The sequence below is a fragment of the Gossypium hirsutum genome, chromosome A08 (assembly GCF_007990345.1).
Source record: "Gossypium hirsutum isolate 1008001.06 chromosome A08, Gossypium_hirsutum_v2.1, whole genome shotgun sequence".
NCBI lineage: Eukaryota > Viridiplantae > Streptophyta > Magnoliopsida > Malvales > Malvaceae > Gossypium > Gossypium hirsutum.
This window is the reverse complement of record NC_053431.1, coordinates 107,261,296-107,328,901: the sequence shown is the minus strand read 5'-3', so window position 1 is coordinate 107,328,901 and position 67,606 is coordinate 107,261,296. Positions and strand designations below refer to the sequence as shown.

The 67,606-nt window shown below is 34.0% G+C and overlaps 4 protein-coding genes across 20 annotated transcripts; 1 reads left to right on the top strand and 3 right to left on the bottom strand.

Annotated features, from left to right (window-relative positions):
• Positions 1 to 15,433: 15,433 nt before the first annotated feature.
• Positions 15,434 to 20,989, bottom strand: LOC107929628 (putative disease resistance RPP13-like protein 1). 3 transcript variants are annotated; one of them, XM_041074358.1, is made up of 2 exons: positions 16,388 to 20,989; positions 15,434 to 15,945 (listed from the first exon to the last, which is right to left on the bottom strand). In XM_041074358.1, the coding sequence occupies exon 1, from the start codon at positions 20,713 to 20,715 to the stop codon at positions 19,288 to 19,290; it is 1,428 nt and encodes a 475-aa protein (XP_040930292.1). In that variant the 5' UTR covers positions 20,716 to 20,989; the 3' UTR covers positions 15,434 to 15,945; positions 16,388 to 19,287. The 3 variants fall into 3 exon arrangements, with proteins under 3 accessions (XP_040930292.1, XP_040930293.1, XP_040930294.1); XM_041074359.1 differs by having other exon boundaries at positions 15,434 to 15,938; XM_041074360.1 differs by having other exon boundaries at positions 16,522 to 20,989.
• On the bottom strand, positions 16,566 to 19,221 carry LOC121205061 (putative disease resistance protein At3g14460). Its single transcript, XM_041075986.1, has 2 exons — positions 18,220 to 19,221; positions 16,566 to 18,152 (listed from the first exon to the last, which is right to left on the bottom strand). The coding sequence occupies exons 1-2, from the start codon at positions 19,219 to 19,221 to the stop codon at positions 16,566 to 16,568; spliced, it is 2,589 nt and encodes an 862-aa protein (XP_040931920.1).
• A 19,038-nt stretch (positions 20,990 to 40,027) lies between the features above and the next one.
• Positions 40,028 to 42,679, bottom strand: LOC107929641 (peptidyl-tRNA hydrolase, chloroplastic). Of its 2 annotated transcripts, none has more exons than XM_016861133.2 (5): positions 42,214 to 42,679; positions 42,017 to 42,101; positions 40,641 to 40,691; positions 40,466 to 40,516; positions 40,028 to 40,390 (listed from the first exon to the last, which is right to left on the bottom strand). In XM_016861133.2, exons 1-5 carry the CDS (start codon positions 42,292 to 42,294, stop codon positions 40,338 to 40,340), a joined length of 321 nt encoding a protein of 106 aa, XP_016716622.1. In that variant the 5' UTR covers positions 42,295 to 42,679; the 3' UTR covers positions 40,028 to 40,337. The 2 variants fall into 2 exon arrangements, with proteins under 2 accessions (XP_016716622.1, XP_016716623.1); XM_016861134.1 differs by having other exon boundaries at positions 40,633 to 40,691; positions 42,214 to 42,673.
• A 7,269-nt stretch (positions 42,680 to 49,948) lies between these two features.
• On the top strand, positions 49,949 to 54,174 carry LOC107929626 (uncharacterized). Of its 14 annotated transcripts, none has more exons than XR_005899418.1 (8): positions 50,080 to 50,405; positions 51,084 to 51,225; positions 51,657 to 51,739; positions 52,661 to 52,701; positions 52,982 to 53,044; positions 53,140 to 53,233; positions 53,481 to 53,559; positions 53,885 to 54,174. XR_005899418.1 is itself a non-coding variant. In XM_041074357.1 (7 exons), the coding sequence occupies exons 2-6, from the start codon at positions 51,217 to 51,219 to the stop codon at positions 53,502 to 53,504; spliced, it is 231 nt and encodes a 76-aa protein (XP_040930291.1). In that variant the 5' UTR covers positions 49,949 to 50,405; positions 51,084 to 51,216; the 3' UTR covers positions 53,505 to 53,559; positions 53,885 to 54,174. The 14 variants fall into 14 exon arrangements, 4 of the variants coding, with proteins under 4 accessions (XP_040930291.1, XP_016716610.1, XP_016716609.1 ...); XR_001692862.2 differs by having other exon boundaries at positions 53,122 to 53,233; XR_005899421.1 differs by having other exon boundaries at positions 52,982 to 53,057.
• Positions 54,175 to 67,606: the final 13,432 nt, after the last annotated feature.

Sequence of the window (67,606 nt, the reverse complement as noted above, 5' to 3'; positions counted from 1 at the left end):
AAAGAGATGACCAAGAGAGGATTGATCGCGATGGATTCGAGGGAAGAATCCAAAGAAGAGAGAAACTACTGTGAGTTTCACGACGAGGTGAGCCATGAAATCCAAGATTGTGTGAAGTTCAAAGCCTTAGTGCAAAACATGATGAACAATAAGGAAATTGAGTTTTATGAAGAAGCCAAAAACCCTGCAGAGGGAGATATATGCGCATCGGAGGGAGAATCAACGGTACAGAATTGAACATCTAACTATCCTATGGTTATCATATCAAGACCCAAAAATAATGAAGCTGGAGTTTAAATGCCACCGAGGGTCATAATCCAAAGACCTGCAGTCTTTCCCTACAAAGACAACAAAAAGGTCCCATGGAATTATAATTGCAACATGACGATTCCAGGAAAGGAAAATCTAGTGGATACTTTAAAAGAGGGTCAAAACAGGGGCCCCTATACACATAGCAGGAGACATTACAATGCAGTAAATGAAGAGGCACAACCAACAAAAGGAAAAGCCCCAGTGGTTGAGGAAATGAAGGAAAAAGCAACCAAACCTGTTAACGAGCCAGTTAACGAATAGGAGGCCAAGGAGTTTTTAAAATTCCTAAAACATAGCAAATACAGTGTGGTGGAACAGCTACGTAAACAACCGGCTCGCATCTCGGTGCTGGCCTTACTTCTAAGCTCGGAAGTTCAACGCAGCGCGTTGATGAAGGTCTTGAATGAGACATATATTGCCAACGATATCTCTGTTAACAAGCTAGACCGTTTGGTTAGCAACATAAGTGCTGACAACTATATCTTTTTCAATGACGACAAGATACCACTCGGTGGTATGGGGTCAACTATAGCCTTGCACATTACCACGCTCTGCAAAGGGTATACGCTGCCGGGCGTACTGATTGACAACGGATCGGCTTTAAACGTCCTGCCATTGACTACACTTAACAGATTACCTATAGACAGCTCTGACATGAAGGAGTTCCAGAATATAGTGAAAGCATTTGACGGCATAGAGAGAAAGGTGATGGGCAGAATCGAGGTACCTCTTCAGATAGGGCCAAACACATATGAGGTGAATTTCCTAGTAATGGATATCAAGCCCTCATATAATTTCTTATTGGGGTGGCCCTGGATACATTCAGCTGGGGCAGTGCCTTCCTCGTTGCATCAAAAGTTGAAGCTAGTATCAGAGGGGAGATTGATAACGATCAATGCTGAAGATGATATCATTGCAACAGTGAGCAATAATGCACCCTATTTGGAGACAGATGACGAAGCAATCGAATGCTCATTTCGGTCTTTGGAATTTGTTAATGCAACCTTCATCGCTGAAGGAAGCAAGATTCTGGTGCCAAAATTGTCCAAAACCACGAGGATGAGCCTACAGTTGACGATTGGAAAAGGGGCCCTACCCGGAAGAGGACTTGGGAGACATCTACAAGGAAGGATTGAAACGCCAATACTGAAGGACAAGAGAGACCGCTTCGGCTTAGGATTTAAGTCGGATACGAAACAAAGGAGAAGGGAGCTGGAAAAGAAGCAAGAGAGAAGGAGGGCACGGTTAACGGGAGAGGAAATCAAATGGGAACCAATGATATTCCCCCATATATCAAAAACTTTTGTGTCTAGAGGAATCATTCATCCCGAGAGGGGTACGCCAAGAAAAGAAGCAATAGAGGAGAGATTGGAAAGCTTGGACATCAACGCCATATAAGATGAAGAAGCTGGAGGAGAAAATTTGTTAGGCATTTGCCCCTATACACCTGGAAGTGTTCTGGATAACTGGACTGCGGAAAAGATTCCTGTAGTTTTTAGAACTGATTTAGAGTAATGTCCAAAACACACTTATTGCTCTAGGCCTAGGAGTAATAAGAATCTTTTGTGAAATAGGCTGATGTTTAAAAGTATTATTTCAATAAAATGCACGGTTATTGTCATTTTTGAGCAAATGATCTTTCACCCTTTCAATTTCATTCAGAACCATACAAATGTTTCATCCTTTCAATTTCATTCAGAACCATACAAATGATTACTTTCGGATTCTTTTATTCTTTAAACATTCTAAATATTCTTTCATTCATAATTCATAATCATACCACAAATAAATGTTTCGAATTCTTTTGATTCTTTGTATCTGCCTTCATCCTCATAACAGGTCCCCAGATACCAATGAGATAAGTGACACTGCTAGCGACTCAGAATTTCCTTTTGAGCGATATGTGTGTATGGAGGATCCTCGGGATTTTGAGGATGACCAAGGCTGTAACCTATTTCCTGATTTGTTGAGAATGGTAGAACAAGACGAGAAATAGATCCTACCTCACAAAGAATCAGTTGAAATTGTGAGCTTAGGAGAAGGACAAGAGGTGAGGATCGGAACATGTATCACTACGGAGATGAAGCGAGACCTCATTGAATTACTTCAAGAATTTAAGATTTCTTCTCATGGTCATACCAAGATATGCCCGGGTTGGACACTAACATCGTGTTGCACCGACTCCTCATAAAAAAAGAGTGTAAGCCAGTTCAGCAAAAACTCCGAAGAATGAGGCCCGATGTCTTGCTAAAAATAAAAGAAGAGGTTAGAAAGCAGTTCGACGCCGGATTCTTGAAGGTGGAAAAATACTCAGATTGGGTAGCCAACGTCGTCCACATCCCTAAGAAAGATGGAAAAGTACGAATGTGTGTGGACTACAGAAATTTCAATAAAGCCAGCCCGGAGGACAATTTCCCATTGCCTCATATTGACACCCTAGTGGACAACACGGCAGGATACTCATTGTTTTCATTCATGGATGGTTTTTTTGGATATAACCAGATCAAGATGCATCCTAAAGATATGGAGAATACCATATTTGTAACCATGTGGGGACGTTCTGTTACAAAGAGATGCCATTTGGACTGAAAAATGCGGGGGCAACTTACCAAAGAGCCATGGTAACCCTGTTTCACGACATGATGCATAAAGAAATCGAGGTTTATATGGATAATATGATTACAAAGTCTAGGACGGAGAAGGAGCACATACAAGTCTTGAGGAAATTGCTCTCAAGATTGAGGAAGTTTCAGCTAAAACTCAACCCAGCCAAATGTACCTTCGGAGCCAAGTCTGGAAAGTTGCTCGGATTCATGGTCAATGAGAAAGGGATTGAGATCGATCCAGAAAAAGTCAAAGCCATACAATAGTTATCTCCGCCGCGTACCCAGAAAGAGGTTCGAGGCTTTCTAACAAGATTAAATTACATCGCTCGGTTTATTTCACAACTAACCGAGAAATGTGACCCTGTCTTTCGCCTTCTCAAGAAACACAACCCAGGTGAATGGGATGAAGAATGCCAAAGGGCTTTCAACAAGGTCAAACAATACTTATCCAACGCTCTGGTGCTAACACCACCTAACCCCGATAAGCCATTGATACTGCATTTGGCAGTATTTGAGAATTCCATGAAGTGCGTATTGGGTCAGCACGATGAGTCGGGAAGGAAAGAAAAAGCTATTTACTACCTTAGTAAGAAGTTCACTAATTGTGAAACAAGGTACCCGCCGATAGAGAAGTTGTGTTGTGCCCTAATTTGGATAATCCCAAGGCTGAGGTAGTATATGCTATATCACACTACTTGGCTCATCTCAAAATTGGATCCTTTAAAGTACATGATAGAGTCAACCGCTTTGAATGGAAGGATGGCCCGATGGCAGATTTTTCTCTCTGAATTTGACATAGTCTATATGAACCAGAAAGCTGTAAAAGGGAGTGCAATAGCAGACTTTTTGGCCAGTAGGGCTTTGGAAGACTACGAGCCTCTGAACTTCGACTTCCCGAATGAAGACCTAATGTGTGTTGCGACCGCTGAAGAAGGTGATCCAGAAGAACTTCTTTGGAAACTAAACTTCGATGGGGTGTCAAATGCTGTGGGTAATGGAATTGGGGCAGTCTTGGTGTTCCCAAACGGAGATCATTATCCATTCACTAGTAAATTGGATTTCGATTGCACGAATAACATGGCAGAATACGAAGCCTGCATCATGGGAATCCGTACAGCTATAGAACGCAAGATTAAAATGCTAGAGGTGTATGGGGATTCTGCGCTAGTGATTTATCAACTCAAGGGAGAATGGGAGACCAGAGACCCCAAGTTGATCGATTATCGAAAACTGGTCCTAGAATTGGTTAAAGAGTTTGAGGACATTACCTTCCACTACCTTCCACGAAACGAAAATCAGATGGCTGATGCTTTGGCTACCTTAGCTTCCATGATCAAGGTGAACAAACAAGAAGATGTCAAACCCATCCGGATGAGCATTTATAAAACTCCGGCCCACTGTTATAATATTGGAGATGGCGAAGAAAAAGATGATCACCCTTGGTATCACGATATATTGCAATATGTGAAGAATCCTGAATACCCAGACCAAGCAAGCGAGAATGACAAAAGAACGCTGAGAAGATTGGCCATCGACTACGTCTTAGATAAGGAGATCCTATATAAAAGGAGCAAGGATCAGGTGCTATTAAGATGCGTAGATGCTGTAGAAGCTAAAAAAATCTTGGAAGAAGTCCACGAAGGTGTCTGTGGGACACACGCTAATGGTTTTACAATGGCCAGGCAAATTATGAGATTCGGGTACTATTGGTCCACCATGGAAGGAGACTGTGTCAATATTCCAAGAGATGCCATAAGTGCCAAATCTACGGAGACAAAATTCATGTGCCTCCTTCACCGCTGCATGTCATGGTTTCCCCGTGGCCATTCTCTATGTGGGGCATGGATGTGATTGGACCAATATCACTGAAAGCTTCCAATGGGCATCGGTTTATCTTTGTGGTTATCGACTACTTCACAAAATGGGTAGAAGCTGCCTCGTATGCTAGTGTTACAAAGTCAGTAGTGAGCAAGTTCCTGAAAAAAAAGATCATATGTCGATATGGAATGCCGGAGAGGATCATATCTAACAACACATTAAACTTGAACAACAGTACAATAGCAGAAGCTTGCAGCCAATTTAAGATCAGACATCACAACACGTCACCATATCGCCCGAAGATGAATGGGGCAGTGGAAGCAGCCAATAAAATTATTAAGAAAATCGTAGGAAAGATGACCGAGACCTACAGAGATTGGCATGAGAAGTTACCGTTTTCCCTCTTTACTTATCGAACGTCAGTCAGAACCTCAACTGAGGCAACCCCCTTCTCTTTGGTCTAAGGAATGGAAGCGGTGTTACCGATCGAAGTCGAGATCCCGTCCCTTCGAGTGTTTTCAAAGTTAAAGTTGGAAAAAGCCGAGTGGATCCAGTCTCGATATGATCAGTTGAACCTAATTGAGGAAAAGAGGCTAAGAGCTATCCGTCATGGTCAGATGTACCAAAAGCGAATGATGCGGGCTTATGAAAAAAAGGTTCACCCTAGAGAATTCCACGAAGGAGACCTGGTTTTGAGAAAGATCCTTCCCATACAGAAGGATTTTTGAGGGAAATGGATGCCTAATTGGGAAGGGCCTTACGTGGTGAAGAAAGCTTTCTCCGGATGAGCATTGATTCTAGCCGAGATGGACGATAGAAACTTGCCCAATCCTGTAAACTCGGATTCGGTCAAGAAGTATTTTACCTAAAGAAAGAGAGACCAGAGTGAAAACCCATAAAGGGCGCTCTGAAATCTAAAAAAAAAAGAGGAAGATGATGGAGAGGCCAAGGTGAAAACCCGCAAAGGGCACTTTGAGACCAAAGGGGCTTTTGAGTTGAAAACCCGAAAACGGGCAGCTCAAATTTTGAATATGGGGCATATGGTAGTCTTGTCCTCCCGAAATCAGTAAGACAGAAGAACAGTACACCTTGGAGCATCAACAAAATACGCAGGATCTCCTGAATACGCATTCGGTTCGAAGTAGCCTTTGAGAAATTGGAATAATGAAACTCGTGCTGCGATATCTGGGCACCTCTTTTCTCATTCTTATTTTTTGCTTTAGCAGATTTGCTATCTTGTTTGATGTATTCACTTCGAGTTTTACTCAATAAAATTCCACTTAGTCCCTTATGATAATCTCTTTCGAGCATTTTTGTTGAAATCGTGATTTTTTACATGTAAATATTCACACAAAAGATGTTATGCATATTACTTTGAAAAGTCTCTAAATAGTACAAGGACCTGAAATAGGGCCACTAGTCAAGATTAACCAGGTTCAAAATTTGAAACGTTCGAAAAAGAAGAGCCCTAATTGTGACTATCTCTTCAAATTTTCTATCGAAGATAATGGCTAAGCAAGAGGACGTGATAGCACATCAATGATAGAACTCGGACAAATTATGAGCAATGATAACTTAAGCGTTTAAAAAGGAATCACTCTCATGACATTTCTTCATTCATAATCATTCATTTAGTTAGAAGCACTTGATTCATTTCGATCATAGCATTCTAACTATTTGACATAAACACCACATCTAGTTAGGGACATTTGGTTCATTTTGATCATGGCACCCTAATTATTTGGCATACACAGATACAGGAAACCAACTCTACAAATTAGGTCTTTAGAAGACGGTGTAGCAACATCAGCTAATCCTACAGATCTCGTTTCCCTAAGTTTGCAGTGGGGCCGATCGAAGACGGTGAATCTAGGCTTCCTGAAATTGCAGTGAAGCAGATTTAAGCCACTAACCTAGCTCCCTAAAGTTGTAGCGGAGTAGGCTAAAATTTTAGATCTCGTTTCCCTGAAGTTGCAGTGGAGCAGATCGAAGACGGTGAATCTAAGCTTCCTGAAATTGCAGTGAAGCAGATTTAAGCCACCAACCTAGCTCCCTAAAGTTGTAGTGGAGTAGGTTGAAATTTTAGATCTTGTTTCCCTGAAGTTGCAGAGGAGCAGATCGAAGTCACAATCCTTATCTCTCTGAAGTTGCAGTAGAGCAAGATAAAAACACTCGAACCATGCCTCCCTGAAGTTGCAGTGGAGCGTATTGAAGCTACTTGAAGAAAAGAAGCACCAAGAAATCGAGACTCAGCAGGTCCCGACAAAATTGGCCCATTTATAGTCTTTGCTCCATTCTCGTTACACGACAATGAGCAAAGAGGGGCAGCTATAATGACCAATTTTAGCCCGGCCCATGCATACACAAAATAAAAATAATAATAAAAACCATAAACATAAAACCCAAATAAATTATAACAGTCCAGTAATCAATATCCTTTTTTACAACCCAAAGACTGACCCAATACTCGAATTGAGCCCAAACGGCCCAGATGCTAAACAAATTTCGCCAAACCCTAGCCCTATCAGCAGATGCACCGCAACCATTCAGCCTCCAAGCATCGTACAACGCCTCCAGCAACCACGCCAAGCCTCCATACCCTCCAGCAGTGACGCGCCAACTCCCATACACATGCCAACGCACAGCCTGTACTCTGTACCTGCGAAAGGGAACAAACGAAAGCAGCAAAATACAAAGAAAGAAAAGTGTATTTTATTTTTATTTTTTTAATGTTCGGCTATAAAGCCTATGGATTTCTGGTTGTAAACTCTCCTTTTTATTGACACGGAATAGGCAATACAGACATATATTTACGAACATACGCAATACAGACACATTTTTTAGCATACCAAATATAAAATAAAGGCAATCAAAAGGTGATTGGAAGCGTCTTGTATTCTTTTTCTTTGGATCGGTTCCATTTTTCTCTTTTTATTTTGTTTTTTAGCATTACAAAGTAAAACAGAGGGTTTACCTCGCTGCTAGGTCGTCGGTCCCCTTCTCTTCGTCAAAATTGGAGTTAGAAGCGGGATCTGTGGCTAAAATAGGCCATACTTCGAAGCCGGGAGTGCCGGACACCGCACCTTGCGGCGGGCTGGTGCTTTTTGAGGGAGAAAACGGAGGTGCAGCTGATGAAAAGGGGCTAGGGTTTGGGAGCTTTGGAAATCTGGCATGAAATGGGGTTTTTATACCTGTGGGGATGACGTCGTTTGAGGCATACTACCGTGACCTCAAAACGGCGTCGCATAAGCCTATTCGCCTGACTTGATTCAGTTTGCTGCCCCGATGACCCACGTGTTTTAGTGGTGAGGGATTATTTGCAATGTTGGTCCCTCCCCTTTCACGCCATGTGCAAATCAGTTTCTATTCATCTTTCTTTTTCTTTTAATTTTTCCCCACAATTCGCGTTTGTTTGCAAAGGGGTCCGACCCTGAACACTGCGTTTTGGTGAGCTGGGTTATTTCCAGCTTAAGTCCCCACGCATCTGTGCGTATGGCCTATTGGTCCCTATTGTCATTTTTGTTTATTTTCAAATTATCCCCTTGTTTTAGTTTAATTTTAATTAAGGTTTTTTTTATATAACCCAATTTTATTCTTAATCAGTTGTTTGTATTGTTTTAAATGTCTTTGGTAATTGTTATTGTTTCGTTGTAATTTTGTTTTTTTTTTTTTTTGTAATGATAATATCACATTTCATATGCTTTGATTTTTTTTTACGCTATCATACATATATTTTTACTTTATATTTGAGTAAATTCTATTTCATATATATATATATATATATATATATATATTGTTAACTTTATGTTATTTTATTCATATGTTTTCTTAAATTTATTATTGTATTTTATTATATAATCCTATATAACACATCTTCTAAATTGTTTTTATATATGTATATGTTATAGATATCTATATTTGATATATACGTTATTAAACTTATGTATTTTATACACATAGTTTTCTTTATATATGTATACATAGGTAGGTTCTTAAAACTATTATATAATTGGTTATAAAATTAATTTAATCATGCATGTATTTCTATGTTTTTACAAATAATTGTTTTTAAAAGTTATTTATACACATATACATATAATTTGTAGTCCATTATGTTTTTAAAGATTACATCGTATTATACATTTTTATTCTTATTATTTTTAATATATTTTACGCATATTTTAAATCTGTATTATATAAATCCTCATTTTTTGAAAACCAATATTATTCAACGTTTTGGTACGATTTTCGATTTAAACATTCATTTTATAATATGTATTTTAAATGATTAAGTGTATATCCCTAGTTTTTCTTTTTTTACAAATAAATTTTAAAATGCACCAATTCATTAATTCACTTGTAGCACAAATATTTGATTCATTAGGTCGTTTGTGTTTAGACATCGTCTTATACTACTTTGACTTTCAAATTCTATTTCGTTTCGCATATATTTTGTTGGTTGTTTTACATTGTAGCATATACATTATTATTGCATGGTATTCATCTTATTGATATGTCGATTATTATTCATACGTGATCGAAATTGGGTTATAATTTTTAGATTAATTATGTTTAATTGCTTATTCTGCTAGTTGATTAATATTCTTATTCATCAAACATTATACCTCATCTGTGCATATTACCCTATATCATCGTTTTCCACTTTGTTTTTGAAATGTGGTTTTTTGTAAAATTCAAATTTTTATGATTAATTTCCTCTCATTTCAAATCAAATTAATACGTTTTAAGCTAGTTTTATAATCAATCATTCAAAACTTCTTTAAAACGAAGACGAGATTCGATATTTTTGCAATTAGTGAAATAGTGCCCTAACGTGTGTTGCAATTTCGCGTTTGCTCAAAATGATCGAATATCCCTTCAAAATTTCACTCATGCCTTTTAAAAATTCTTTAAAACGAAGGCAAAGTTTGATATTTGGCAATTCGCGGAATCGTGCCCTAACGTGTTGGGTTGCAATTTCTCGTTTGCTCAAAATAATCAAATACCCCTTCAAAATTTCATTCTGGTCTTCTAAAAATCCTCTAAAACGAAGGCAATATTCGGCGTTTGACAATTCGGGAATCGTGCCCTAACGTGCTGGGTTGCAATTTCTCGTTTGCTCAAAACAATCGAATATTCCTTTAGGTTTTCACTAATGTTTATTAAAAACCTTTCAAAACAAAAGATGTTCGATGTTTGACGATTTGAGAATCGTGCCCTATCGTGCTAGGTTGTATTTTTTCATTAGTTTTAAACAATCGAAGATCCCTTCGAAATTTCATTCACGTTTTCCAAAAACCCTTTAAAACGAAAGAAGTGTTCGATGGTTGGCAGTTCAGGGAATAGTGCCCTATCGTGCTAGGTTGCAATCTCTTGTTTGTCCAAAATAATCGAATATCTCTCCAGAATTTCACTCGTATTTTCCAAAGTGAGGCAATGGTCAATGTTTGGAAATTTGAGGAATCGTGCCCTACTGTGTTGGGTTCCGATTTTTTTTTATGGACTAAATAGTTGAGCATCCTTTTGTGATTTTCTAATTATAAATTTTCGGATGTTGAAACAAGAAGATTTTTGGTAACCAACTCAGGATATTCAAATGTTATTAAAAAGAACCACATTTCAAAACGTTTTTAAATCTTAGACAAAAGGACAGTATTTAATCGATTTGGTACCAATTTTGGGCGTAGTGAGGGTGCTAATCCTTCCTCATGCGTAACCGACTCCGCGTTTTCTCAAAAGTCCGTAGACCAAAATCCTTATTTTAGTGAATTAAAATACTTTATTAAAATAACCAAGTTCTTAGGTGATCCGATCACACCAAAACAAAATATCGGTGGCGACTCCATGTTTCATTTCTAAAATGTCGATTTCCCCGTCTTTCTTTAATCCTCGAAAAAGGATGGTTTCGACAGCTTGGTGACTCCACTGGGGATGAAAAGAGAGTCTGGCCACGGAATCGTGCCCTAACGTGTTAGGTTACAATTTCTCGTTTGCTCAAAATAATCAAATACCCGTTCAAAATTTCATTCTGGTCTTCTAAAAATCCTCTAAAACGAAGGCAATATTCGGTGTTTGACAATTCGGGAATCGTACCCTAACGTGCTGGGTTGCAATTTCTCGTTTGCTCAAAACAATCGAATATTCCTTTAGGTTTTCACTCATTTTTATTAAAAACCTTTCAAAACAAAAGATGTTCGATGTTTGACGATTTGAGAATCGTGCCCTGTCGTGCTGGGTTGCGTTTTTTCATTGGTTTTAAACAATCGAAGATCCTTTCGAAATTTTAGTCACGTTTTCCAAAAACCCTTTAAAACGAAAGAAGTGTTCGATGTTTGGCAGTTCGGGGAATAGTGCCCTATCGTGCTAGGTTGCAATCTCTCGTTTGTCCAAAATAATCGAATATCTCTCTGGAATTTCACTCGTATTTTCCAAAGTGAGGCAATGGTCAATGTTTGGAAATTCGAGGAATCGTGCCCTACTGTGCTGGGTTTCGATTTTTTTTTATGGACTAAATAGTTGAGCATCCTTTTGTGATTTTCTAATTATAAATTTTCGGATGTTGAAACAAGAAGATTTTTGGTAACCAACTCAGGATATTCAAATGTTATTAAAAAAGATCCACATTTCAAAACGTTTTTAAATCTTAGACAAAAGGACAGTATTTAATCGATTTGGTACCAATTTTGGGCGTAGTAAGGGTGCTAATCCTTCCTCATGCGTAACCGACACCCGAACCCATTTTCTCAAAAGTCCGTAGACCAAAATCCTTGTTTTAGTGAATTAAAATACTTTATTAGAATAACCAAGTTCTTAGGTGACCCGATCACACCAAAACAAAAGATCATTGGCAACTCCATGTTTCATTTCTAAAATGTCGATTTCCCCGTCTTTCTTCAATCTTCGAAAAAGGATGGTTTCGACAGCTTGGCGATTCCACTGGGGATGAAAAGATAGTCTGGCCGCTGAATCGTGCCCTAACGTGTTGGGTTGAAATTTCTCGTTTGCTCAAAATAATCAAATACCCCTTCGAAATTTCATTCTGGTCTTCTAAAAATCCTCTAAAACGAAGGCAATATTCGGCGTTTGACAATTCGGGAATCGTGCCCTAACGTGCTGGGTTGCAATTTCTCGTTTGCTCAAAACAATCGAATATTCCTTTAGGTTTTCACTATGTTTATTAAAAACCTTTCAAAACAAAGGATGTTCGATGTTTGACGATTTGAGAATCTGCCCTATCGTGCTAGGTTGTATTTTTTCATTGGTTTTAAACAATCGAAGATCCCTTCGAAATTTCATTCACGTTTTCCAAAAACCCTTTAAAACGAAAGAAGTGTTCGATGGTTGGCAGTTCGGGGAATAGTGCCCTATCGTGCTAGGTTGCAATCTCTCGTTTGTCCAAAATAATCGAATATCTCTCCGGAATTTCACTCGTATTTTCCAAAGTGAGGCAATGGTCAATGTTTGGAAATTCGAGGAATCGTGCCCTACTGTGTTGGGTTTCGATTTTTTTTATGGACTAAATAGTTGAGCATCCTTTTGTGATTTTCTAATTATAAATTTTCGGATATTGAAACAAGAAGATTTTTGGTACCAACTCAAGATATTCAAATGTTATTAAAAAGAACCACATTTCAAAACGTTTTTAAATCTTAGACAAAAGGACAGTATTTAATCGATTTGGTACCAATTTTGGGCGTAGTGAGGGTGCTAATCCTTCCTCATGCGTAACCGACTCCCGAAACCGTTTTCTCAAAAGTCCGTAGACCAAAATCCTTGTTTTAGTGAATTAAAATACTTTATTAAAACAACCAAGTTCTTAGGTGATCCGATCACACCAAAACAAAAGATCGGTGGCGACTCCATGTTTCATTTCTAAAATTTCAATTTCCCCGTCTTTCTTTAATCCTCGAAAAAGGATGGTTTCGACAAATTCTACACGGGTAAAGGACACAGGCGTGTCCCTAAATGCTTAGGACGTGTGAACCACACGGGCTATCAGCACAACCATGTTGATATGGTCACAAGGGCATATAGCCCTTTTCACACGGACATGTGCCCCTATGTCACGTGTTATTTTTCAAAGTTCTTAAAATGACCCGAATCGGTCCCGAATGGTTTCAAATGAATGTTTTGAGCCTTGTAGGCCCATATTAAGGAGTTTATGGTAAAGTTGGGAAAAGTTTCAAATTTGACCAATTCTTGTGACTCGGATAACGTGTGAATGTATGTGTTCAAATTAGGTAATGCCTTGTATTCCGTCTTGGCGTAGGGTACGAGTGTGGGGTGTTACATCTGTTGACCTTTCTTTGCTTCTCTAACTTTTCTCTGATTTCTGCAAGCAGTCTTTTCGATCTCATTATAAAAAATTAACGGTTTCAATAGGTCGTCTCTAGCCATAAACCAAGGGCACATGTAGGAATTAAACAAAAGAAAAATTAGAATCTAACAATTAAATTAAAAACAAAAAAAATTTAAAATAAAAAGAAAATTGGATAAATTAATAGAAATAAGGTTTTCATAATATTTTAATTTCCGGCAACGGGGCCAAGAACTTGATGCGTCGTGAAGCTAACTAAAAATTTTACTAAGGCAAGTGCACCTATCAATTAATAGTATAGCTACGGTGAGCAAAGATATTGTTCTCATGAAGACAAAAAGTACTAGTAATTATCGTCTTTCTGTTATTTAATCGAATAATTCGAGTGATTGATTAAAATTAAAATTAACTAAATTAATTAACTAACAAATATGAAAAAGAACAAATCACGAAAATAATCGATTAACAACCAAAAAGCGAAACAATACCCAAGAAATAATTCACCTAGATTTCATTTGTTACTTTAGCACCTTGATCCCTAGAAATCGCTAAATTATGCAAGTATCTCTTTCGAGCATAAGAGCAATTGACTCTAGGTTGATTAATTGAAATTTCTTTCTAATTAAAACACTTTTTCTAATTAAAACTCTTATTGTTACATTAGCTCGTGCTATGAATTCCCCTATTAGATTTGACTCTAACTCGGCAAATTTATGTCGTCCTATTTCTAGGATTGCATGCAACTCTACTCAATTACACAAGATCTACTCTTAAACAGGGTCTATTCAACCTCCGATTTAAACATATCAAATATGGATCAATAATTTAGAAATGTTAAACCAAGAATAAAACACACATAGTTGAGAACAAGAAACTAAGTATTTATTGCATAAAATAAAAATCAAATGACAGAATCCATCATAGGGTTCATCTCCCCTAGGTATTTAAAAAATTAGTTCATGCTTGAAAATAACAACATCCAAGATATAATATAACTGAAAGAAATAAAGAAACACATGATAACTTCCTAAGAAATCAAATGAGAATCTTCAATGGTTTTTTTCGAGTTGTTTTCTTGAATATTCTTTGACGACTCACTTATAGCTTCTTATTTTTGTCATATATACGTCTTAGAATGCCCGAAAAACCTAAAAATTGCAATTTTTTGAAGTTTGGTCTGAAATCCCGTGAAATTGACACGGCCTACCATACGCCCGTGTGGGTCAAACGGTTGTGTGGAATGATCCAACCCATGTGGCTCTTGTAGCTTGCTCCAATGCTTCAATTTTCACTCTTTTTGCTCCCAAGTGCTCTATTAAGCATTAGAACATATATTTAAAGGATTAGGAATATAAAATTCACAATTAATATCGAATAATAACCCAAAAATGCATTAAGAATGAGGTTAAAACATATTACTTTTAACACTTATCAAATATCCCACACTTAAGCGTTTAATTGTCCTCAAGCAAAATTCTCAACTCATATCCAAGTTAACTTCTCTTAAATTATTATTTTCATTGAAAATGTCTTAGGATAATTCTCACATTCAAGATAGAAAAAACTTTCGGCTCAAATCATTCCATTATATTGACAATTTCAAAAAAAAATTGCTCATACTGTGAGCATAGTATGGTCGCGGTCAAGCAAGTATGCCCCATTGTCTATCGATTACTTAATTTTCAGGTTGTATTTTTTAAATTAAAAAAAATCCATTCATGCTAAAAAAAAGTTAAGAATTAAAGTAGAAAAACAATAAAAACTAAAATAATGCATCATATTTATCTCATTGGTGAAATTTTTAATATTCTTTTTCTTTTCTTTTTCAATCTTAAAATTTTAAATTTAAAAATATCAAATTTTATTAAATAAATTATTAAAAATTATTAGTGCTAACCAATTTATTACTATAATATTTAAATAATTTTCAATTTAAAAATCAACTTAAATATCTCATCTTTCCTGAGCCAGAACCTTTCAAGCATCATCAATATAGGTGAATAGAAATGATCTGCTGCAACTCATCATGCTTGTAGTGTGGGCTGTATCAGGAAATACTTTCATAGGAATTTGTTTGATGATCTATGGGTTCCTCCAGATATCACTGCTTTGGAAGGCGATTCACCTCAGCATATGAATCTTCCAATGGCAGCAAGTTGTTTCTTTGACATGGATCGAATATGTTTGAAGTACAATCCAAGATGGAGATCATGCTTCAAATTGCACTGAACAATAAAAATGACAAAACAGCTGCAGACAATAATTTTATACTAGTTTGGATTAGGTAGGGACTAGGGAGAACCACCAATTCAGGAGCTTTAAAAACATCTTTTAGACTACATAACCAATACCTCAACTACTTACTAAAAGAATATTAACGTTAAAAAAAGCATTAATATATAATAATGATGAGTCAAGGAACGTCGGAGCTCTACATCACAAGTCAGAATGGCACATTATACTCGTTTTGTCATATTTGAGAGAATTTTTTCTTCTTTTTTTCAACAAAATTTTGCTTCAAGTGTTAAGTGTTGACGTCTGAAATTCCCTTCTTCTGTCAACCTAAAAAAAGGAGCAAGCAGGCTTACTAATATTGAAAAAGAAGTATGATGCCAATGGCCATACCTGTATGGTGATAACAGAGGAGTTCGTCTTTTATTGCGTCTGAACTCCAAAACTTTCTCCATTTCATATAAACCGAAGATAGCTGGAATCTAGAATTCTGGTAATGTAGAACTAGGAGGCAATACTCGGTCTAAGAATCTAAATTACGTGCTAACATTGATGGCTTTCTTCTGAATATCACTACATTAGAAGGCACCACATAGCATATGATCTCCCGAGTAAAGCAGCAGCCATTTCTTTAGGATCAAAGATGATCAAACCTGCAATCTATAACCAAACCGATTCATCATGCATGTGATATTAGCCAGAACTTGTAAGGGGAAATGTTCCTATTATCATTCACTTGATAACAAACTGAGAGAGACGGTGTCCTAACAAGAAGGTTACAGTGTGACAGTGCTAGAGGCTTAATGTGACCTATGATAGGGAGAGGCTAACCCAGTTATCAGAGGCATATAATTAATTTTGAAATACGAAACTAAAGAAATCTATGAGAATGTTTTCATGAGTATGCTCATTTTTTAAACTGTTTCTTCTGGAGGGCAACAGTGTTATGCAACATGCCCCCTGTGAGTTAGATGCAGAAATAGATAGAGAGGTAATATAAATTGTTTCTAAGTCTTCTTTTACCCAAAATGCACAGAAAGAATATGCGTCAGTAAATGTGTGCAAGTTGAGGGCCAAAGGAGTAGTTCAAACAAGGATTTACCCGGTTGAACAGGAGGAATTAGCAATTAGTTTTTGCTGTCCATCTAGGAATGCAATCTGCTTGTGCTTTTTCAGAAGATGTCAACATGAATTATCCTTACTAGTGAAGGTGAGAAATAATAGGCCAATATGCACCTTTCTTTGCTATCCATCTAGAAATGCAATCTGCTTGTTCTTGTTCAGCGGATGTCAACATAATTTATCCTCACACGAGGAAGGTTAGAAATAATTGGCCAATATGCACCTTTCTCATTTCGGCATTCTTCTTCAAGTAGAGGACAATTTCTGATATCAAGTACACCAAGAGTGATAGGCAGGCCCTTTTCTGGCAAGCACTGGAGGTTAGGGCAATTCCAAACATCTAATGCTTCAAGAGAAATAAGGTCCAGGAGCCCCTCAGATATAGATTTCAGCTTAGGTAGTCTCTGGATTTGCAGGTGGACAAGATTTGGAGGAATCGTGAAGTCTTCTGGAAAGGAAACCATATCCCTATCAAAATCACCGACAATTAAGTCTTTAAGAGAAGTAAGCTTGTGCAGGTGCCACATTGCACAGCGTAACTTGAGTTGCTTGCAACCCAATATAGTAAGTGATAGCAGGTTTGGGGGAAAACCACTCTCTGGAAAAGCCTCTATACATGGACAATCAAACATTGTCAGATGTTGTAGAGTTGTGAGGTCATGCATCCGATTGGGTAGGGACTTGAGATTCTCACATTCGAAGATTAACAGTGCTCTGTGGTTATGAATGGGCAACCCGCTTTCTGGGAAATACTCGAAGGAAGAGCATTGATTTACATGCAACTCTGTGAGATGTTCAAAGGTGGACAGGCAATGAGGTAAGGCTCCCAAATTTTTGCAGTTTCCAATTCGAATGAATTCAAGTGACCTACTGTTCAGCAGCAACCTCTCTGGAATATCCAACCAATTGCAATCCCAAATCTCAAGGCGCTTAAGAGCAGCTGGTAACTCACCAGATGGAAACAAAAGAGACGGACATCCCACAATCTCCAAATGTTTAAGATGACATCTGGTGATGCTGCTGCTACCATCGTGCACCAGTCCTTTAGGTAGAGACTGTAATGAGGTACATTCCAATATTACCAGATTCTTTAGAAGAGAAGGTAAACTTTCACTTGGAAAAGACAATAGTTTGGGGCACCATTTAATATGTATGTCTTTCAATGTTCTAAGCTTTTGCATCCCTTTTGGAAGCTTCACCAGGTTACTGCAATCTTCTATTTCAATATACTCTAGGCTGGAGGGCAGCTCTTTGTCTTCATCTATCAACTGCAACAGTTGAGGACACTTCATGACTGCTAAGCGCTTCAAACAAGAAAGGTTTGCAAATCTGGCACCTTCTTGCCAGAGGGATCTCAGTTCACCACAATCTTCAACCTCAAGAACTTGAAGTGATACCAAGCAGGTAAACTCTTCGGGTAAGCAAGAAAGATTGGAAATGTTCTCAATTTTCAACCTAGTGAGAGCAGTCAGGTCCTTGAGCCTTGTAAGAAACCGCTCATCACATTTTTCTAAATTCAACTCACGAAGAGATGGGAGACTCAGAGTTGGTGCTGTGAGCAATGGGCACTCAAAAATGGAAAGCTTTATGAGGGAAGTAAGCAGGTTGGGCAAATCGCCTACCAACTTTGGACAACTCTGCAACACAAGTTCATGAAGATAAGGGAATACGTTTTCTGCAGCTTCAAACTTCAAAGGCTGAAACCATTTCTCCCACTTCGACAGTTCTCTAAATGTTAAGAGTCTCTAGGGATGGAAAAAGCTTATCAGAATAAGGAGTAGCCCCGTAAAATTCAGAATCCTCCAGACTTACTCCACACATTCTCTCAATGTGTAAGTCCTTGAGGAGGGGTAATCTCCCAAGTGAAGGTAATGATGTGATGTTTGAACAATCACATAGATTTAGATACACCATATTAACAAAAGAAGGATTCCCAATCCAAGATGGGAACTTTGACCCTTCATAAAAGAATATGCTGAGTTTCTTTAGATTTTGATGGGGTTCTAGCATGTCAAGAACTTCAAATTCATCTACTTCACTCTGAATATCATTCGGAGCACTACTCCATTTCATTACTAAATCATCAAGTCCACGTTTCTCCTTTAAATTGGCAACCCTTACATCTCGAATCTTAGCCACATTTTGCAGGTCAAATAATGAAAGCTGCCCTTGAAGATGAGACAGGCCTTTCGGCTCTGTTATCCTACGCCCATTGCCTTTTGCCACAATAAACTTTGACAGCTTCTTGAGATTGATCAACTTACCAATATGAAGTGGCATCTCTGTCATATTATCAGTACGAACAATATTTAGATAATGGAGGCTAATTAAATTCCCCATTCCTTGAGGCAATTTAGTAAGTTTCTTACAATGACTCAAGTCTAATGTCTGTAAATTGCAGAGAGCACATAGTGACTCAGGTAAGTATCTAATTCTAGTGCGAGACAAATTCAGGTAGCATAAGTGACTGAGATCGCCAATACAATCTGGCAGCTCACTGATGCAATAACCAGTCAAAGATAGCACCCTTAAGCAACCAAGTTTTGCCAGCAGGTCTTGGAACACTTTATTAGTTAAATAGCATTCTACTGCCAGATCTGGCACAAAGACAGGTAAAGCTAGGAATGTTCTTAAGCATTTTGTTTTATAGAAGGGTTCAAATTTTCTGAAGACATCATACTTCTGACGAATGAATGAGGAGTGACGAACCCTCTCAGAAACATTGTACTGCCCATTGCTATTAACCTTGTCCTCCAACCTAAAGCAAACTTCCCCAGCAATATATTGAGCTAAATCGTTGATGAGGTCATGCATCATGTAACAAGATTTACTAACACTTGATTGTTGAAAAAATGACCTTGATAATAAATCATGAAAATACTAAGAACCCAAGTCTTCCACTTTCCTCAATCCCTTTGGTTGATGGATAAAACCTTCAGCTATCCATAAATGAACTACTTCATCCTTTTGAAATTCATAGTCCTTGGGGAACAATGAACAGTAAGCAAAACATTGTTTCAAATGAGAAGGAAGATAATAGTAGCTCAACCTCAGGGCTGGTAGAATATCACAATTTTTTTCTGGTAAATCCCATATCTTGCTATTCAGTATATCTTCCCATTCATGATAACCCATCTTGCAGCGCAATAGGCCTGCAAGGGTTTTCACAGCCAAAGGCAAGCCCTTACACCTTTTCACAATTGCCTCACCAACTACTTTTAAATTTGGATGATTATCAAAATTTGTACTCCCTAAAGCATGTTGTGCGAACAAAGACAAACAATGATCATACGACATTTCTTTCAAATGGTAAGCAGAAACAGTTCCCATCATTGATGCAACTTGTTGATTACGGGTTGTAACGATGATTTTACTTTCTGGAGAACCTGCTTCAAAAGGACTGCGAAGAGCCATCCAGTCGTTATAGTTCTCGTTCCAAACATCATCTAGAACCATCAGAAATCTTTTCTTAGACAGCATTTCCGTCACTTCATTTTGCAGCCCGTTCAAGTCATTCTTATCAGAAGCCGTTGAATTCAAGGATTCTAACAACGTTTTCATCACCCTAACAATATCAAATTCCTCAGAAACACAAACCCAAGCTCTCAATTCAAAGAAAGTCTTAACTCTATCATCATTATAAACGAGCTGAGCAAGAGTAATTTTCCCCAAGCCCCCCATTCCAACTATGGGAATCACAGGAACCCCAACCTCACATGATTCTTCCTCCCCAAAAAGAAGTTTATTAATAATGAAGTCTTTCTCACTCTCCCTGCCAAACACAAGAGATTTATTTACCAAAGAAGTACTGGGAATCCTTTGCTGCCTCCTATTACGGCTACCCCCAATTCTTTCTATCAAACCAAGTTCATCTTTTTGTTTAGCGACCTTTTGCATTCTTGCGGTTATCTCCTTTATTTGAGCTGCTAATGAGTATTTAAAAGTAAATTGATCGAAAAAGGAATACATGTATTTTCGTATCTTGCCGATGATTGTTTGACTTTCTTCCTTTGATTTTTGACGCAGAGCCACCGTGGAAAAATCATCAAGCACATCCTCGATATCGTAGGCCAAGTCTTTGAGGTCGTTAAGCCATATTTTAACGAAGCGAACAGTGAACTGCCTCTCCTCTGCATCTTGGAGCACGGCCTGGATCTTGTGGAGAATAGTTTGCCAATTATTGAAATGGTTATGGAGCTGTTCTTTGCGAGCAAACTCCAGCAGCATAGGGGAGACCAGTTCCTCGGACAAAGTCTCAAGGAGAGAAGAGATAATGTTCTCGACCACCACAGCAGCTCCACAGTCCATGGAACGGAAGCAGAATCTTTCGACCGGAAAACACAGGCTGTGATGGTAGTAGAAAATAGAGATGACCCACCAAATTAGCAACGACTGAGCAGGAATTAAAGTATAAAAGGCGAAGAAGGAGGCGTGCTTCCCTTCCTTTAAGTACAAAGGAAGCTCAAGTTTTAGTGGGTGTACGAAAGGGCACTTTTTATTATTATTATATATATATACAAGTAGTCTGTATGAATTAACCAAGGATTAACTTAAACAGCCATGGTTGCCGCTCATTGGAAATGAAATCTCTGTGTTTCGCCTTCATAATCAAGCTATGATGCATGTGTTGAATAATTGAGGAATCATGACAACTGATGAATAAGTTTCTACTCCCTAATTTGTATGATGTTTTTTATTTTGTACATAAAAGAAATCTTTATAATTTTTTCACATAGATTTTTATTGTATATGTGAAATTATATCCATATCATATTTACATTTTTCCTGTTAACTTTTATTTTGATTATTAATCTTTTTTAAAATCTTGTTTTAGGCCTAAAATAGTGCATTATATTTATCCCAATTATGAAAATTTTAAAACACCAAAATTAATTAAATAAATTATAGCAAATATTCACACTTTATCAAATATCTAATATATCATATAAATATATACATATAACCCAATAAGTTTTTAAAAGATAATCCACTTATATTATTTATTTAAATTCAATCTCCCAAGTTTTAAGTTAATTTTCTTGGAATAGCTCTATCAGAATTTTCTATTTCTTCCTTGTATAAAATCCAATAATTTTTAAAAATATAATCCACTTATTTCTGATTAAATTTTGATATTTTAGTTTAGAAGATAAATATGAAATATATAAATTTAAATAAAACAACTCCTAGACACCACCAAGTAACTCAAAAAAAAAATCCTTTTGAAACCAAAACGCACTTATATTACTGTCAAACCTCCGATCAGGACCCAAGTTCTTCAACCTAAAAGGCGAGTATCCATCATTATCCTGTGTTGAAGTTGGCATGCATGCAGCAGATAAAGCAACCAAGGAGCAAACCATGCAACATAAATTATGCGGATGAAGTATGAAGAAGCAGATCAAGCCGCACTTACTGCACATAAAATACATACAGTCCAAGTTATGTGGATGAAGTATGAAGATCAAGCTGCTGTAGTATTTCCGGATGATATACATGTAGCTACTGAAGTTGATGCTACTGTTCAATTTCATTTTCATTTTGTTACTTTAACTAATATTTTGTAACTTAGTTAAATTATAACTAAGTAGGTATTGTATTTAATCTAATTGGGTGCTAATAAGATTGATAGATCAGCTTACTTAATTGTGCAAGTTAATTTGCAAATTGCAATGTGCAAGCGGTACAAGTAAGTCTAAAAATAGTAAATATGTTAAAGCTGACTAGCTTATGACTGATATATGTATTGGCAGTATGACATCTTCTTTAATTAATGAATTTCAATAGAAATTATTCAAGAAAAATACTCTCTCAATTTTTACTTTTTTTACCAAGTAAAATTTGTTTGTTTATCGTGCAAATATCGAGCCTTTTGAAACTCAATCTTCCTTCATTCTTTATCCGGATTTATTACATTGTTACTCAAGTTTTACATTGAGCTTCATGCTTACTCCGGATAAATTGTTCAAAAACCCAATACCCTCGGTCCAGATTCGCACATGACAACATCACTCCGCGGGTCTAGGTACCTCCGGTTTCAACAATATTGGTACAATGGATAGACCGTCGTTAGCGCGTGATCCCAGGAAAGCAAGGTATTCTTGATTGTTTTCTCCATTGCCAAGAGTTTAGTAACCCATCAGAGACATCACCTGCAGCCCTGAGAAGCAGTAGCAAATTCATGGGAAGCCCTTCAGCCGTGTAGGCCGGTTCATTGAAGCCAAGGCATCCGATCGTTGTTGCTTTGCAACGGAAATCGTTGGTGTGGAGTCCACTCAAGTTAAAAGGTATGCAAAGTAGTTGCCGGAAGTCATCGTTTTTGCCTTTACGACCTTCGTCCTATAAGGAATGAAGGGTCGACAAATTCGACTCACAGTTGCACCCTATTAAATAGATTAATTACCAGAGGTGAACATGTTGTTCTCTATAAATTCATTCTTTTATTAATGTGTTCCATATTTTCTGCAATTTCTAGGCCAAGAAGGTTCCATATTAACCATTGACGGCTGCTGCAGGAGTGGCAGCCACTAGGTTTTGCTGGGAAAAAAGGAGGAGGAGGAGCAGGGAAAAATAGAAAAAGAAAAAAATAAAGGTAAAACAAGGAAGATTTTAGGTTTACGTGAACCAATAAAAAAATAGGGAGTATTTCTCCTTAGGTCCCTTTACTCTTTATATTCATGCTATTCTTTCTGGGTGAATTTTCTTTTTAATCCCTGATATTTTCTATGTTTTATTTGCTTAAATTTTAGTATATTGTTTGTTATGTGTTATTATTGTTATCTTTTTTTTCTCATGAAAAATGAAACAGAATGTAAATAGGCATGGGCATAAAAATATATTTGGGGGGGGGGGGGGGGGTTGATATTTTTAGTTTTATTTAGTTATTTTACAACAACCTCAAAGGTAAGATAATTTTATATTAATATATATTTAATTATTACAAAATATCATTTATTGATTGATATTAAATTTTATTTTATATTATTAATTTGATTAAAGACGTTATGCCTTCTATTTGCAATGCATAATATATTAATAGTCCTTTAAAAAAAATCCTCTATTCAGTTGCTTTTAAGTAGTTCTAGATTTAGAAATTAAATTGTAAATATGATTAATAAATTAATTTATACACAATCTGATTAAAAAAATGTTAATAAAAAATATTTAATTTTTTATCAAATTAATTTAAACAAATTTTGCAAGCATATTTAAACAAATTTAAGGTTTTTAAATTTTTTTTATATTTAAAAACACTGTTTAACAAATAATATTTACAATAATATTGTTTTTAATTTTAAAATACTATTTTAATATTGTTTGTAAAACAATTTATAAATATTCTTTTAATTGTTCTAAAAATACTAATTTAACAGTATTAAAATAATTTGTAAAACACTATTTTAATTCCGTATTTATTATATGAATTAGTGTAATTAATTTTGATAATTTAAATAATTATCCAACCTATGAACACTTCTAACCACACCCTTACTTTGCATGTAAAATTTCCATTAAAAATATATTAAATAATTATCCAAAATAAATTACCGTGGATGCATGTTATATTTTGTATAAACTAATACTCACTGCAGCACTACAACAACATAAAATTGTCATTCTTCTGTTTTAGATCTAAAAGATGAACATCTTCAATAAGTTAAGGCAACAAATTATGTAAAATCCAAATAGATGCCTTATTACTCCTTTCAATCATCCATTTTCTGATGGAGTTGTAGGAAAAGTAATTATTATATCATCCAACTGAAACTACTAATACTAAGAAACAAATAATTAAAAATAAAAATCAAGGATTTCAAACCTTTCTTCTTACTTTCAGACTTAGAGACACGTCATATTGAGCTGCAAAATCACAGTAACTGATGTCAAATTTGATGCTTTTATTTTTTCTTCAAAGGATACTCATTTTCTTGTCTCTTCTTCAATGTGAGTTTTACTTTGCCTTTGACAAGTTTCACTTTCACATCTATGAATTGATTTATCAACTAAGCTTAGGAGGTTTTTTATTTATATCAGTTACCATACTTAACTCTATACCTAACTCATTCTTAAAAGGACTTCCCTTCATGCCTTCAAATGCTGGAAACCGTACACCCTTCTTGAGAAACAGGAAGTGTTGTTTCCTTTCAAGGGCGACTCTTGAGAAATAAAAATAAAACATAACAGGAGAGTATTTTCTTTTTTTACTTTCAAATTACGATGGCATTAGCCCACTAGAAACCAATTGCTTTCACTGCACATTGCAAAGCAAATTTGTATTCCAGTGATTATTGGCATTTGACACTACTAAGAATTAATGCCACTCGACCATTAAATAAGAAAACCAAGGCGTTTGGCTTTTAAGTGCAAAATGATATTTCACCATTCACTCTCAAACAAAAAAGAATGACTTCTTTTAGTTGTTGGATAGATACAATGATCGTATTTCTTTACATTACGAAGAATTTAGACGGTGAAAAGTAGATAATTTCTGTTATGTGATTTTGTCTCAAACCAATGAATCAAGCTCAGTTTCGCATCGAATGATCGTGTAAGTTCATTAATTTAATTCCACACTTACTTTTGGGTAATAGACTATTAGACTTGATCATCTTCATAAAGCATATAGCGCAAGCCTAATTCATGCCTTATATGCACATGTCAATGGTAGAGGACTCCGACAATTTATCTTTGTAGTTTAGACTTAGATTCCTCCAACGATGAATGTAATTGATGATTGACCCATCTTTCTATTGTCGTGCACTTGTAAGCTTAATCATGCTAATAATGCGACGAGTGCTATAAAATTGGTTGAAAATTTCTCATTCAAGTTATTCTCAACTGTCAATTATCCTAAGTTCATATCAATGTCGATCTTATTACTTTAATGATTAGACGAATTGCTTCACGAAGAGATTTCCATCAAATTGATGTTATTGCAAGTTTCCACAAAGTGTGTGCAATATGCTAATGTGGATTTCTTTTACCATCAAACTATTGAAATTTTGAAGGTTGATGGCTTTGCATACACGTATCAATTTGAAACAACATGGTCAACTTGATTTTTGATGCAAGATAGTCAGTATTGCACGGTGGACGAATCGTTTTTATAATTTAACTGGTACGTATCAGTATTTTTAAAAAAATATTTTATATATGTATATAAAAATATTTTTAAATATTGAATAAATAATATTAAATAAAATTTAAATATTTCAATTATATAAAATATTTGTTAATAGACTCCACAAACAAAAATTTATCATTCAATAATTTCAAAATTAACAAGAAAAAAAAAGCTGAAAAGTGAGGGATTTTTTTCAATAAAAGAAGATGAAGATGATGAGTGAGGATTAATTTCTTTGGTAACCAAGTGGGTGAGTTTTTTTATTATATTTTAATTTTTATACTTTAAATGTGAAAGTACATCTCAAAAATTTTAAAATGTAAAACTTCACTTTCCTTATGTATTATTTTTTAATTGGTTAATACATTCTAATTAAGTCTTTAGCATAATAATAAATAGTTAAAAAATTATTTTTAAATATTATTTATGCATCAACCGGTGCACTAAGTTCTAACTGGTGCGACTAGAATTGACCGAAATGATTCGGTGCAACCAGCATGGACTGAAATTTTCACCAGTGCGGAAAATGATGTTACTTGTTCTATTTTGATTTTAGAACGGTGCACACTGGCAGGAACCGATGGAAACCAACCATCATGCCTTGATAGCTTCCTTGATGAGGTGCATAAGTTGATCTAAAAAAACATTTTTGAAGTCTTTCATAAAAAAACCTTGGTTTCACTAACTTCTTGAGGAGTTTGATGTTGAATTTCGTTGGCAACAATCTAATTACTTCCACTTAAACATTCAATTTGAGCAATTATGAAAGCAATTCATCATTCATTCCTTTTATGCTTGTTGCAATGGATTCTATAAATTTTGTAAAAGTGGTTTTTTCTTCAAGGAAAATAATGCTAGTTGTCATCAATGTCTAGCTTTGATATTAAGGTTTGGAGAAGCATTGTTGCAAATATTTCTTCCTCTAAATTTTGAGCTAGAGAAGGCTTGATGTATGACTTGTGGACGAGTCAACGAAACAAAATACGAGGTTACGAGAGTAAGTTCGAGTGGTAAAAGGCTAGCGAGTGTGAGAGCATTCGAGTGTTGAAAAGGCTTTAAAACGAGTGAAACACGAGTGGAGTGAACATTCAATTTTTCTTTCGAGTGATTAATAAGGTTTTTGTGGTGAAGTGTTCATTTTCCGTTTTGTTTTTTTAAACATTTTTCTTTTCAGTGATAAAATCATGTTTGGGGAAGACTTTTCGAAATATGAATTTCAGTATTTGTTGAAAGAAATGGAGTGCATGCTCGACCGAAGAATTGAGCCGATCCAAAAAAACTAGATCATCGAGCCAGAACCCAACGAGAGCAAACTAGTCCAAGTGAAAGGGCAAAAACGAGAGTGCCAAGGAGACGAACGTCCAATGGATGTTCGAGAAGAGATTCTTATCGTGAATCCTATTCCTCGAGGAATCAAAGACAAAAAGAAGCAAACTTTGAGTCTGAGATCTTTCAAGATGACGAACGAGAAAGTATAAGTTATTCGTCATATGCCTCAAAGAAATCATTTGCGAAGGAGTCCTTACGAATGAGTGAACGTGAATCCTATGTAAATCATTCCATTCATACCCGACAGAAATCATCTCATTTTGATTCTTTTGTTTTATCTTCATATTGTAATGAAAGGAAGTGAGACAAAGAAATAAAAAGAAAAGAGAGACAAGAAAAGATTATGAGAGAAAATGAGAGAATCTTGAATGAAATGGAAAAAAGAAACAAAGAAATGAAAGAAAAATAGGAAGAGAGGAAACAAAATGAGGTTGAAAAAGAGAATGAGAAAGAAAAAGAGTTTGATCAAAAGAAAAGAGTGGAAAAAGAAATCGAGGTAAAAGAAACGAGTGTCTTCAAAGAAAAAGATTCGAGTGGAAAAGATGTTAGTGAGCAAGAACAAGTGAGGAGTGTTTCCACTAACCCACATATTAATTTTTCTTGTGTTGTTACTTTTCAGGTTTCTAAATAATTAGTTAATAAGTTCCAACTTCATTACCTCCCAAAGGAGAGACGGTTCACGTTGGTTGGCAAAGGTAATCCTAGTCCACCTCTACCACAAGGTAAGGAAGGTAAGTGTTATAAAGCGTTTCAGTACCCATCAACCTACTTGAGTGTTTGTGATTATATTGATGATATGGTCAATTTCCATTCTTTGATTAATGGTGATGTGTTTATTTCAAACGATGGCAAGGAGAGCATCACTAATGGAAATTGTGGTGTTAACGAGCATGTTGGTGAAGTAACCCTCGATTGGCAATTGCGTAACTTGGCTATGCGTGATAGTGAATGTTCATATAAACATTTCACTTTTTCTGATTGTGGTGATAATGAGCATTCTTTGACCTATTGTGCCAAAACCCACATGTGTGTACAAGGTTGATCGAGTGATACTTGAGTTTTATGATTGTTTGACTGATTGCTTGATCACATCAACTTTACATAACATACGTGGGACATTGGAAATCAAGAAACTCTTATTGTATATTGAATCGAGTGACCAAGCTCGTGTGTTCAAACTTGGAATTTGTCATTTTGATTCGATATGTGGGAAAATCAGGCATCCTAAATTTTGTGCAACCAATTTTTATTTGTTTGATGCTTGGACTATGACTAAGGAAACGAAATTTAAAGATTCTGGTTATAACTTAAAATTGTTCCTTGTTCATTCTATGTTGCTAGTTATAAAATTCTTGACTCATCATGAAAAGGTAAGACTCATTGATGTTTTTTAATTACGGCAATTGAAGTTGCATGTTGTTGAGAAAGTTGCTAGTGATATAGCTTCTAAAAGACCTCCTTTATTCTGTTTTGGTTAACTGTTACTCTCAGATTGTAGATTTTGTTGTAAATAGAGGCATGAAAAGTTTTTTACATGATGTGCATGCTTATAACTTTAATTTGTTTTGTTTTCCTACCATGTTGCCAGCCAAGAAATATGTAAGTCAGCAAGAAATGGTAAGAGAAAATTTCATCTTTGATCCTGGTGAATATTATTCCATATCATTGTATAAAGGATTTGAGCCCTACAATGTTGTTTTTCGAGGTAATAATTTTTAAAGGACTTGTGATTCTGATTGGTTGTCATCGACGAATTTCTTACTTCTTCATGATAAGGTAAGACCCCTTTTTATTTTTGATCCCAGCATTGGTTTAATTGCCAAAGTTTGGATTAAGAAACTGGAGCGAGATTGTATGTTCTTAACTCGGTGTGTTCCTAATCTTCTTCTTTATTTTGTTGTTGAAACTTTGAAATGGACTATACAAAAAGAGGAAGGACATGTGACTAATACTTGGTCTTTCCCAAGTTGTGTGTGTGAATCAGGTTTTTGTGAGCCGCTCTATCCCAATCGGCCACCAAGAGTCTTATAATGATGAATGCTTTGATGTGAACAACTGCCTCGACTTGAGGACAAGTCACTTTGCAGATGGGAGGAATGATGTATGCACGTCTGGGGCTCCCTCAAGTGCGAATCAAGATCCTATCGAGCTGCCAAAAGGTCCCATGACTCGAGCTCGTGCCAAGCAACTTCAAGAAGCTTTAACAGCTTTTTTGATGCACATTTGGGATGAGATCAAGCCCCTTAACGTTGGAGAAGTTGTGGACAACTCTTTAAAGACTCATTGAGCTCTTTTACAAACCGACTTCAGCTCCTCTCTAGCTCCCTAAACTCAATTCAGCTCCAATCAGCTCACTTGAGCTTGTTTCAGCTAGTTTCTTTTCCATTTCAATAAACTAAGTTTTCACTTTGTTTTAACTTAATTTGCTACAGCTCATGCCGAATTCCCTAGCTCAATTTATTGCATTAACTTGTTTTTGTTTATTTGAGCTAGCCGAATGTAATATGCTAGTTAATTTTAATTTAATGTGTCCAAAATTAGTTGGTTGTTTTTTAGGTTGTTAGTTGTTGTTTAATTATGATTAAATGATATAATTAAATGTGTTCATGTCTTTGTAGGTTTAGCCGAATGTGAAGATACATTAAAGGCTAGGTGCATGTACAGGTTTGTTCAATGAATGAGAAGATTCATGCATGGTCTGGTTCAATGCTTAGAGAAATTATGTTCATGTTCATAGAAGACTAATTACATGCATTGTGTTATGAAGAATACATTCCCTTTGGACGGCACACATGCATGTATGAAGGGTATTTATTGCAAGTTCATGTACGGCCAGGTTCAAGCTTCCTTCCAAGTTCCACGCATAACCGAATGTATGTGAGAGAACTTTTGGAGTTTCTATGCACCTATTCGGCCAAGAGACACCTCTTAGAAGCTTCATGCACCCCATGGCCGAACCTAGACAAACCATTGAGCTTCTAAGGCTTCACATTCATTCAAGATGCTTTGCTTACACATGAAGCTGTCCAATGGAGTTCCCATCAGCCGAATCTAGCCCTAGCAAATTAAGGACTTGTTCTAGATTATTCTAGTGCATTCATAGCCGAAATACTTAGCCCTTAAGTTAGTCAATTTGTCCATTCGGCTACTACATGTTAGTCCATCCCCATCTTTCGAATTTCTTTCTTGTTATCACCAAACCCGTCCTACCTATCCAACATCCATCTTTGTTTCCGTAGCTGAACCTATCACTACCCTTTTCACTTCTTTGAACCCCTTCCGCTTTAATCAAACCTATCCATCCAACTTCTACTTCTAAGATCAAGTAACGAACGACTCTTCTCGTCTATGATCGGGCAACCACATGAATTCGAATCAATCACCCGAACCAGATCACATTATTTGGCATCAGAGCTTGTAAAACGAGGAGCGCCGACGTTCTTATCAAGATCAAAATAGGTTCGTTGTGAAAAAAATTAAGTTGTATTTTGTTTTCCTATTGTAATAGCATTATTCTAAAGTAAAAAAAGAAGAAGAAGGAAATACGAAATTATAAAAAAAGGTGAAGTGTTTAAAAAAAATTATTCTCTACTGCTTATACCTTTGTTTCAATCGTCAAGTGTTTTTTTCATCAACTTTGTACCCCCCCAAAAAGCCACACTACATTAAAAATTTTCTTTTTAGCCTACCCGTACACCCATTCATCTTATCCCTTGTAACCATTTTGAAGCCGACCCCAAAGCACCAAGACCAACACACGAAAGACTCTTCTCATCTACGATTAGACAACTACGTGAACTCGACTCTCCTCGTGATATGATTCGGCTCGAGTGATGGAGTCGAGTTCACGTAGTTGCCCGATCATAGACGAGAAGAGTCATTCGTGTCTTGGTCTTGGAAGTAGAAGTTAGGTGGATAGGTTCGAATAAGCGGAAGGGGTTCAAGAGAAATGTAAAGGGTAGTGATAGGTTCGGCTAAGGAAACAAAGATGGATGTTGGATAAGTGGTTCGTGTTTGGTGATAACAAGAAAGAAATTCGAAGATGGAGATGGATTAACGAACTTAATGTCAAGAATGATTCAACACTAAAAAGTGTCACCCCGGTTCCTATATTGTTAAGGTGGATAAATGGAATAGAAGGATAGGTGAACGCCACACCAAAGAAGGTGATAAGTTCAAACAAGATCGGTAGACGCCACTAGCACAAACTAGATAAGTCTTCAAAACTTGTACGATATATGAGAGGAAGCAACCTCACAAGAATAATGTTTATTCAATAATTTGGCAAAAAGTTCTTTTACAAAGAAATAAACAAACTATTTATAGTCTAACAAGTGATAGCCGAATGGTCAAGTTAACTAGCTTAAAGGCTAAGTACTTTAGCTAAGAATGCACTAGAATATTCTAGAATAAATTGTTAAAGGGTTAAGTCCACATTCGGCTGATTGGAACTTCAATTGGCAGCTTCATGGTTAAGCAAAATTGACTTGGATGAATGTGAATGAATGACAGCTCAATAGCTTGTCTAAATTCGTCCATGGATTGAATGGAGCATTAAAGAAGTGTCTTTTGGCCGAATAGACACCTAGGGAAGTCATGTGGGCAGCAAACGATTCATGTATCAAGAACTAGATGCATTCTCTCATTCGTTGTAACTTGCTATCCATGCATCTTCTCTTAATCTGCATTCATGAATTGAAGTTGGAAATTGATTATGCAGCTACCCCTTGGCCGAATAAGTACTTGGGAAACTCAATAGATCACACACATACATTCGGCCATGCATGGAACTTAAAGGGGTCTTGAATTTGGCCGTTCATGAAATGCAATAAATGCCCTTCATACATGCATGTGTGCCGTCCAAAGGAGAAGTATCTTCATTAATCCAAATGCATGTAATTTACCATCCATGTACATGGACTTAATTCCCTCCAAGCATTGAACCAAGCCGTGCATGAATCTTCTTATTCATTGAACAAACCCGTACATGTACCTAGCTTTAATGTATCTCCATGTTTGGCTGATTTGGCTGAACCTACAAAGACATGAACACATTTAATTATATCATTTAATCATAATTAAATAGCAACTAACAACTTAAATAACAACCAACTAATTTCGGACACATTAAATCAAAATTAACTAGCATATTAAATTCGGCTAGCTCAAATAAACAAAAACAATTAATGAACTAATTTGAGCTAGGGAATTCGGCATGAGCTGTAGCAAAATAAGTTAAAACAAACTTAAAACTTAGTTTATTAAAATGAAATAAGAAACAAGCTGTAAATAAGCTAAAACGAGCTCAAACGAGCTGAAACAAGCTCAAGTGAGCTAGTTGGAGCTGAATTGAGCTGGGGAAGCTGGAGAGGAGCTGAAGTCGGTTTGCAAAAGAGTGCATTGAGTCTTCAAAGAGATGTCCACAGCTTCTCCAATGAAAGGGGCTTTGTTTCATCCCAAATTCGAGTCAACAAAGCTGTTAAAGCTTCTTGAAGTCGCTTGGTACGTGCTCGAGTCATAGGGCCTTTCGGAAGCTCGATAAGGTCTTGATTCGCACTTGTGGGAGCCCCGGGCGTGCATACATCATTGGTAGTGGAAATGTTACTGCCACAATTAATTTGGATTATTAAATGCTCCTTAAACCTCCTTTAAATGATGTATAAAACATACCTTGTAACAGCCACTTCATTTGTAACCGAAAATGACTTGATGTATGCACACTCGGGGCTCCAACAAGTGCGAATCAAGACCTTATCGAGCTCCCAAAAGGCCCCATGACTCGAGCATGTACCAAGCAACTTCAAGAAGCTTTAATAGCTTTGTTGACTCGAATTTGGGATGAAACAAAGCCCCTTGACGTTGGAAAGCTGTGGACATCTCTTTGAAGACTCAATGCACTCTTTTTCAAACTGACTTCAGCTCCTCTCCAGCTTCCCCAGCTCAATTCATCTCCAACCAGCTCACTTGAGCTTGTTTCAGCTCGTTTGAGCTTGTTTTAGCTTCTTTCCAGCTTGTTTCTTATTTCATTTTAATAAACTAAGTTTTAACTTTGTTTTAACTTAATTTGCTACAGGTCATGCCGAATTCCCTAGCTCAAATTAGTTCATTAATTGTTTTTGTTTATTTGAGCTAGCAGAATTTAATATGCTAGCTAATTTTAATTTAATGTGTCCGAAATTAGTTGGTTATTATTTAATTTTTTAGTTGCTGTTTAATTTTGATTAAATGATATAATTAAATGTGTTCATGTCTTTGTAGTTTCAGCCGAACATGGACATACATTAAAGGCTAGGTGTATGTACGGGTTTGTTCAATGAATGAGAAGATTCATGCATGGCTTGGTTCAATGCTTGGAGGGAATTAAGTCTATGTACATGGATGGTAAATTACATGCATTTGGATTAATGAAGATACTTCTCCTTTGGACAGCACACATGCATATATAAAGGACATTTATTATATGTTCATGAACGGCCAGAATCAAGACCCCTTTAAGTTCCATGCATGACCAAATGTATGTGTGTGATCTATTGAGTTTCCTAAGTACTTATTCGGCCAAGGGGTAGCTGCATAATCAATTTCCAACTTCAATTCATGAATGAAGATTAAGAGAAGATGCATGGACAGCAAGTTACAACGAATGGGAGAATGCATCTAGTTCTTGATAAATGAATCGTTTGCTATCCAAATGACTTCCCTAGGTGTCTATTTGGCCAAAAGACACTTCTTTAATGCTCCATTCAATCCTGGACGAATTTAGACAAGCTATTGAGCTACCATTCATTCACATTCATCCAAGTCAATTTTGCTTAACCATGAAGCTGCCCATTGAAGTTTCAATCAGCCGAATTGGACTTAACCCTTTAATGATTTATTCTAGAATATTCTAGTGTATTCTTAGCTAAATTACTTAGCCTTTAAGCTAGTTAACTTGACCATTCGGCTATCACTTGTTAGACTATAAATAGTTTATTTATTTCTTTGTAAAAGGACTTTTTGCCAAATTATTGAATGAACATTGTTCTTGTGAGGTTGCTTCCTCTCATATCTCATACAAGTTTCAAAGACTTATCTAGTTTGTGCTAGTGGCGTCTACCGATCTTGTTTGAACTTATCACCATATTTGGTGTGGCGTTCACCTATCCTTCTATTCCATTTATCCACCTTAACAATATAGGAACCGGGGTGACACTTTTTAGTGTTGAATCATTCCTGGCGTTAAGTTCGTTAATCCATCCCCATCTTCGAATTTCTTTCTTGTTATCACCAAACCCGAACCACCTATCCAACATCCATCTTTGTTTCCTTAGTCGAACCTATCACTACCCTTTACATTTCTCTTGAACCCCTTCCGCTTATTCGAACCTATCCATATAACTTCTACTTCTAAGACCAAGACACGAACGACTCTTCTGGTCTATGATTGGGCAACTACGTGAACTCGACTCCATCACCCGACCCGAATCACATCATTTGGTATCACCAGAGCCGAATCACTCGACTCCATCACTCGCCTTTGTGTGAACCATGGCAACTTTGATAATTGATCTTTGAAGAAAATATACGTAAGGTAAAGATTGTTACCCTTCTTTTTTGTTTTTAATATTATATACAATATATTGTTTAAAAATGTAAAAAATGGTATATAATATATAAATAGTTCAAAAAAGCTTAAAAAATAAAAATATATAAATATTAATTTTAAAAAATCAAAATATTATATAAAAAATGAAATTTCGTAATAATTTTTTTAGGCTTAATGATAATTTTGGTCACTAACGTTTACATATTTTGTCAAAATGACCCTAATTGTATTTTTGAGCCTTTTTTTTACCATGATTTTTTTTTTTCAAATTGCTTTTTTTAATAGATTTGATGAAAGTACCATTAAAAAGTTAACAGGATTATGTGGAATTTTATATATAGAATATTTTTAATGAGATATAATTTATTACTTAGATAACCCAAAAAATGATTACATGTGAAAAATAATAAAATAATAAAATAAATAATTCATGAAGTTAGAAAAATAACTCTTAATTTAAAGAAAATAAAAATAATTATCCAAAGAAAAAAAGTTTCAAAATAAATGCAAGCATTCAGTATTTTTAGTTTGATTTATTAATTATCTTTTTGAAACCTCTCAATAAACAAATGTATATATTCATTTTGAAACCTTATTTTAGATAATTATGTTTATTTTCTTTAAATTAAGAGTTATTTTTTAAAATTTCATTTATTTATTTTATTATTTTTCACATGTAATTATATTATTAGGTTACCTAAATAATAAATTACATCTCATTACAAATATTTCATACCATCCCCATTAATTTTTTTTATTGTACTTTCATTAGATCTTTTAGAAAAAGCAGTTTGAAAAAAAAAACAAAGGTTGATGGCCAAAAAAGACTAAAAAATACAATTAAGGTCATTTTGACAAAACATGTAAATGTTAGTGACCAATTTTGTAACTCTAAATTTTAAACTTTCAAAAAAAGAATCTAAATTTCTAATTTTATATATATACTGTTAGATATATTGTTTTCAATTTTTAGAATTTAGAGCTTTTGAAAAAATAAAACTTAAAAGAAAAATTTTCTAGAATATACATTTTTTAAAAAATTATGGTTTTTTTTGCAAATTTTTAAAATTTAAATACTTTTTTTAAAATTTGTATTCATTTTTTCAATTTTTATATAAGATTTTGATTTTTTTAAATTATATTTATATGTTTTTAAATTTTTAATTTTTTTAATTATTAATATATTATATATTGTTTTTTACATTTTTAAAATATATCTTATAAATAATATTAAAAGAGGTGATGTGGCATGTTTTAATAGCGCCACATGAATGGTCAACGACCAGTCAATGATGGTAATGGTGAGTTTGTTGGAAAAAATATCTAGTTTAAAAATAGTTTTCTGTCACAATGAAAAAATAAAAATTTTGAAAATTGAGTCGATTTGTGATATTTATAACAATAAATTTTTATTAAAAAATACATGTGTTTTGTACGAGATGAGTCCTTGTCGGTCCAACTTCCAACTGAATTACCTTTTCTACTATTTTTGTACCACAAATCGCTTCGATTGTAGGCTCGAATAATCACCAATCAAATACAAAACTATAAATAACATTTTTTTACTTTCAGTAGGAAAGTAAATCTCTCTCTATAGAAACTGGTAGTATAGTCATTCATGAAAATTATATTTTATACTTAGAAAATAAATTCTCACTATTTTCAGACAGAATAACAATATCTCAAAGTTGTGTATTTTTAGTTCTACTAGTGTCATCTATTTGTAAGTAAGGATTGAAGAATCTTAGTTGAATTAGTATAATATAAATAATACTTATCTGATTGGAAAAACAAGTCTCCTAATTATACTAAGAGAGCGCGGCGATTAACCTTAGTTAAATATAATAGGGTTGTCGCCCCTCATACATATTATGAGGGGTTTTGGCTCCTCCTGTATCAAGTCCAAATATATGCGCTTCCTGGATTTTAACTCAACACTTTATAATTTAATCCAACTTAATACATATTTTTCTATTTTCTAAAATAAATATTATTTATTAAATTAATTTAAATTAATTAATTATTCTATTAAATAAATTTCTCAACTCAATTCTAATTTTTTTAAAACCACGACAATTTTATTGTAAAAGAATATATGATAAAATATAGTTAATTTTCATATTCAATGGATTCACAATGACTAATTAATTTAAATTCATTTTCGAACTTCAATTATTTGAAAATAATAATTCGAAAAACTTAAATTAATTCTCAGGTCATTTCCATATTTAGTAAGAAACTATATTCATTTCCAAATGTAACTTATTTCTCTAGCTATATCCTTTTTATCCATTTGTATTCGTTTAATTCTATATGTAATTCATTTTTTGTTTCAACGAGCTAGAGAGGGGACTAAATGAACAAATGTAATTAGGGCCCAAATGATTTATAATTAAGTTCCAGCTTTTCTCGCCTATTGATTATAAACTCATTTAGTCATAAAGTCATTCCACTATAGTATTGTGACTGAGCTCTTCCCAATTATATACCATTACAAATGCTACTTGATTAGTGCTCATCAAATGATCTTATCGTAAGTGTGTTACCTCATAGGATATCCTTAGTCTCTTTGGGATAAATTCGTTTTCCCAATATGATCCTATTTAATCTCATGGTAACCATTACATCTTTCTCCATGAAAAGTCAATTACTATCAAATAGTAATTAAGTCATCCATCATAAAGACAAATGATCCGTGACCATGTTTACTTTTCATCTATCATGTAATGCCAATAAGAGGATATCATTTACCTATTTCTTGGGCTATGAATTCTACTATTGTGAATGATGCTACATACTACAGAAGTCGTATATCCAACGCATCAATTTTCAGTTTCTTATCTATTTAACTCAAGCTTTTACTTACATCAAACTATATGAGTCATACATATGTAGTCTATCATCCACTCAAGATTAAGGTATGTTATACTGAACATCACAAGTGAATAAGTCCATAAACGAATTCAGGATCTATTCTATTTGGGTCTTGTCTGATATATTGTCAACCCAGTCAGTTACATCTATGTCTTTATTTTCTAAGATTTATACGCTTCGATGTTCGAGAAAAAGTATCTCCTCAATTGGATTTGATAAACGAAATATTAGTCTTTCAATCGGTTTGCTCATTTTCAATTAGATTAAAGACATGTTTATGTTTATCTACTAATACAAGTTGTATTTCCATCTTACGATCTGGCCACGTAATACTGCTTATTATTAGTCAAATATTAAATAACCAGTGAGATAATATTTACTTCCATTTTACCTTGCATGCAAAAACTATTGAGGACAATATACAAAGGGTATTAATGCAATTCATGGATAATTTTATTAAACCAATCTATTCATAAAAATACAAGTGTACATAGAAAAAACACGACACTTGGGACACCATATCCAATAGGGTCAATTTTTTTATTTTAAATAAACCTAAGTACCTTGTGGAACATTGTGATTGGTTGAAAGGTGCCACGTGACACATTTTTATTGGCGCCATGTGACAACTAGTTTTTTTAACACTGTTACAGAAAATGAGTTGAACCCGATAATAGAATGATAATTTAAGTATCAATCTAAAAAAATTAAATATTAATTTTAAAAAGTTTAAGTACCAAAATAGAAAATCATACATATGGAGGGTCAAATTCAACATTAAGCATTTAATAAATGCCTTCTTTGGATTTTGTTGAAATCGTAGATAAAGATTATTGCTTAGTGTTATGGCCGCCTAAAAAGGAACCGGAAAATGCACAAAACGTGGAATAGTTATGACATTTGAGTTTGAATTTTAAGTACGCATGCTTAAAAGAAATTAAAAAAAAAAACATTTTTCAAAGTTTATAAAACAATGACTCCAAACATTTGAAACTTCCGATTACATCAATGGAATTGCTTGCATTAATAAATAATCTTAATATTAAATATGTATAATAAAATTTTAATAACTACGAGAAAATATTTGATACATTATCAATTGAGTTTTTTAACCTCCATAAATAAAATAAGTGTTGACAAATTTCCTATAAGATTATAATAAATTATTAAAAATATACATTTTTAAAAAATACGTCAAATTTAAAGGTTACTTATTAAATAAAAAATACATTACCAGTTTACAAAATACTCACCCAATAAATATATATATTTTACTAAAGGAAAAATATTTAATGTATTACTAATGAAATTTTTAGTCCACAAGTAAGATTGAGGTGATAACAAATGTCTTATAAAATATAATAATATATAAAAAATGAGGCGCGTGAATTTTTTTTAACTCTACTTATAAAATTAAAAATAGATATTGTTAATATGTCAAATATTAACCTTTTATTAAATGGTATAAAATGTAATATAAATTTAAAATGTAATATTGCAAAAATCAGACCAATAATCAATGATTCAAACAGTTGATTTTTTGTTTGAAAAATAAAAAATAGAAATAATAAATTCCTCATGAAAAAAATTCAAAAAACTTAGGGCACGTTTGGTTCGCTGTATTGGATTAGAGGTGTATTGGATTAGATGTGTATTGGATTAGAGGTGTAATGGAATAGATGTGTAATAGCAAATCAACTGTTTGGTTGAATGTAATGGAATAGAAGCGTAATAGTAAAACTGTGTTTGGTTGAATGTAATAGAGGTGTAATAGCATAATGGAGAAAACTAAAATGACCAGAATACCCTTAGCATAAATTTGTTTTGGTAAATGATTATTGTTATTGTTATTTAAATTTTAATAAGATTATTTATTATCAAAAATAAATAATTTAATCATATTTAAACATAATTATTATTTAATATATTTTAATTAAAATATATAATTTAATAAAATTCTTAATAATTAGCAGAAATTTGTTTTGGTAAATTATTTTATTTAAATTTTAATAAGATTATTAATATCAATAATAAATAATTTACTCATATTTAAACATAATTATTATTAAATATATTTTAATTAAAATATATAATTTAATAAAATTCTTAATAATTAATATTCTTATATGAATTTACTCAAATCATAATATATGATACTGTAAAATATAAATTAAAATAATAATTATTAAATATATTTTAATTAAAATATATAATTTAATAAAATTCTAATAATCAATATTCTTATATGAATTTACTAAAATCATAATATATGATACTATAAAATATAATTTGAAATAATTAATATTAAATATATTTTAATTAAAATATATGATTTAATAAAATTTAAAATAATTATCTAGATTCAAATTTAAGAATTATTTACATGAACAAAAATATAATATTTGTTTCTAAGTTAATTATTTTAATAAAATAATTAAATATTTATATAACGGTGTTCTCATCTTTTGGTATTTTTATATGCAATTTTAAAGATTGAATCCAAACTTAAAAGAATATTTATTTGTAAGCATTTCACCGGTTTACTTCAACTCAATTATTGATTAATTTTTAATAAACATAAATTCAATAACCATTACTATTATCTTCTGAATATTGTACTGAATTTTAGACAATTAAATTAAAACAAATCTATTACATCAATCCATAAAAATTAAATTAAAACTTGAATAATAAATGAAAAATAATAGTTAAAACAGAAAAAATAATAATTCTCGATTAAAACAGTTTACTAGTGTTTGAGAAATTCAATTATCCTTAAAAAACAACACATTAATCATCAAGAAACAATAGGACTTGCATGCTTATCAAACTAGCTCAAGGAAGTCAATTGGGAGACTAAGACCTCTTGATTCTCGAATCTTAAACAACACAATTTAATCATTTGTGTCCTACACTTTAAGCAAATATTCTCTCCATTGAAAGTGTAGTAGATCACTTCATGCAAGACAACAAATCAAAAAACAATTATATAAAGTACAAAATAGAAATCTCTAAGCTTCAAATCTGGAACTTTTTCATGCGGTGGGTTGGGATCAAGGATGCACAAAAATCTGTAGAAAGGAACTGTAAGTGCGAAGGGGGAGGGAAAAGATTATCATTAAGTCATAATAAAGGAAGAAAATTACCACCAGAACTTGCTTCAATGGAATCTTGTAATATGATACAATGGCCCCAACCTTCAATATGTAAAGTGAAACCATCCAATGGATATTAGAACTATAGTAATTTCAATCAGGTGAGAATCTTAGTCTCTCTAAAACATTATATAGGCCCTTTGAGATAGCTCACTTACAGACTCACCACTTGAGTTCATAAACGTTTGCGGTTTGGCAAGCATGACAGGAACATTTCCTATAAATCCGAAAAAAGTAACTATCTCAAATTAAATATTGCATAATGGGACATTCTGAGTTGCCTAAGAAAATTTTAGAACATGAATTCATTTGTAATTTACCTACAATTTTCATTGAAATGAATAAACTTTTACTTTTTATTTTCCATCTATCAGGCTAAAACTTATGTTTTATTATCTTTATGCATAAGGAAATACCAATCTTGATGCTTAAACTAATATGGAAGAAGATGAAGTATAGAAGCTTTTTGGATAGTTTATGCCACGTATTAAATAAGTTTCTCAAAAAATATGAAAATTGTGAAGTCACTAAGAATTGCAGCTGCTATTGTCTGCCATCATCCAAATCAAAGATAAACTTAGGTGGGATTCTAATCTAATCAGTTTCCATTATCCAATACACTCTTGTTTGTTTTACTGTTTAATCTAATTAGTTTCCATTATCCAAGGGTCACTAATCCACTTTCAACTAAATCTAAGGTTGATATTTTTTTAGTTAAATTTTATATATCTTAAAAATCATTAAAATTTCGGCCATAATTTTAATTGAGGGTAAATTACTCCCTTTAAACAAAGTAGTTGAAACTTCCATTATTTTTGTAGTAGAAGGGAGGATCTTTTCCCAATGAGTAATCTAAATGCACTCTTCAAGGTTACAATGTAAAACAGTATCTTCATCTAAAGCATTCAAAATCAAGAATAAAGTTGCAAACAATTGCAGTTAAAACTTTTTAAGGTATGAGTGGCATACAAGTTACAAACACTCTCAAGATGCCTCAGGCAGGTAATGTCTCCCTTAGGTTCGTTAATGACATGTGGGAGGCTAGTGGTAGATTATGAACATCAAAGAATATATAATTATTAGTGTTTTACAGCACATCTCATCACCAAAACCATAAAACAATCAGTTAGAAGTTTCAATTGCAAAATATATCCTTCAATCACCAAAACCATAAAACAATAAAACAATAAAACAATCTGTTTAACAAGTGAGACCAACTCAGTCAAAGACATTATATTAGTATGGATAGATAATTAAGTACCCATTACGAAATATACCCTTCAAATACACTACATACAGTTATTCAAAATTGGAAGAAGTAGAATCAACTTAATATCAAAGCAATATACTAGTCTAGAATTAGAAATTTGGGACTCTATCATGTCTAAATGATAAATTTATGAAGAAACAATAACCCATTCCAGCAAAGTTCCATGGCTATTATATTTTCAACAGGCATGCAATACATCAAAGCATATTGAAGTTCTTGAATTTAACAATAGTGAAAGTCATTCGAAGATTGAACTTTTTTTTAAAAGGTACCTTTTCCAATCTGAGCTTTAAAGTTAACTGTGTTAATAGAAATCCCTTTAGCCTTAGCTATAGCGTCTACCATCATAAAAACCACCTGTTGGTAAAAAAATGAAACAAAAAAATCATTAAAAGAACATTAAATTCGTTAAAAAAATTAAAACGAGGACGTATTAATACGTTGTGGCTGGTGCCATTGAATTTCTTACCGGGATTACCGAGACTGACGATGAGCCACGGCTTGCGAGGCAGAGACTGCGGCCTGGGCTCGGGCAGCGACACCTGGGCATCTTCCGCCGTATTGGCGAGAGAAGAATTTGAAATTTTCGTGGAAAAATTAGGGAATTGAGTCATGGTTCTTTTGGTAGCGGCAGAAATTTTGAAGGAAGGATGAGATCTGGGGATATGAAATCTGGAGCAAACTTTTTGGGTAGAAGAAAGTAGGATATTTTGGTCTCAAAATTTTGGGGAGAAGAAATCAGTAAACGGTGAATACCAATTCCTTACCCCCACCCCTGAATACCTATTACAGGTGCTGAGGGAATAAACAAGTAATAGCAAAACGGTGGAATAGTAAACGGTGAACCAAACAGTGTAATAGGGGTGTAATCACTGTAGCGCGCGGAATAGGCAAGGAATGGAATGGCTATTCATGCCAACCAAACATGCTGTTAACAAATAAATAGTAAGAAGGTAAATACAAACAAGTAGGGTAATTTACTAAAAAATGCCCATTTCTAAAATTATTTACGAAAATGGGTTAATTTTTTGATTATTTATCGAAAAGGTCTAAATTCTCAGAAAGTTCGTTCACGTCAATGCGAAGTTAGGGATGTGTCAGCAAAACGTGTCCCTGGGGGAGCGTTTTGCCCCTTTTTTAGGGTTATGATTTTTTGTGCTTGATTTAGGATTTTAGAGTTTAGGGTTAGGGTTTAAGAGCTATGGTTTTATTGTGTTTAGGTTTTTAGGGTTAATTAAATTAGGGTTTAAGGTTAATTAATTGAATTAACTATTAATTTAAAATATCGATTAAATTAGGGTTTAAGGTTTTTAAGGTTAATTAATTAAATTAGGGTTTATAGTTTTAAGGTTTAGGGTTAGGGATTTAGGGTTTAAGGTTTTATCGTGTTTATGGTTTTAGGGTTAATTAAATTAGGGTTTAAGAGTTTTAAGGTTAATTAATTAAATTAGAGTTTATGGTTTTAGGATTAGGGTTTTAGGGTTTATTGTGTTTATGGTTTTAGGGTTTAGGATTTTTAAAGTTAATTAATTAAATTAGAATGCACTATTAGCAAAATTACTGAAAAAAACTTCCACGTGGATATTTTTTTGCTACAGTAGTATTTGAAAAAATAATTTTGAGAAAGCGTTTCTAAACAAATAGTGTCGAAAACGCTTCAAGCAAGATGCATTGTCAGCAAAATTGCCGAAAAAAGCTCTCACGTGGACACTCTTTTGCTACAGTAGTATCTGAAAAAAATAATTTTAAGAAGACGTTTTTAAACAAATAGTGTCCAAAACGCTTCAAGCAGGATGCACTATCAACAAAATTACTGAAAAAAGCTCCCATGTGGACGCTCTTTTGCTACAATAGTATCTGAAAAATAATTTTGAGAAGACGTTTTTGAACAAATAGTGTCCAAAACACTTCAAGCAGGATGCATTGTCAACAAAATTACTGAAAAAAGCTCCCGCGTGGACGCTCTTTTGCTACAGTAGTATCTGAAAAATAATTTTGAGAAGGCGTTTTTGAACAAATAGTGTCCAAAACGCTTTAAACAGGATACACTGTCAGCAAAATTACTGAAAAAAGCTCCTATGTGGACACTCTTTTGCTATAGTAGTTCCTATTTGGCCTTAGACTATAAATAAGTCAAATTTCATTATTAGGTTGCATAAGTTACAGCAAGAGAAATTGAGGCTAAAGTAGAATAGAAACTGAAGATGAATGAACATATTAGTATTGTTATTTACTATGATGGTGAGGTCTATTACACAGAGAATGGCGTTTTTTTTATCGGAGAGCACAACGAGACTAGTTTTTAACCAGAACATAAATTTGACAGAACTTCGTAAAAGAATTAGGCGTAAAATCTTCAGAACGACGCCAATGAAAGTTTTGTCTATTAAGAATCAATTTTGTGCTTCGGTTGATCCCGTGAGATATGACTCATTTGACATTAAAGGTCATTGTAACTTAGAGCAATGGTACAGACTCATATTGCTAGTAGATCATCCTATCTTGAGTTATATGTATAATTTTCATCACCAAATGATGCATTTGCGACTTCAACATCTACTGCTATTCAAGAGGAATACACGACCTATTCCCGACACTTCTTTAGTGGGTGGCAAAACATGAAAGCACCCGTGTTTGGTAGTAGTATGGAATACACAACCCCTACAGGACACTCCGTTGGTGGATGAGACATGCACCTCGATGGGTCGATGTTTGATACTAGAAATACGTACTGGGGAATGACATCAACTTCTAGTGGCTAACAATCCACATCTTATTGGAGACGTTATGAAACGTCCACAATAAGGGATGATGTACTCCCTACGACATCCACCGGCTAGGGGACCTCGTTCGTTGTAGATGATGGTAGGTCGGATAATGAGTCCGATGTGGATCCACCTCAAGAGCCCAGTCCCGATGGTGCAGAAGTTGCATTATTTTCTAAACCAGAGCCTGTTCCAACCATACTTGAAGATGTTGAAGGGGGTTCAGATGAAAGAGAAGAAGATCCGTGATTCAAGGCTTACTCGCCTCCAGCCCACATGCATAATGTCGATCTATCACAAGATGATGCGTTGGAGTTTCCAGATCTACCACACAGAAGGCGTGCCCGTACAAGTTCGTCATTGGATTCGGTTGAATTGGAAGTTGTTAAGGAGTTTTCCAATAAGAATAGTTTTCTTGGTGCATTGAAACAATATAACATCATGAACGGGGTTAACTACAACGTGGTTAAATCCAAATCTGATAAGTTTGAGGCCAAGTTTCCAGTGAAAGACGGTACATGTTCATGGAAAATCTTGGCCTCGTTGAAGAAAAGAACAGGCTTGTGGGAGATAAAAAAGTATAAAGGTCCACATACATGTGTTGGAGGTGTAGTATCACTAGGTGTTTAGGGTTTTTGAATAATACATTATTACGTAATGTTGCATTATTTAACGTACTTCGTTCACAAGTGTTTCACAAGATCATCCCAAGATGGATTCAGATATATTAACTAGCTTAATACTACCGACGATGAAGACGGATCCCAAGACTTCAGTGCCGGTCTTAATTACCAATATTCGTAGCTAATTGAGGTACACGCCCTCTTACCGCAAGGTTTGGATAGCTAAGTAGAAGGCGTTGGAAAATATACATGGTAAGTAGGACGCTTCATATAATGAAGTGTGGCAGTGGTGTTAGGTGCTGGAGAGATATGTCCCAGGTTGCATAACAGACCTTGAAACGGCACCTGCGTCCTACAACGACCGATTGCTCTGTGGATGCCAAGTGTTCAAGCTTCTATTCTGGAGCTTTAAGTAATGTCGGGATGCATTTCTATACTGCAAGCCATTGGTATAAATTGACGGTACCTTTATGTATGGTAGATATACCCATCGGCTATTGCTAGCTATGGCACAAAATGACAATGAGAGAATCCTTCCAATTGTGTTTACAATAACATCGGGGGAGTCAACTGATGATTGAGATTTCTTTCTTTCTAGGTTAAGGAGGCATGTCTGCCCCCAACCTAATATCTGCGTTATATCGGATCGAGGTACTGGAATACTAGCCATAATTGAGCGACAGGGAAGCCAATGGCATCATACACACCATCGGTATTGCCTAAGGCACGTTGCGTCTAACTACTATAGGCAATATCGATCTACAACTGAACGATGGCAGGTGACCAACATGGGTATTTAATCTCTATTAATATAATTTTGTTTGTAATATTCAATTTATTCTGAATGGAAGAGTGATATGTAATTTTCGCTATCAACTTATATTGGCAAGGTATGAGACAAGTAAGGATCGTTTTCATGAGATGTTGGCAGTTTTGTGTTCAGTTAACAAAGAAGGCGCAGACTACCTTTGTAACATACCTATCGAACAGTGGACACAAGCATACGACAGCGGCCTACGATATAGTCATATGACCTCAAACCTGGCTGAATGCATAAATTCTGTTCTAAAAGGAACGCGTCATTTGCCAATAAAATCGGTTGTGTAAGAGACATATTTTCGTTTAGCGGCACTATTTCCAAAATGAGCTACGAGTTATAAATGCCAAATACAGGGAGGCCATATATGGTGCACGAAGGCATCGCAAGAAATTAACAAGGTAAAGACACAAGCCAACACTATGCACACAGTATGTCACGATCGTGACAACCTATGGTTTTGTGTGATGGAGTTTGACAGACCGAACCAAGGTATTATTGGCGGGCAATATCGTGTACACTTAAGAAACATAACTTGTGACTGTGGGACGTTTGACGCACTACGTTATCCATGCGTTCATGTAATTATAGCTTATCAGAATCTTCGCCTAGATCTCATGAGCTATGTCGATGAAGTGTACAAAATAGAATACATGTACAACGTGTGGAGACACCCACACGTATTCCCACCGGTCCCAAATGAACGTAAGTGGTCGTCTGTATCGCTTACTTCATTTAAGCTATTATCGATAGAAAATTGCGTAGCAAACCAAAGAGTTCATATTGCTCGACCAGAATACGTAACAATATGGATATCCGAGAAACAACGAACCAACAGAAGTTGTGCGGATGGTGTAAGAACCCAGGCTATACAACTCAATCATGTCCAAATTGGAATAGCAGATAGTTATTGTAATAAAATTATGTTGCATTATTTATATTTTATTAAAAATATAAAAAATATTGCCTTATTCAAAAGAACATTTATTTTATTAAAATTATAAAAAGTAAATTACAATTAAAATATTAAAAACAACTTTTATTTTATTAAAAGAAACAATATAAAAAAACTTTGTACAAATATATTAAAAAAATCAATATTGGTGCTGGTCGGAATCAGTACTACATGGGGGTCGTCGCCGGTTACGCACTGAATTTCTAATTGGTTCAGCTTCCGGCAGGGGTTGTGGTTGCTCCGGTAGGGATTGTGGTTCCTCCGGCAGGGGATCTAGTTGTGGGTGTTGGGAGGATGACCCACCTTGATAGAATAATAAATGCAGAGGTGTTTGCATCACCCATGGCGAAGGTGTTTGAATCCCATAAGGCGATGGGGATTGGTAAAAAGAATGACTCCCCGATGGCGCCTCGTACAATTCCTCATGCGACGACAGCCTATTGATTGGTAGTTGACTCGGAGTAATCAGGAACGGAGATGAATCGGGCCATACATTCCAACCTGCCATAGGACTGGGAAAAGGAAACATATAAGGGTTAGGATACATATAAGGGTTAGGATACGCACCTGGCATAATCTACAAAGGCTGTAATATGGGTGTCGTCAGTTGAAGTGTTGTGCCCGATGACTGTGTGGGCGTTGTTGATGGGCTAGATGATTTTGTGGGCATTGTTAATGGGCCCGCGTCGTCATCCCTTCTTCTTGGATTTAAAGGGCCTTGTCGTTCCCTTTGGACACAAATTTGCCGTCGTCTCTCCTCTTCCAACAGTAAATATGACTTGCCATAGATCCTAAACCATGGCATGTATTCCGCCACGCACGCTAACTCAAGAATGATGATTGGTTCCCGAGTAGGTATATAATCATACTGATTTTTCCACATTTCGATATATTCTGACCAGTATCTCGGTCAATCCGTTTTCAATTGCCGCAAGTCAACTTTGTGCTCTTCATCGAGCACTTCAGGTTCCACAGAAATTAATTGTCGGAATCCAAACTATCACAATACTCTATTTGACTGATGCATCTCCACGATAGCATAGTTGACCAATAGGACCTTCACATGCCAAATGTTTAGATTTTGAAAAAATTCATTCGGAATTACTGCCCGAATTGCTGGATCCTCGTATGGTGTCCATTGAAGCTATATGAACATGATAAAAATATTAGTTATATACATAATACTAAATAATAAATACTAAATACAAAACGACTATTTTATTATGTATATCTCTTTTATTTAATACTTACTTGTGCTTCTGACCGTCGGTCTAATAGAAGTCGTATATCTTCACGAGAGGTGGGTATTCCAACATAACTCGCTGAATGGTCCCACCTAATTAAATAAATTTTTAACATGCAATTATATTATAAATCTACGTTATAATTATAAAATCTAATATAAAATTTACCTCATTATCAATGGGAATGTATATGGGTGGTTCACTCGAGGACATAAAAATGGAAAGTGAAACTATGTCCATGATTACAATAGTGATAGACAACCTCCGATTTTGGCTTTATTCGGTCGCGTAGCTCCGTACGTCTCCCAGTACAATGTTGTTAACACGGCAGACCTCCAACTAAATTCACCAGCTGCTCTAAAATCAACGAGTTTCAGCAGTCATCTCAGATGTACACGGTTTTGTGACAAATCCGGCATCAAATAACATCTAATCATCTCAAGAATGTATGCCCGAGCATATCGTTCTTTCTAGTTCAGTCGAATCATTATCCGGCTTCGAAAATGTGTCTCGTAACTAGCCCATCTCGATCCGACCTCTGTTAATATTATCCGGAATAACACCCAAAAGCTCGTAGTATAGGGCTCCCCAATCAGCAGATTGAGTGGATCCGGTGACTGTGTACCCATTTATCGGTAATCCCAATTGCAATTGTATGTCTTCTAGAGTGATAGTACACTCTCTGCATGGAAGATAGAAAGTGTGCTTCTCTAGTCTCCACCTCTCTATCAACGCACTGATTAGTTTTGGGTCTAACTTGCACCCCCGGCCTATCGTGGCCACGTGCCAAAAACCCGCGTCCCGCAAGTAATTCTCTATCAACGGCGATGGAGGACAAGACATATTACAGATATAGCATTGCAACACCCGATCTACAGACTGTTATAAAAAATTATAAAATTAAAATTAATTAAAATTGAATAAATGAAAAAACATTAAATAGTATTGAAAAATTAATTAAAATTATCACTTACCATTGTCATTTGATTGATGGAGATGTGTTTATTATCAAGACGAATTAATTCTCCGGCCATTGCTAACACGATCGAATATTTTTAATTTAAAAAAACTAATTCAAAAAAAATTAAACAGAGCTTTTTTGCAAAAATTAAAAAGAGCTTTGAGAAAATATGAGAGAAATTTGAGAGAATTTGGAGAGAATTTAGAGAGAATTATGAGAGGACTTTTCTGTGAAAAAATGAAATGGAGGCCTTCTTTTTTTTTTTTACCGTTATAGGTCAAACGGTCAAGTGACTATTGGAGCGGGGCAAAATGCTTCCCTAGGTATGTGTTTTACTAACACATCCCTTGACTTCACGCTAACGTGGACGCACTTTCGAGGAATTCGAACCTTTCCGGTAAATAATCAAGAAGTTGACCCATTTCTGTAAATAATTTTGGAGATGGGCTTTTTTTTATTAAATTACCCTAAACAAGTAATAATATAAGGATTATGTTTTGATGGTGGTGGAGTTTTCTAACCCGCTTAAAAAACCTCGATATTTGTTTTTTATTTAGTTTTTATTTTTCTTAAAATATCAATTAAAGATATTTGACAGATTTATAAATTCGCTTGTAGAATTAAAAATTATGTTGAAGGCACTACAACAAAACAGGTTTTTAGCGACGTTTTTAGTGGCATTTGGATCGAAAATGCCGCAAAAGGTAAAGCATTAGCGGCGTTTTTGTATAAACGCCGCAAAAGGTAAAGCAATAGCGGCGTTTTTTCATAAACGCCCCAAAAGGTAAAGCAACAATAGCGTTTTTCTCATAAATGCGGCAGAAGGTAAAGCAATAGCGGCGTTTTTCTCATAAACGCCACAAAAGGTAAAGTAATACGCAATTTTTTTTTACTTTTATTAAAACGGTGCTGTTTTGATTACAACTTTTTTCCCCTCTAACCCTCGCGCGATTACAACTTTGTTCCCCTCCACTGCTCTCCATTTATTTTATTATGTTTTCACGATGGCTTCACCTAGTCAAAAAATATTTTTAGGGTTCTGTTTGACCCTCGATTTATAAAAAAAATTCAAAATCGTTGCTCGATCTGCCATCACCACTACGATCAAAACTCTTTATTCTCTCTCTTCCAAGTTCAATTTATGGATCGATATTGTTTTGCCAATGATTTATAGCACATTCTGATGATGGTGGAGGAACAGTTGTTTTTGTAAGCAGTTAGGGAAGAATGCTCGCGGGAGAATTTGCCCAAACTGCTTCAAGCCATTTATAACTTCAAAGAAGAATGGCACAAGAGGTTATTTTCGACTTTGCTGCTTACTCTTTGTCTTTTACCTTTTAAATTTTAGTTTTAAGGATCATTTAGTTTGTATCTTTGGAGAACTTCCTTGTTTTGCTGAGAGAGTAATATAGGATAAAATTCACCAAACGAGGAAATGCTCATTTCATGCTTGTAATATTATTTATGGAAGTTAACCTTACGGTGGGCGAGTTTGGGAAAGAGCTTTTGAAACTAATTAGAAGTAAAAAGAACCATGTTAGTATGAAGGTCTGGATCTACTCAACCATGTTAGTATGTTAATCCTATTTTGTGGTAGTCCTTTTGTTTAGGGAAACAACAGCCATGATGTATAATTGAATTGTAATTCAAAGAATAATTTATCATCTTGAGAAATTTATAAGTTTTTACAGTTTTATCACTTTTAAGTGTATTTTTAAATATCCAAACTACAATCTTAAAGATTGTATTTGGTAAAACGGATATGGCTAAACTTGTTTGATTATGCAGTGCTAAATTAAAATGCATCTTTGCAATGTGGCAGATGATGATTTAGACATAAATCACTCTTGGAAATTGTTCTTAAGTCCTTTATTCTCTTAGATTTAGATTGTATAGTTTAGTTACAAGCGCCCTCAACTGCCCTTTGCCTCCCTATGAAAAAAGAAAAGATTTATCATGGTTTACATATTTCAGATTTTTAAACAATAATTGATGGCTGCTTTATTGCTTTGAGGCTGGTGTGTTCCCAAAATCATTAAAGAGTTATGTTCAAAGGGAATTGGCTCTATGTAAGGATGAAAATCAATCGACAGCTTGCCAGGAAATCATGAAGGAGGTGAGGATTTTCTTTTAAATAAAATTTTGGCAGCTGTTATTCAGGATTATGTGCATAATGAATTGTTTTCTTTCTTCTATCTGGTTTTTTAAAATTTCTATTCATGCCATGTTCATCAAGCACTCATTAAGAGTTTGGGTTAATGAATTCTTAATATGCTTGTAACTAAAAGTTGTTTAAATGAAGAATATAAGTGTTTCACTAAAGAAATTTCATCTTTACAAATCGACAGAGCAAGGAGGCTAGCTCAAAACTTAGGATAGCCTTTAGCCACTGAGCTAACCTTGTCTTGTTGATTGTCTGCATTTAAAAGAGGGTAGTGGGTCTACTAGAAAAGAACATTGAGAACAATGATTCATGTGCCTAGCTTTATGGACTGATTTTTGACAACTTTTTGACTTCATACGTGTATGCTATTGGTGCCTAGCAAGAGTTTTGAAAATGGTGGCAACAGGGCTGTTGAGAAATTAGGCAGCAGAAACAGCCATTTCAGACTTGGTTAACTCAAAATCATGTATGTACTGTGGTGCTGAATGTTATACAACTTCTTTCTCTGATTTATGTTATTCGAATTTTTCATTTTTTCAAATATGTTTTACATTTACTCAAATCCTTTGCATTAGACTTTTTACACATAACCAAACGAATATAGTTTACAGAAGAAACAAAAATTACCTATAATTTGCATAATTTCAAGATGGATAATACTATCAGATAAACATCGAATTTATATATTAACTTTGGTTCAATTTGCAGTTCATGTATATCAATTTTATATATAAAGTGTCATGGTTCATATCTGTACATAAAATTTTAATTTTGATTCAATTGTACATATTTAAAGAAATGAATACATACATTTATTTTCATATTGGATTAGTATAATTGTCTATGTATGCAATATATCAATGTAAAATAGTGTTAGTTTGATAATGTTGTTAGTGATTTGTGAAAATTGAATTAAATTTAAATTTTATGTATAAAATTATAAAAAATTAAATTTTATGTATGAAAATACATATTAAATTAAAATTTATATTTAATTTTGATATTTATCCTAATGAAATCATTTATTGCTACAATGTCATCTTGACAGCAAAATTTTACCTATAAAGCACATTGTATAGGAATTGTCGTTTTCATTCCATTATTATTGGAGTTTTTTTTCCAAAACAACATTATTGTTGGAGTTATATACTTAGTATGGGGCCATTTTTACTCTTCTTTCCTTTCTTGAGTTGACTTTTTCTAGATAATTTAAGTCAATTGACCCTTTTTTTTAAAATCTTTTTATTAATTGTTCTGCCATGAGGTAAACTGATTTTGGTTTGAGCCGTGGTTCATGTGAAATTTCAAAATCTTGTTCTGAATTTATTGACGCAGTAATGAAGTATTATTTATTAGATTTGATGAGCTAAAATCGTTTCTCATGCAGGTTAGACTTCAACTAGTATTCTTTCCTGCGCCCTTTATCAGGTATTTTCCAAATTCTGTTCTTTAAAGTTTAAACTAGTAGGGCGGGTTGGTTCGGTTAAAAGATGGAATGCTTGGATGTTGGTTTTGGATTGGTCTTGTTCTTTTTCCATTTTTTTCTTGCTCTTCTTACGTATAAGTCTTTCGTGAGTCTTTTAGTTAAAAATGTGATTTGTATTGGCTTTAATGTTCATTTCTGTTCACATCTTGAAAAATGTCTAAATTGTCAATTTGTTATTATGGCCAATGCTGACTTAAGTCTGTAATTTTATTTGGATGGAAGGTTTGGTTCTTTGTCTCACTTGGAATGTGGTAGCTGTTACTACAGCCTAGATCAAAGGAGAAGGTGGGTTTTCAAAGTTAGTATTGTGCTTAATCCGTCAAGTGTTTAATTTCTATTTTGACATCTTTATCATACTGTAGGCTTATATTTTATTCCAGGTCCAACAATTTGGTTTCTTGCCATTATATATTTCATAATTGGGGTCCCTGGTGGCTACGTAATGTGGTATCGCCCTCTCTATCGTGCTATGAGGTACTACTTTTGGGTTATTCCTTATTTGGTTTACAAGTAACTAAAAACCGTATTTGTCCAATTATTTCTTAGATTGTAGTACTTTGTGCAATTATTTCTACTGTCTTGATTCCAATGATTATAAATGTAAGCTATATAATTCTTTGGTCACCCATCAGCACCATATGTGGTACTGCAAGGGATATTGACTTACTTTACAACTTGTTTCTCAGTTGTTTATTTTAAAATTTTCTTCTGCACATTCCAGGGATGCATGGGACATGGTTGCTGAAATTTGCCTTTCTCAGCTTCCATCATTAGTTGAGGATCGTAATGCAGAGTTCCAGGTGTGTTTTTCTTCCAAAGTTAGAACTTACTTGAATGTAAATTAAAGGTTAAGGATTTAATAGGAGTAATATAGGGACCTATGGATTTATTTAAGGGTAAATTTTAAGATTTTTTGGCTGCATAAGCCTTTGAATTTATGCTAAAAGTGGAATTTATTATAATTTTATTGGTTATTTTGAAAAATCTATAGCAAGGAAAAAAATGAGAAATAAATATGTATAAATTATGTAATTTCTTTATGTATCATTTTAAGAACTTCAAATCTCACAGATGATTGGTTATACTCTATATGAGTTCATTGATTCTATGTTTTTGCAATTTTAGGTATGATCATGGGTGCAGCAACTTCAACTGACAAGAACTTGTGCAGGTCTGGAGCAGGTCTATCAAGAAGCTCTGCTGGAATTAAACTGACAAGTAATTGTAGTATGCTTGTAGTTGAAGTTTCTTATAGTGAACATCATGTTGTTTATTCGGCGGAAGTTTCAAAGATGTTACTTTTTAGAAGAAAGTGTATTGTAGTCATTAGATTGGGTTTTCAAAGATGATTATTTAACATTTTGATCAAACATTATGAAAAGTTATCCTATTAAAGTTTTTGAACTCAAAAACAATTTAAAATGTGTCCATTGTTAGGTTATTTAAATTTTGTATGATCATTTAAGCTAAGAATGTAAATGAGATGATTAAAAAGGAAGTTGAATTTGATATGGTCTTTAGTGGCGTTTTTGGGGAAAGCGTCGCTAAAGATCATGTCTTTAGCGGTATTTCGGGGGAAAGTGCTGCTAAAGGTCATGTTCTTTAGCGGCGATTCTGGGGAAAGCGCTGCTAAAAACTTGTATTGCTGTAGTGAGGAGGTTGACCCATTAAAGAGAAGTCTTCGAATTGTCGTTCGTCAGGCTGTCGATACGGCCTCCAACAATCGTAGGTATTGTCTCGGGACCCAGATTTTGTTTCCCAACTTCACAAAGAGCCCCAAAGGTACCATATTTCCTTGAAAAGGCTAATTATGTCTTTGTTGATGGTTTGATCCACATTATGTGCAACTTCATCAATTAATTATCTACGTGTCCCTAAAATACATACTTTCTCCATCAATTGAAGTGTTCCCACTCTGTGAACCCTCGAGGCTCTCTGTGAAGTCGAAAGATAAAACCCAGACCATTCTGAACCCAAGACAATACCAACGGTTGTTGAGGGCCTAGTCGACTACTTGATAGACAACATTTTGAAGATTTTTCTCGAAGAAGTAGACCCCCTCAACAAAACTCCACCACTGGTGTATCAAATAATAACCTTATAATATATACAGAAACAATCATTTTATAAAAATAAATATTTAAACCAACCGATTTTTAGTAATTTAATTGATTTGTTACTGGTTTAATTATTTTAAAATTTTATGGTATCCATCAAATAATCATGATTTTTTTTTGAAAGTTGTAATAATAATGATTAAATGTTTTATTTTATTGGATACGATAAGTTTTATAAAAAAAATTAAAAATTAAGTTGAAAACTGATTTTCTCCAGTTTTATTTTTGTTTTTTCCAGTTGAAAGAGTTGTTAAGGTTAAGAATGCAAAGGTACAGTGAAGTATGAAAAGAAATGCGGTGTTTCAACTCCAATGTAAGTTTTTCAAGATTCTCCTTTCTTTTTCTTTTTGGTTATGACGAAAACGAAGAATAGATAGAACAAAATCCAGGGTTTTCAAAGTTGCCGAAAGAATAATAATCTTCCAACCCTTTGCCACCTATCATTCAGTGATTGGATGGGAGAAGAAATCAACTCCCAAAACACTTTAATTAATTATGTTATTTTTTTGAATTCATGAAGTGAATTTCTTGAGAAAAGAGAATATCATTAAAGATATTATTATTCACCTAATATTAACAACAGTATTTAAAAAAAAGTAGATATACAATGGAATTATATCTTATGAAATTAATAAATAAATTATATTTTACTACAATTATAACTATAAAATTCTTGAATAAAATATTGAAAAAAATAAAAATGCCAATAAATTTTTAGGGGTAAAGTGTAATTTTATTTTTACTAATTTAAAATTTTAAAATTTATAAAATAAATAATTTTGCATTTTGGGGGGTTAGGACCCCTACCAGCCCTCTAAATACGTCACTACTTCTCAAGTTTTTGGATAATACCCAACACATTGAAAGTCTAATCATCAATATACTTATGACACGCTTTACTAAAATAATAATATAAAAAAAATTATTTAATATGTATGTATTAAAATAATTATCCATAAAATAAAAATAATTAACATAAATTTAACATGAAATACAAAATAAAGATCAGTAAAACTTTTATAAAAATTAAACATCTTTAAAATAAATAATAAATGTCACAAACAAATTATATAAATAACTAAAAATTATCTTACTAGCTTATGTATTAAAACATATAAAAAATTAATACCCTTATCAAATGTAGTCTTAATTCTTAGGTAAAGCCCACTATCCAACAAAGAAACACGTACATCAGATAAGACCAAAGAAAGAAGTTCGGTGGAAAGTGCATGCTTGCATAAATCAAGTATGACGGAAAGGGGAGGCCAAGAATGCACGGCTGGCCAGATTGTCGTCGACCTATGTACGTAACTAGTCGGCACTTATGTGGTGTTGGTGCCGCCCACGTACCGTTGGGAGAATAGTTCGATTATTTCACACATGTTACGTCGACAAGCTTCACAATTTTTTTCTATGAACAAATAGAAGTATAAGATTTATTATGTAATCCAAAAACAAAAAAATAGTAAGTTCTTTTCATATCCCAAAGCTCTAGCTATTAGATTTTCTTTATTGAAAGAACAATATTATATAATATTTTAAAATAATAAAATAGATTATTTGAGTGAGTGTTTGAATTTTTTTTAAAACCCAACTTTGATTTGATCTGATCCGGCTAAAAAATTTGTTACAGCAGGTCAGGGCAATCAGAATCAATTTCCCTTGCTTTTTGGGGCTGGTTCATTCTGTCGTAATGATGAATGCATTTGAGTGAAGGCACAAAATAAGAGAATTATGGCAGCTAAAGGCATACGAGAACGTGAATTTTGCATATTTTCTTCACTCCATTATTATGACTTTTTTCGTTTTGCTTTGGTGACACTACAAGAAAACAGACTTTTAGCGGCGTTTTTTTAGCCTTTACTATTAGCGGCGTTTTTCTAAGCGCCGCAAAAAACGCCGCTAAAGGTAATGCTGCAAAATTTAGCGGCATTTATCTGAAAAAAACGCCGCTAAAAGTCATGACTTTTAGCGGTACTTTTTTCACAAATGCTGCTAATTTTGGCAGATTTGAAATGTACATTTTTAATCAATATCCAACCCTTCTTGCATTAAATCCAACCAAAAACAGCAAATATAGCATGAAATCCATCCAAAAACAGCAAATGTAGCATGAAAAATAAAATAAAAACATTAAATCTAAATGATACTTCAAATTCAACAAAAGATCTATTATGTAAATTAAGTATAACTCAATACATTCTTACAATCATTTTAAATGTGACAATGTTAAAAACGTTCTTACAAGGAGAAAATTAATGTCTAAGATGGCGGCTTTTACGATTGCTAAAACATCTGCATCATTTGCTGGAGCTGTAGCTGGAGCTCATCGTACTTTCTGCTCTGCTCTACTGCCATCGCTGATGCCTCTGCCTCCCTCGCTACTACCGCTGCTTCTGCTCTAAGTTGTTGCTGAAGTTCTTCATATTTTCTTTGAACCTCGGCAATTTGCTCAACTGTGCTCGCTTGCATTTGAGCTATCTGGTCTCTTAACCTCTGAACTTCAGCTTGAGCTTGACTCCCGGAAGGCATGTATTGCTGGGAGCCGGATCTAAAATATTGGGTCGGGGTAACACCAGATCCTTGAAATCGAACCCGACCGTACCTTTCAGGACCCAAAACTTTGGTGATAATTCTGTTATCAATGTTCTCAAGATTAACTGTAATAGCCTAAATTTTTAGTGGTGTCGGAACAGTGATTCGAGATCACTAAATCCGACAAATGAGTAGAAAATATTAATAATTTAGTGAGTATAAGTTAAGTGTGAAGTTAGGAAAATTTTTGAAATAGCGAATAGTGTACTAGAAATAAAAATTTTAAAAATTAGAATCGGAAATGAGATATCGAGAGTTTGAAAATTTAAAAACGAGCCATAAATATTTTTATAAATATTTATGGAGTGTTAATAAGTTAGTATTAAATTTTCGTTAAGAAATTTTAAAGTTTCGATAGTTAATTGAATAAAAAGAATTAAATTGTAACAAATGTAAAATTATGGGAAATAATTAAATAGCTTAAATGATAAAAGAAAGAGGGTTTAAAAGGAAAATAGACCCAAGGTCTATTTGGGCTGGACGGTAAGGTGCATGAAATCAGCAGGAAAATTGATGAATTAAGGGAAAAATTAGAATATTGCAAAATTTACTTAATAAATTAGGACTAAAGTGGAATTATCTAGAATTCTCATTATTTTTCTGCATTATCATCAGCAAAAACACCATATAAGGGTTTTCTTAAGCTGGTTTTTCATATTTTTACTGCAAGTAAGTTCAATTCTTGATTATTTCTTGAAATTTTTGTGTTTTTATGACTTTTACAACTAGGTCCACTTGTTGAATTCATTAGTTTTTGATTCTATAAAAGAAATTGGAAGTTTTTATGGATATGTGTTGGAAGTATATGATGATTTATCATGGAATTAGAGTTTTAAATTGTTTATATGCTGATTTTATTGAAAGAATTAAATAGAAAGTGAATGTTTGGGACCTAATGTTGAAAAAGTTTGAAGTTAGGGTTTTATGTGGAAATTATGGATTTAAATAACTTTGAAATAACTTATAATGTCTAGTTAAAGCATTAATTGGGAAAAATTAGCTTCATTGAGGGATTAATTGAACAAGGACTGAATTGTATGAACTGTGAAATTTGGGGCAAAAATCGAAATCAACATTTGCACTAAAATAGTTTTGGACAGCAGCAGTAGTCTAACTTTGAAAAATAACCATAAATTTTATAAATCGAATTAGAAGATGAAAAAAACATGAAATTAAAGCTTATTGAGTCTAGTTTCTTATAGAAGAAACGGTGTAAGCAACGGAATTGTAGATCATGAGATATAATAGATTTTGTGAGACAATGTCAGAATGATTTCGGGTTCCCCTGTTCTGACTTTGGAAAATCATAAAAAATTTGAGAAAAATAATTAGGGGCTTAAATTTATATTTTTAAAATCCTTATTGAGTCTATTTTCAATAGAAACAAACATGGACATCATCCGAATTCTGTACGAAGAGATAATTAATTTTTAGTGAAGAAGGGTCGGAATTGTCAGACAGCAGAACAGGGGTGACTTTAAAGAATAAACTATACTTATTGGCTAAACGAAAAATTCTAAAAATTTTATAATAATAAGATATATGAGTCTAGTTTCAGGAAAAATTAGCAGATCCTAATTTGGAGTTCTGTAGCTAAAGATAAAAATAATTTAGTGACTATGGCACTGATAGGCAGCATTGGAATATACATAAGTAAATAATGAAATTATAGATAATATTACTTATAAGCGGGTTGAAGATGAAGTCAATACTGATAGGTGAATGATTTTACAATGATAGATCGAGAACCCGAAGCAAGTCGAGGAAAAGAAAAAGTAGCTGATTAGTCCCTGAACTTTCATAAATTTTGCAAATCGACCTAAGTAAGTTCATATGGTTGAAGTTTAATGATTATATGTTAATTTTATGAAATATATAATGTAATATGTATGACGAAATATATTTATTGATAAATAGAGAATAAAATAACAAAACGAAAATCGAATAAATGATTAAATTGAGCGGAATGTCAGATTTGAGTACTTCTGATCAGTGACAAGTGATAAGTGGTAGCCTCAGCTACACTTATCTAATCAGTGATAAATGACAAGCGACAAGCGACAAGCGACAAGCGACAAGTGATAAGTGGTAGCTTTAGCTACACTTATCTGATCAGTGACAAGTGATAAATGTGATCAGTGTAAGACCGTGGCAGGACTATGACTTCAAAAGGTGATAAGTGATCATACGCAAGACCATAGTTATACTATGGCAAAGTGAAAGTGAATTACTCAATTTTCTGTAACCATTCCCTAATTTGGTTAAAGAATGATATGTGACAAATGGGCCCAAAAGAATTAAAGGAAATGGATAAGTAGTAGTAAGTTTATACAAGGAAACTCACCCATGGTTGTGGTTGACAGATGAACTTAATAATTGTGTATATTGTATAAGTATATAAATATTTGGCAAGATTTATGTTTTATGCCTATGAACTTACTAAGCTTCTATAAGCTTACAGGAGTGTAATCAATGTCTCTTGTAGATTGATGTGGAAGTATACGAAGGATTGGATCAACACAGAGGATCACACTATCCAGATTATCTCCGGTAGCTTTTGTAAATTTCTTTTTGATTTATATGGCATGTATAAGGTTTGATGATTATATAAATACTAAGACTTGTTTAAGAAATATACATTAAAGTAAAGAATGATAATATGTTAAATAGTATAATTATAATAGTAGTATAATTTGGTATCAAATTGATTGAAATGAATTGGTTGGTTAGATTGGTCTCGGTTTTAAAATTTGTAGGGAAGGTTAGATATTTATAAAGGGGTTATATTGAGCAAAAAAAAAAAACTTTGGGATTTTGCAGAAAATTCCCTATGGTTTCGATTTAATTCTGGTTTGGTCTCGAAGTATGTTTTGGGCTTTGGAGGCCCATCTAAAGGACGCCATGACATGTTTTAGTAAATGAATAGTATTTAACTCGTATTAATGGAAAATTAATTCGGTAAACTCCGGTAATGCCTCCTACCCTATTCTGGCGACGAATACAGGTAAGGGGTGTTACATTAACAGAACTATCAGTCGAAGCAATCGCTTCGTACTCCGCCTTCTTCTCCTTTAGTTTCTCCTAATAAATCAATTAAAGAGTTAGAAACAAAATATACAATAAAAAGGAATGGAACATAACTTAATATTATTTAAAACTACTAACGACGAATTAAACCATTATAAATAAAAATTATAAATATTTATAATAAATCAAATTTTATTAATATACCATAATTTCTTTAGCTTCGGATGTCATAGGAGATCCATCTTTCTTTCTATGTGTAATCTCAAAAAGCTAAAGACGACCAACTTTTTGACCTAACGAGACTTCCTATAATATAATAGTAAAAATATTATTTAATAGTAGAAAATCATTAATATTTGACAGAATTAATAAATTCATAATACCCCGGCCTCAGCTACAGAAGCAAAACTTCTCGACCCTGCCGTGTGCGTGAATTTTTGTTTTTGCCTGCTACTTGTTCCAACTCTCTCACGGTCCTACATAATGAAATTATTATTACGTATATAGTAAACACTATATATAAGAGTTTGGAAATACGTAATACCTCTCTTTTCTTGGAATTCCATAATCTAACTGCATCTTCCCATTGGCACCTCAGCATTCCCGGCGGGACATTTCTCAATTTTTCCTCGAGGCTTATGTATTTCTTAAAATATAGTTTTTCAAAATGCTTTTATGGTCTCTCCATTTTTGACCCAATGCCTTCTTGATATAGTCATCGGAGACCTCTAAAAAAAATCTCTCCTAAAAAAACACAAGTTTAGAATGTAAATATAAATGAAAGTTAAACCGAAGTACTATAAATTACTTTAACGTTTTGTTACCTTAATATTATCGAGAGCCTGATTTTTGTTACTATCAGGCATGTGATGCCATGATTCATAGTTGATGGGCAACATATTAGCATTTCTTGCTATAATGCCCAAATAGCCTGCTAAAAGTCGAGCTTCAGATCCAACAGGCTGACCATGACTGTTTCTACTTACTTTGACACGCTCGACAGGATTTAATTCGTATAAATATTTAAGTAGCGTACGTCCTCGACCTCTATGCGTCCCACCACTTTCAGCTGAAAAACGATATATTATTATATTAAAATTGAAAAATAGATCAATAATAAAAGCCAACACACATATAAAATAAACTTAACATTACTTTGAATTTCTGCAGGCTCGTCAAGTGTCTCCGGCACATTCGAAGATCCAACAACTGTCTGCTATTCACTATTTGCTTCTTCCGAATTTGGAGTATTCTGAACGATACTTAAATCTCGTAATCTTCTTCTACGTATTTTTCCTGCAATACACATAAAATGATTGAAATTTTAGTAACAAATTACAACAATAATAGTACATGTAAAATAGTTAAATTATATAACATTACCAAGATTAAAATTATAGTATTACATATAATTAAAAAATCGTAAAATCTTACTACATCATTATTCGTAAATATCTTCATCCACATCATGTCGAACCCATTGATGTTGTGTACTAGTACTAGGGATATTTTCATCTAAGTTTTATTCTGGAAAAGGTAATGTTTCTGATATTTCGACGATGTCATCTCTACTTCCATTACCCATGTCAAACAAGTCTCTAAGGGTGTTCCGGAGTACAACATACCAACCCTCATCAGTTGGATCTTTCGAATAAAAAACTTGTTTCACTTGAGAAGAAAATACATATGGCTTATCCATCAATTGTTGTCTAGTGTGAATCAAGCGAGAGAAATTAACCATTGTAAAACCAAATTGATCTTTTTCAATTCCACCAGCAGTATTAACATCAGCCCAATCACACCGAAATAAGACAACTTTCCATCTGCCATAATAATCCAACTCATTAATGTCAGTAAAAAGTCCGTAATACTCCACATTACCCTCAACCGGATTACTGTCCCTAGCACTAGCATAACTTGTAATTGAAGAATTAACAACAATTCCACAATTTTGAGTTCTCCTCATTCTCTCCTGATATTTTGTATGAAATCTGTATCCATTGATGAGAAAGGCACTATATCTTTTTATTACTCTGTTCGGACCTTAGGAAAGCCATTTAATTTCGTCATTGACGTCCCTCCCACTCCAAACCTATTGAATTGAAAGTAAATTGAGTAATTATAAATGTATTACGTAAAAACATTCTTATTTGATTAACTAAATTTCGCGATTATATGTAACTTATTAACTTCAATTACATACCATTTGGCTTAACCATTCATGAAAAGATTCTGTGAATAACTTATTAATCTCTCGATGTTGTAATCTTCAAGAGCGTGCACGAGATCTCAAAATTTGTTTGTACTCACTATGTTAAAAACAAGTTTAATTGGTTAGAAGATAAACAAATCAAAATGACGAATATGTGAGGAAATTTTAGAATTTACTTGCGTAACGGTTCAACTGAATAGTGGTGAAAAAGTACATATCGATGCGCTTGTATCCACGATATATCATCTAATTCTACAATTTCAACTTTGCTGATTGGTTCTCCATAACTTTGGAATAAATAAGTTTCGACCAAGTTATGATCATTAAGCCCAACATTTCTATTTGGTCTATTCAATTGTGTTTCAACATCTTCTAAATATCTAGAACAGAAGGTCATGCACTCCTCTGCCAAGTAGCCTTTAGCAATTGATCCTTCTGGATAACGCTTATTGCGATAATAAGATTTCAATTTGCTTAGGAACCTAAACACGATATACAATATTTATCAAAAGTTGTAACTAAATGTATAGAGGCGAATGAATAAATACTTGACAAATAAATTAGCACCTTTTTATAGGATACATCCATCGATAAAAAACCGGTCCACTAAGTATTGCTTCGTGAGGGAGATGGATTACCAAGTGCACCATAATAATGAAGAATGAAGGTGGAAAGATCTTCTCCAAATTGCATAAAGTCAAAGCAACTCGATCCTGTACTTTCTCAAGTTCTTCAACATCCAAAACTTTGCCACAAATAGCTTTCATTATATTGGATAGTTCAATTATACAGGACGTCACATTTTTTGACATGCAGCACCGTAAAGCAACTGGAAGTAAATCTTGCATCAAGATATGGTAATCATGTGATTTTAATGAATATAATCTTTGATCTTTAAGACTCACACATCGAGATATATTTGATGCATACGCATCTGAGACCTTTATATCCTTCAACACCATGCAAAACACCTCTTTCTCTTCCTTTGACATTGAAAAAATAGAAGGCAGCAACCGATATTTTCCATTCAGAAGTACTTGAGGATGAAGATCATGTCGAATTCTCATGTCAACTAAATCAAGTCGACTCTGAAAATTGTCTTTTGATTTTCCATCGACATTCAAAATTGTCCCAATTATGTTCTCGCAAACATTCTTCTCAATATGCATGACATCAAGATTGTAGCGTAAAATGTTGTACTCCCAATAAGGCAACTCAAAAAAATACTCATTTTTTTCCACAAGTCCGCCTCATTAGGATCATCCTCTTCGTCAGATTCATCATCAGATTCATCCCTCGATCTTCTCTTTGTTTGCGTGTTAGATGGTTGATTCATCTTCCCGTAACTAAAGTTGATATCTTTTAACATAAACAAGATTTCAGATCCAACAGTCTGCTCAGGAGCTCCTCTATACTCTTCAGTACCGTCAAATAGAGTCCTTTGAAATCTAAATTTATGATTTCCATCTAACCACCAACGATGGCCCATGTAAGAGAACTTTTTCCCATTATACAACCACTTCGAACAAGTTTGCGCAGCACAACAAGGACTGGCATAACGTCCTTTAGTACTCCAACCCGATAAATTAGCATAAGCCGGGAAATCAGTAATTGTCCATAATAAAGCTACACGTAAATTAAAGTTCTCCTTTCTTAATACATCATATGTCTCAACACCCGACCATAATTGTTTTAACTCTTCAATAAGTGGCTACAAATAGATGTTAATATCATTTCCGGGACCTTTCTCTCCAAGGATAATCATTGATAAAATAAATGAAGATTGCTTCATGCAAATCCATGGAGGTAAATTGTAAGGAACAAGCACTACAGGCCAAGTACTGTACGAAGTACTCATGATTTTAAAAGGATTAAAGCCGTTAGTTACTAGCCCAAGCCTCACATTCCGAGGATCGCTTGCAAAGCTTGGAAATTTACTGTCAAACAATTTCCAAGCTAAAGAATCAGGTGGATGCCTTAATAATCCATCATCGGTTCATTGATCATTATGCCACCTCATAGAATCGGCCGTCTTTGACGGTATGAAAAGCCTTTGAAGTCTTGGTATTAGGGGAAAATATCACAAGACCTTGACTGGCTTTTTTCTTAACTGTGCCCTACCTTCATCCGCATTCACATCTTCTGTATTTCTATTCATCCAACGAGACTTACCACAAACATGACAAGACTGTTGGTTCTTCTGATCACCCCAGTACAACATGCAGTCATTTGGGCAACTATGAATTTTATCATACCCAAGGCCCAAATCTTTTATTAGTTTCTTCATATCTTGACAAGACTGGGGGATTTTTGCAAACGGAAACATCTCTCTCAGAAACTCTAGCAGCATTGTAAAAGAGTTTCCGGTCCACCCTCCCAAACATTTTAAGTGAAATAGACGAATACAGAAGGACAATTTCGAATATTTTGAACCCTCGTAAAGTTCTTCGTTCATTTCATTAAGTAAATTGTAAAACTTCGCCGCTTCTTTATTTGGCTCCTCATCACGTGCACTTGTTCTCGTTTTGCAGAAAATATTTCCACCAATATTACAATCATCGGATGCAATAAAGTCAGTTGGAAACGATTGCTCACCATGACTGTGCATATTAAATGCATCCCGCAACATACCTTCCATGTTATCTTGTCTAACATATTGATGGTAAGCAGTATCAGGATAAGTTGGATTAATCGTTGAAAAAGTTCCACTAGATGTACACTCTCCATGGAAAATCCATTTTTATACCCCCGAATAAAGCCGTCAACAATTAGATGCTCATAGACAACTTCACGAAAATGCCAATTGATGTTGCCACACCTCTTACACGGGCATAGAATCATATTCTCTTGGCTTGCATTTTGAAATGCAAAATTTAGAAAAGTTTGAACTCCATTTCGATATTCGTTGCTTACCCTTGACAAATTCATCCAACTCCTATCCATTTTGTTGTTCTTGAAGTCTAAAGTTGACAATAAGTTACACGAGTAAGTTGTTTATTTATAAATATAATTAAGTTATGTAAGTTATGATATGATATATATTTATGTATTATGTAAGTTATGTAAATTATGTAAGTTATGTATTATGTACGACATAAAGTAATATATATACAATTATTTAAATGTATTATTGTGTTTTGACTTTTAGGATATAGTTCCATGTTATAGTTGTTTTAATATTTAAATTTTAGGATATAGTTCCATGTGTGTTAATTTTATGTAAATTATGTAAGTTATGAAATTTGATCTTTAAATTATGTAAGTCATGTATTATGTAAGTTATGTATTATGTAAGTTATGTAAATTATGTAAGTTATGAAATTCGAACTTTAAATTATGTAAGTTATGTATTATGTAAATTATGTAAATTATGTGAGTTGGAAAATAAAACTTAATTTAATTAGATAATTTGAAAATAAAATTAAAGAAAACAAAATATTTTTCGTGATCAAATAAAATAAAATATTGAAATTATTTTTCGTGATTCAAATTAAATGACATATTTAAAATAAAACTTTAAATACAATTTAATTTAATTAGGTAATGTTAAAATAAAATAAAATAATGAAATTATTTTTTGTGATTCAAAAAAATGAAATATTTAAAATAAAACTTTAAATACGATTTAATTTAATTAGGTAATGTTAAAATAAAATAAAATATTGAAATTATTTTTCGTGATTCAAAAAAAATGAAATATTTAAAATAAAACTTTAAATACGATTTAATTTAATTAGGTAATGTTAAAATAAAATGAAATATTTAAAATAAAATAAAATATTAAAATTATTTTTCGTGACTCAAAAAAAATAAAATATTTAAAATGAAACTTTAAACATAATTTAATTTAATTAGGTAATTTGAAAATAAAATAAAAGAGAACAAAATATTTATGCAACTTCGCTTTTCATCTCTCTGTTGTATGAAGCTCGTCAATTTGGAGCAGACAATGATGGCTACCATAAGTTTAATTTTTGGGGTTATTCCTAGAGTCAGGATTTTGTAGAATTACCGTCGTTACTACTAAAAATGGCTATGATATAGGCAAGTTTGTCATACTTTCAGCTTTTCTAATGCAATCATCAGCGAGTATTCCATTGAATCAACTGAGTTTTATTTTTTGATAAGTAATTTTTTGAATGAAAAAAATTTGAGTTAAGTAATATTTTGTAACACCCCAAACCCAGCCCAGACGTTATGACCGGATCCGACATGCCACACCGAAGCGTTCAAAACATTTTATATTGTTGATCCAGAAAAACTTACTTAGTGTTTTAAAAGACAATTTCATTATAGGTTAAAGTGAATGGAAGCTGTGCACCAGGTAGGAAACCAGAAAAGAGGTGGTGAGTCCATCGAACTGCTTAAGTACCAAGCTCCCTTCGGATCCAATCCTAGACATGCATACCACCATTGCCACGCCTTAACGTCATGGATATTCCTAGGAAACCGATTTGATTAAGTCATTTTTAGGAAAAGTGATTAATTTAGGAAAATACTTTCATTGCGGAAGCTTTGCTTGTTGTCGTGTTATTTTGAAATCAATTGTTGTTTTTGAAAACGTGCCCTAAAGCTATCCAATTTCAACAGTTAAAATAAGTAATACCTATCTTAGTAATACATATTAAAACCATCAAAAATAATTAAGCGGCCTTATTACATTTAAAAACCCAAAACTTCAAACGTAAATAAAAAGATGTCTAGTTCACCAGAAGAAAATCAAACTTTCAGAACGGGTGGCCACTCTGAATTCCCTCACAGCTCCAAGCCCACTATGGTTGGGGATTACCTGCGTGGATGAAAATAAAAGGGGTGAATTTGGGGAAACTCAGTGTGTAAATTAACCCAACCATAGCCTATATCAGCTCAAACCACAGAAATAGAATAAGTTGGCCT

Bases quoted from the DNA above. Each gene is read 5' to 3' on its own strand.
- LOC121205061 (XM_041075986.1), bottom strand. From the start codon at position 19,221: ATGCATGACCTCATCAACGATTTAGCTCAATATATTGCTGGGGAAGTT. The intron at 18,153-18,219 runs GTAAGTCTGGAG...TTCCATCCCTAG, and splicing joins ACATTGAGAGAATGTGTGGA to AGACTCTTAACATTTAGAGA.
- LOC107929628 (XM_041074358.1), bottom strand. From the start codon at position 20,715: ATGGACTGTGGAGCTGCTGTGGTGGTCGAGAACATTATCTCTTCTCTC.
- LOC107929641 (XM_016861133.2), bottom strand. From the start codon at position 42,294: ATGCCCAGGTGTCGCTGCCCGAGCCCAGGCCGCAGTCTCTGCCTCGCA. The intron at 40,692-42,016 runs GTACCTTTTAAA...TCGGATTTATAG, and splicing joins TAAAGCTCAGATTGGAAAAG to GAAATGTTCCTGTCATGCTT. The intron at 40,391-40,465 runs GTAATTTTCTTC...TCCTTTCTACAG, and splicing joins CATTGAAGCAAGTTCTGGTG to ATTTTTGTGCATCCTTGATC.
- LOC107929626 (XM_016861119.2), top strand. The intron at 51,226-52,660 runs GTGAGGATTTTC...TTTCTCATGCAG, and splicing joins GCCAGGAAATCATGAAGGAG to GTTAGACTTCAACTAGTATT. The intron at 53,234-53,480 runs GTACTACTTTTG...TGCACATTCCAG, and splicing joins CCTCTCTATCGTGCTATGAG to GGATGCATGGGACATGGTTG.